The sequence below is a fragment of the Lissotriton vulgaris genome, chromosome 10 (assembly GCF_964263255.1).
Source record: "Lissotriton vulgaris chromosome 10, aLisVul1.2, whole genome shotgun sequence".
Taxonomy (NCBI): Eukaryota; Metazoa; Chordata; class Amphibia; order Caudata; family Salamandridae; genus Lissotriton; species Lissotriton vulgaris.
In genome coordinates this window covers 719,781,775-719,853,863 of record NC_141698.1, presented here as the reverse complement: position 1 = coordinate 719,853,863, position 72,089 = coordinate 719,781,775, and positions in this window count along the sequence as shown.

The window sequence follows — 72,089 nt, the reverse complement described above, 5'->3', positions numbered from 1 at the left end:
ACGGTAGCAAACTATAACTAAAACAGCGACAATGAACTTCAAAATCCTTTGTTATCTTACCGGAAGATTTTTTCAACACTGTTGTTTGCTATGGCAGGGTGAGAGCCGAGGCTCTCGCCCTGCCGTAGCCAACTTGGTTTGTAATGGCGACTTCCGAAGGACGCAGGCAGCTAACTGGGACCGTAGGGACATTGGGCCTCCACCCACAGTCCCCAACGTTGTATCCCATGGGATGGGATCCCAAGGAGGAATAAAAATTAGTAGTAGGTGATTTTTATTTTACAGTAAAATTAGGAGTCTGGAATGGGCATATTTACAAGGACAGCGTTAAAATGTTCTGGTGTAAACCTGGGCTTCTATTGGAATTCTCACAAATTCTCAAAAGCCTATTATTAGGCCCATTATGGCAGCTTTAACGCCACTTTCCTATCACTAAAGCGACGATAATTTTAACGATGTCCTTGTAAATATGCCCCCAATATTGCGAGAAATACAGCGATAATTCATGTTCGCAAGTGAAAAGCTTGTTAATATAAGACTGTGGACTTAACATATCAATCCGCCTCGCATATTAAACATGCTTAAGTTTACTTCCGAACAGATGTTAGGATCCGACATAAACTGCAATTAGCGAGAGTAATGCTATCTGTCCTCAAATCCAGGGCCGCCTTCTAAATACAACACTGATGTCATACCTCCCTCTGCCTTTTTATATTGTGATAGGAACGCCTACCTTGCCACTGAGAACGCCTACATTGCAACTCATTGGAGATACGAGGCGAGCCCTTAGCAAACTGACTGCTAACATGCATTAATGCATCTTTGCGTCGCCTAGTAAATAGGGGGATATCATTTTCACTGCATGTTTGGCTTTTTTTTTTAATTGCGGCGTAATGGCACTTGTTAATATGCCCTCAAGTTTGCTATGACACTGCGGGAACCTCGACTCCCGCCCTGCCATAGCAAACAGCAGTGTCCCGGGGTAGACACCCTGAGACACAGCAGGAGCCACTCCAGGGGGGTGGTGTTCCCTAGGAAAGCCCCGGAGGCTTAGACGGACCTTTGAACTCCCTCACCCATTTATTTTGTGTATCACCGACGAATGGTGGTCCCCGGACTACAGGGCCCCTCTGGACCCCCATCAAATGTAATATTTTAGACCCAGGGATTTGGCCCTCCCCGGTAGCTAATTTTTAAACAAGCACAGGAGCCCGCGCTTCGTTTTTATTTTTATTATGACAGATCCATGCAACCAGCCACATTTTTCTGTTTTTTCTTTTAAAAAATATAATAATTTGGGGCCCTAGGGGTCCTTGTAGGACCACCTAAGCAGGTCTAGAGGATCAAAATATTTCTTACCTGCCTCCTTTATACGTTTTGAACACTTGTCCCACAAATTTCTAAATCCTCGCTTCTACCGAGGCACAAAATGGCTGCCAACGCTTCCTAGTTTCGATTTTTGACAACCACTTGACAGTCAATTAGCGTATGATCGGGACGGTGCGCTTAGAGTGCATGCAAGATGCGCGGATCCACCGAGGCCATAGATATATATGGACTTTTAATTGTAATTTTCTCAGGAACTACTGAACGGATTTACACCAGTTAAGCAAAAGGCACGATGCTGAACCAAGGACTACCACTTTGCCAAATTTGGTGTAATTCCGTTTAGCCGTTTAGGCTGTAGCCGCAATAAACGGTTCCTATGTAAAATTGCATGGGGATAACACGTTTTGGGACCCCCCTTTTTTCTCGGCCCCCACTTCAAATGCAATTTATTTGACCCCCGGATTTCTCCTTCCTACGTAGCTAATTTTGTGACAAGCGCAGGAGCCCGCGCTACATTTATAATTTTTTTAAGGCTGATCCATGCACCCAGCGCACATTTCTCCGTTTAAAAAAAAAATCTTTTTGGGCCCTAGGGTCTAGAGGGATAAAAATATTTCTTACCTGCCCCCTTTATAAGTTTTGAACACTTGTTCCACTAATTTCTAGATCCTCGCTTCTACCGAGGCACAAAATGGCTGCCAAAACTTCCTGGTTTCGAATGTTAACAACCACTTGACAGCCAGTCAGCATTCAGCGTGTGATCGGGACGGTGCGCTTATAATCCATGGAAGATGTGTGGATCCGCCGAGGCCTTAGATGTATATGTCCTTTTAATTGTCATTTTCTCAGGAACTACTGAACGGATTTACACCATGTAAGCAAAAGGCACAAGTCTGAACCAAGGACTACCACTTTGCCAAATTTAGTGTAATTCCGTTCAGCCGTTCGGGCTGTAGCCACGATGAACGGTACCTATGGAAAATTGCATGAAGACATGTTTTGGGACCCCCCTTTTTTCTCAGCCCCCGCTTCACGAATCACCCCAAGACTTTCAGGATAGGAGCGGACCGCAGCGCCCCACCAGTTTTAAAACTTTCATGAAGATTTGTCAACTGGCGCCAAAGTTAATCCAAATAGAATGTTGCGGATTTCCTATGGAAAATAGGTCCTAATTATAACTACCTACTGGCGAACGCCAGTAGGTAATATATATATATATCCAAGTTTCACAATGCCCAAGCTTTAGGACGCACTCTCCATCAAACTCAAGAGGCAGCAGCGCAGTCTGCGGCTTCACCGGTAAATACAGTGCCTTATGCGTTTCAGATTAACTCACATCCTTGATCACAGGCATAAGCAGCAGTTAGTAGAAATGGCGTAAGACTACCGATCACTTTATCAGTTCTTTTAATCACTCACAGGTGGAGCATCACATGACATCACAGTATGCATTCTGGGATCAGTAGTCATTTACATAAGCCATAGTTCAAAATAAAACTTGCTGCCGCTTATAAATTTCAAAGTTCAATACAGCCATTAGTGGGCTCCACGTGAGCCGTGTCGTGCGCTGCTTCAAATTCCTTGCCATAATGATGGACCAAACATGGCTTCTCCAAATAGGGTGCCCGCAGGTACGCTCAGTTCAGCGCATGGTGCAGCCCTCACTGCTGGGTCGCCGTGTTTAACATCCAAGTTTCACACTGCCCAAGCTTTAGGACGCACTCTCCATCTAACTCAAGAGGCAGCAGCGCAGTCTGCGGCTTCACCGGTAAATTACAATGCCTTACGCGTTTCAGATTAACTCACATGCTTGATCACAGGCATAAGCAGCAGTTAGTAGAAATGGCGTAAGACTACCGATCACTTTATCAGTTCTTTTAATCACTCACAGGTGGAGCATCACATGACATCACAGTATGCATTCTGGGATCATTAGTCATTTACATAAGCCATAGTTCATAATAAAACTTGCTGCCATTTATAAATTTCAAAGTTCAATACAGCCATTAGTGGGCTCCACGTGAGCCGTGTCGTGCGCTGCTTCAGATTCCTTGCCATAATGATGGACCAAACATGGCTTCTCCAAATAGGGTGCCCGCAGGTATGCTCAGTTCAGCGCATGGTGCAGCCCTCACGGCTGGGTCGCCGTGTTTAACATCCAAGTTTCACAATTCCTAAGCTTTAGGATGCACTGTCCATCAAACTCAAGAGGCAGCAGCCCAGTCTGCGGCTTCACCGGTAAATTACAGTGCCTTACGCGTTTCAGATTTACTCACATCCTTGATCACAGGCATAAGCAGCAGTTAGTAGAAATGGCGTAAGACTACCAATCACTTTATCAGTTCTTTTAATCACTCACAGGTGGAGCATCACATGACATCACAGTATGCATTCTGGGATCAGTAGTCATTTACATAAGCCATAGTTCATAATAAAACTTGCTGCCGCTTATAAATTTCAAAGTTCAATATAGCCATTAGTGGGCTCCACGTGAGCCGTGTCGTGCGCTGCTTCAAATTCCTTGCCATAATGATGGACCAAACATGGCTTCTCCAAATAGGGTGCCCGCAGGTACGCTCAGTTCAGCGCATGGTGCAGCCCTCACGGCTGGGTCGCCATGTTTAACATCCAAGTTTCACAATGCCCAAGCTTTAGGACGCACTCTCCATCAAACTCAAGAGGCAGCAGCGCAGTCTGCGGCTTCACCGGTAAATTACAGTGCCTTACGCGTTACAGATTAACTCACATCCTTGATCACAGGCATAAGCAGCAGTTAGTAGAAATGGTGTAAGACTACCGATCACTTTATCAGTTCTTTTAATCACTCACAGGTGGAGCAGCACATGACATCACAGTATGCATTCTGGGATCAGTAGTCATTTACATAAGCCATAGTTCATAATAAAACTTGCTGCCGCTTATAAATTTCAAAGTTCAATACAGCCATTAGTGGGCTCCACGTGAGCCGTGAGTGCGTCCTAAAGCTTGGGCATTGTGAAACCTGGGGCCGGTATCCTACCGAGCCGCTATATGGGAAACACCGCCAAGGATTTAGGACAGCATTTACCTGCGGAGGCCTATCTGTGGGCTTTGAATGTTACCAGCGGTTAATTGGTGCACAGATTTTTTCGGGACTTCAGCACCCAGTATGCCCCGCAGTTTCCCGATGGAGCAGCCCATCAGTGGGCGTGGACTTTGGTATTGATTATATTGGGACTGAACCGGAAATAGCACACACTGTGCTTTGAGCCTCTGAGGAAGAAGGGAAAAACCTTTGAAACGCGTCAGGCTATATCTCAATGACACAGCTGCTAAATGGAATCTGCAGTTATATTGCTTTCTATACCTGAATAAAAGCTATGCTTTGTGACGGAGTTAGAGTGCGTGCTCATTGCTTTGGGCAAACTGGGAGCTTGGATATATATATATATATATATATATATATATATATATATATATATATATATATATATATATATATATATATATATATATATATATATATATATATATATATATATATATATATATCCAATACTCCGGCACATGTTACCACGCTCTGGGATCTCACCAGCCAGGATACAAAGTACACGGACACGGACCAGTTCGGTGATTTCTTATTTATTTTTCTAGTGCAGGTAGTCTCATGACGTTTCGGCTCCAAGAGCCTTGTTCACATGACAATGTTCTCGTAGTGGATTGGACCTTTTAAAGTGTCAGTGATAGGTTCATTGTCGTCACATGAGAGGGCTATGCATGGACATAAACAAAATACTAGGTTTACAGGGTAAGTACAATATATGACAATGTTATCCAGATGCTAAATATGAATTACGGTAAAATACCGGATTAAGCAACACTGAACCATTCAGATTGTACAAAACATGTCAACTTGAGAAACATTGTAGGAAAAAACAAAGTGTCACAGTTAAATACCAAATATTTTAAAAGGCTATAAACATACATAAATATAATATTTCAATTCTTCTGGGTATAATGCTATTGATTAAAGTGCCATTTTGATCATTGTCTATTTCTGTGTATTTGATCTTTAAAGATATAAAGTGCAAGTGCAAGAATATTGATGTGCAAATATCGCCTTTTGTGCAAAAACATGTGCAAAAATATGCTAAAGTGCAAATCTATCTCTCCTCATTATATTTAGGATGTAATCAATGTTAAGATCAAAAATAAAATTTAAATCACAGCACAATATGTAAATTTCTTCAATCAATGCAAATCTTCTGCTGGTTTCACTCAATTAAATTCATCAGTGAAATTGGCTGCAAAAAATATTGTATCAAATTTCGATAATCCCAGAAACAGAAGTCTTGGTAAAATATTTAAATATAACATCTGAAAAAGTTTCAACCACAATGTTATCTCAAAACCCTTTAAAACCTATAAAACCTAGTAGCAAGCTCATAATATGTATATGCATTGTGAAATAAGTGATATAAGTATGTTAAAGGGAAAACTGAATCGACTGATCGTGCATTAGGATCCATACAGTCTTCCCAGTTCCTAAAGTGCCCAAAAGTGAATTTGATCAATGTGACTAAAAAGTAGCAGTACACACCGTTCTTCATATCAGGGTTCCCAAACATGTTTCCAACTTCCTAATCCTCTTATAGGTACTCCCAGCCGGATAGTATCTATTAATGAGGCATACAAAAGGGAAGCCTAATATCCTTATGTTCAATTATCAAGGCTCTCATGGTAAACATATATATAAATCCTCCGTTACATTGAGACCCCCAGGGCTCTTGGTGTTGAGTAACAAGATATATTTTGTTTCCAGTTTTCTTAATTTGGCCTCTCTGTCCCCTCCCCTTCTGCTGGCATTTACTGTGTCAATCACCCAATATTTCAGGGTAGCATTGTTGCTTTGATGGTGTTTCCTGAAATGCCGGGTCACTGGATAGGTGTTGTCGCCATTGGTGATTGCACGTAAATGTTGGAGGATACATTTATGGACAGCATTTTTGGTGCTGCCCACATATCTTAATAGACAGGGGCATTGAAGGATATAAACCGAAAATTCGGTCTTGCAGGTTAGAACCTGCTTGATGGGGTGTTGTATGTCAGTAAATCCATCCCTATAGATTTTGGTGTTTACTCCGTGGAGGCAGGCTTTACAGGTTTTGCACCGGTAAAAGCCCTTATTTTCCTGCCACCAAGAGGTTTTAACATAGGGTTCTGGGTTGGTTTCCACCAAATGGTCTTTTAAGGAGGGTGCCCTACTGTATGTTAGGGAGACTTTTTTAGGGAGAGTAGTGCCTATGATGGTATCGTTAGTTATCAAAGGCCAATGTTTATTCATGATCTTATAAATCTGCTGATGTTGTCTGCTGTATCCTGTAATAATACGGTAATTAGTACTCTCCTCTTTCTTATTATCAACTGTCTCCCTTGTGGTGGTTATGGATAGACCGGTGTTATTGGTCAAGAGTTCCTCCCTGGATAGTCTCATGGATTTTTCTATGGCTTTGCGAATTAACTGACTGGAGTAACCTCTTTCAAGAAAACGTGTCTTGCTTTCCTCCTGAGCCCTCTCAAGGTCAATTGAGTTGCTGCACACTCGCCGTAATCGCAGCATCTCCCCATAGGAGATGCTGGATACCAAATGTGCAGGATGTGCACTTGCAGCATGCAATATGCTGTTTCCAGCAGTGGGCTTGCGAAAGATTTTACACTCTAAATGATTGTTGTTGATATACAGTTCAGTGTCCAAGAATGTTACAGACTCCTGACTAAGGGTAGCAGTAAATCTCAAATTGAGATTATTTATATTGATGTTGTCAATGAATTTCAGTGCTTCTTCCTTGCTCCCCCTCCAAATAATCAATAAGTCATCAATAAAACGATACCAGGCGACTAAATTGTTTCGTATGTTGTGTCGGTATTCCTGGCCTAGGACCAGCTCCTCCCAAGCTCCCATGTGCAAACATGCGAAGCTAGGGGAGAAGCTGGCCCCCATTGCCACTCTCTGTAATTGGCGAAAAAGTTGTTGATTGAACAAGAAAACATTGTTCTCAAGGCAGAATTGTAACATGTTAAGGAGCATTACATTATGATCCCTGAATTCCGGACCCCTTTTAGACAGATAATGATCAACTGCTCTTATGCCATCACTGTGTGCAATACTGGTGTACAAGGAGCATACATCCAATGCTATAAGCCAATCACCATCAATCACTTCCACGTCCCTTATTTTTGTCAGAAAATCACTGGTGTCACGAATGTATGATCCCAATTTTTGCACATATCCCTGTAAAAAATAATCAATGTAAACAGAGGTGTGTTCAAGTAGATTGCCCCTGGCAGAGATGATAGGTCTGCCCGGTGGATTCAGGGGATCTTTGTGTACTTTGGGAATAAAATAAAGTATAGGCGTGATGGGAATGTCTATTTTCAGATAGTTGAATTCAGTCTCGTTGATCAATTTGGATGCTTTCCATTTTGCTAATTTCCGATGATATTCCGTTTTGATTGAAATGAGCACATGGGACTGTATACGTTCATAGCATGTTCGATCGTTAAGCTGGATGTATGCCTCCTTGTCATATTCTGCTTTAGTCATCAAGACTACATTTCCGCCCTTGTCACTGTTCCTCACTACAATGTATTTGTTTTTGGATAGCCTGGTAGTGAGGGCTGTATATTGTTGTGACAGGCCATCATATTTCCTTTTTGTTTTTCTTGTGCTTATCAAGAGTTCTTTTAAGTCTCCAACCACATTTTCCTGAAAAATGTCAATGTTGTCTCGGGGTAAGATGGGGTAAAAAGTTGAAGGTGGTTTAAATTGGGTAGTTGATGAGTGTCTATTGCCCCATAGGTCAATTTCATTTATCTCATTTGTGGTCATGTTCGGCTCCTCATACCCCGCCCCATCAGTTTCCCAAAGTTCTGTGATGGTTCGTGTGCCCTGAGACACATTGACAGTATCGCTATTCGGTATCGTTGATTGTGATGGATTATTTTTTGATTTATCCTTCAGTGCATAGAATTTTCGAAGTTTCAATTTTCTAACTGCTTTGTAGACATCACACCGAGTAGCTGCATAATTGAAGACACAAGGTGCGGCAAATGTAAGTCCTAATTTCAAAATTTCTTCCTCCTTGGTAGATAATTTAAGTGATGTTAGGTTAACGATAGTGCGGTTACTGGCTTCTCTCATTCCTGAGGGGGCACAGATCCCTGTCCCCTTCCACCTCTTCTTCTCCTTTGATGCCCTCCTCTTGGCTGCCCTGTGCCTTTGGTGCCGCCGATAGTTTGCCCGCTGTTTCCTTGTCCAGGTTGTTTGCGTGGCTTGAGGGTTTTTAGTCTCTCCTGGCATAAAAAAGTGATCTCTTGGCCAGGGGAGTGTTTGGGGATACCTTATATATATATATTTTTTTTACACACAAAAAAAGGTTACAGTAACATTATAGTTAGGAGAATATGTCAGTGACAACATTAACGTTTTGAACTAAACTACAGATATTCATTCACCAGTTATAGTTAGCAGAGCTAACCACAACTTGCGCCCTTGCCATGCACTGCTTATGACCTCACATATTACATCCCTCATGACATGCTCAATGACATCATTTATGACATCACTGATGACATCTGAAATGACATAATTGACAGCATCACTGATTACATCATCCAATGATTTTGTTAGTTTGTGTCATAGTTTACATAGTGATGGGTAAATACCATATTACTTTTCTACATCATTTTGTACAGCCTGTGTCCAGCTAATGGGTGCAAGGGTTTACAAAACACATGTGGTTCTAATGCATCATAGGTGTGGAGAGGTATTGAACACATTATAAATCTTTGTGTTGAAGAGTAAGTCTTTGTGCAGCTGAAAGTTGATGACTTTTGTCTATTATGTTCCACACAAGTTTTTTGGTACTGCAGAAAAAATATCCAGCAGGGCAAAGTTTCTATGTACTACATACTAAGGGCCCGATGTAGGTAGTCTTTTACCGATCGGAATCGGCCGAAAATACTGATTTTCGGCCGTTTCCGATCGGTAAAGGGCTATCGAGATGTAGGGGCACATTTTCGGTAATTTTACCGAATCGGTATCATTACCGAATCAGTAAATTTACCGATTCGGTAATATGTACCGAATCGGTAAAATAATTACCGATTCGGTAATATTTACCGATTCGGTAAAATTACCGAAAATGCAATGTAGGTAGGCTATTTACCTTTGGCACATGGCTGACAGAATCGGTATTTTACCATGGAATACAAATCCATGGTAAAATACCGATTCCTGTGTACATGCACATCTGTGCATGTACACATGTGCCATGTGACAGACAGACGTGCCCTTAGGGCATGTCTGTGTGCCACATTGCACACATGCCCGTTTTGGGGGTGCTAGAGGGTGTCAAAGTGACACCCCCTGCACCCTTGACAAAATCGGTATTTACCGATTCAGTAAATACCGATTCGGTATTTGAATTGAATCCTATGGGCTTCAAAGGCCCATAGGATTCAATAGCAAATACCGATTCGGTATTTACCGAATCGGTAAATACCGAATTTGTAAGGAATCGGTAACGATTCCAGATGTTGGGACCTACATCCCATTTACCGATTTTGAAATACCGAATCGGTAAAATTCGGTATTTCAAATTCGGTAAATGGGATTTACCTACATCGGGCCCTAAGTATTGTAAGCAGTCTTGAGTTATTAGACAGAAGCGTTTCAGCATTACAATTTCTATTTAACATAGAAGAGTCTGTGCACCCCCGAGGAAAAACTAACAAAAAAGGGTTGGGGGCTGCACTACCCCTTTATAGAGATATTAATATGGATTGTGTTAATTTGCACAAGGGATGCACAAACCCTTGGTTAGATTACCTCTCGAAAAACTTTTACACCCTGGGACTGTCTGCCCTATTCATGACCCCTATGAGAATTAAATAAAGGTGATACATATAGGGTTAAGCACCACTTCTTAGAGTTTAGTCCGGCATGAAGGCTGAAAACCGAACTGTTGAAATGGAGTTAAACCTGCAATACATAACAGATAACGTCAAGGTTCTGGGGCTATCGTAACATTTTATCTTCCTAAGTTGAGGAAAGCTGCATTTGTTGAGAAGTCTTGTACCTTCCACTGTCTATCAACAGATTCATTACAAACTCTGAGTTAAACCTGCAATACATAATGGAAAAGGTCAACTTGGTTGGCCCCCCCTGTTGCTGTGGGCTAGAAAGTGGGTTAACCCAGGGGCGTCACTATGCAGAGATATTATGGATTGCCTCAGTTTGGACAAGGGATGCACAATCCTGTGATTAGATGACATCTCTTAAACTTTTAGCACTCTGGGACTGTCCACCCTATTAACGACCTCTCTGAGAATTTAAAAATATGATACATTTAGGGTTAGCATCACTTCTTACAGTTTAGTGTGGCTTGAAGGCTGAAAAAAGAACTGTCGAAATGCTCTGTGCAATACTTTTACAGGTCTTTTGCTTCAACCTGCCCTTTATCTATCCTCAGATCTCACACACCGTGAGAGGTCTCTCTTCTTCTGCTTGAAAGCAGGCACAGTCTGGCGACTCCTGTGCTTTCAGGGTGATACCAGACCCTTGGGGGAACCAGCTGGACCCTGTCCTTGTGAAGGCTCAGCTTAACAACTGTTCAGACCCTGGGAACCCAATCTCCTCAGGCCCTGGTGTCCCCATCCCCAAGGGCCTGCACTGTTTCACACAGCCAACGTGATCTTAGTAGCACATACTCCTAATGCTTTACGGGCACTGGAGGACCGTTTGGTTTTCTTTATGAGCATTCGTGACTTAGTCACTCATTTTGGAAAGTCTCATATCGTGGCTTGTGGGCCGGGTAAAATTAATATCCCTAGGCCTCTATCAAGGGTCAGATACTCAGTAGTGTAAATGGCTTCAGCTATTTAGGAGTAATTATTCACCTAACTATAACGTTACTTTAACCTTTGTTTTTTTCTGTGAATTTCTAAGGTTTAAAAAAACAAACATCTTTTTATCACACACAAATAGAATATTACTTTAAGGTTTGGTTTTTCAATGAATTTCTAGGGTTTTATTTAACTTAAAATAATATATTTTATTACCATACGTAAAGCCAATCCGCTGCCATGCATTGGCTTCAAAAGCAAAAGAAGCCAATCATGGACGGAATGCTGAATAATGCCAACATTCACCCCCAGTCATAAATATCTGGGTTTAATCCATAATTCTTTTGTTCGCCGCCCCAGTTTGGACCCAACCAAATGCAAATCAGTCTCATGCAAACAGTCCAGCCCAAACTGCCAGGCCAGGTCCTCCCTGGACTGGAAACAGGCATCATGGGACTGGTTTCAGGTCATCACACCTTATCAGCCAGGCAAGCTTGAATCCAGTGGCGCAGTGAGAACAGGACCCACATCTGGGCATACCCTTTCCACCTAGGGCGACAAAAGTAAAAGGATCAAACGATGGACAGAATGCTGAACAATGCAAACATTCACCCCCAGTCACACAGATGTGGGTTTAATCCATTTTTATTTTTTCAAACCACGCCACCCCAGTCATATGCAAATCAGTCCTGAACCTGTTCCTCATCGGAATGAACAGTCCAGCCCGAACTGCCAAATCAGGTCCTCCCTGGGCCGGAAATAAGCATCCTGGGACCGGTTTCGGGGCATCACCCCTCATCAGCCAAGCACGCTTAAATCCAGTGGTGCAGTGAGTACGGGACCCACGTCTGGGCATACCCTTTCCAAGCAAAAGGAACAAATGATGAACGGAAAACTAAACAATGCACACATTCATCCCCAGTCACATAGATCTATGCAGTGGTGGGCTGTTATCCAAAGGAACCTATGTTTTTTAAACAAGAGAGGGCCCACTGCGCCACCCTTCCTGAGCTTTAGTCGGCCCTAGGCTCTCCATCCCCAGGGCCTTCTTTTTTAAAGGGAAGTAGGGCCATGGTGTCCCCACTCCCAAGCCATTATAGGCCCTGGGGACGTCATTCTCGCAGAAAGAACTAACAAAAAGGGGAGGGGGCTGCAGAACCCTCCTCCCCATGTGTCTTCAGGCCATGGGGACTCCATCCCTGAGGGACGTTTTCTTTTTATTAAAGGGAGGGGGGGCAGGAGGCCCTCCTCCAAGAGCCTTAGGAGATCCTGGGCAACGCATCCCCCAGGGCCTGTTTTTTATGAATGAAAACAGGGGCCACGTGGCCCCCTCCAAAAGCCCTGTTAGGCCTTGTAGACCGCATCCCCTGGGCTAGTACTAAAATTAAAGTGGAGAGGGACAGCACTTCCCTCCTCCCTGTGTCTTTTCCTGGCTCAGGGACCCCATCCCCCATGGCCCACATGATTACAGGTGGGTGCCCACCCAGGGCACCCACAATATGTTTGTTGGGGTCCATGGGAGAGCCCCAAGGCTCCCAAGGCTCCCAAGCCTCCCAAGGCCCCAACCGGCTCACCCTTATGCTGTGGGAGCTGGCATTACTCCCAACGAAAGGGAGCAGCTAGTTATGCTGCTCCCTCTGGGCGTGAGCAATATTTTGATCTGTTTCCGTCTCGCATCAGTGAGGGCAGGGAAACAGATCAAAAGTATGCTCCCAGCTGGCTGGAGCATTTTCAAAGCAGACTTTGGGCCTGATTTATATTTCAGTTTATGGGTTACTCTTTCACATTGGTGACGGATATCCCATCTGCCAGAATAAAAATCGCATAGGATACAATAGAATTTATATTTCGGCAGATGGGAAATACATTACCGTTGTGACGGAGTAACCCATCCACCGAAATATAAACCAGGCCCTTTGTCTTTGATCCTACCTGGCTGTAGATTAAAAAATGCTCCAGCCAAGCTGGAGCAAACATAGGCTTCCCTGCCCGTTCTCGTGCAAATGAGGCAACACCCCTCTGGTGATAGCACTGGTGCTATATGTGCGGCAGCACTATCTTAATTACAGAAGAGACAGCAGAAGCATCTACGGCCCCTTCTGTAATACCAAATTGCCTTGGGGACGCCCGTTGCGCCCCTGGGGCATTTCAGTAATATGGCCCCAGATATCTATATTATTTCGAACCTTGATATCTCAAAAACTAGAACATCACAAAGAACTTACTTTGCATACCATCATCTAGCTTCTGCCAAATTTAGCATAATTCCGTTCCACAGTTTTTGCTGTAGCTCTTCTTAAATAAATCAGTGGAAATTGCATCAGGATTTTGTGTTTTGGGTCCCCCCTTTTTTTCTAGGCTCCTGCATGACGGATCACCCTGAAAGTTTCCACACACAAACAAGTCAAAGAGTAGCACCTTTTTGGAAAGTTTGTTGGAGAATCTTGAAATGTGGCCAAAGTTATTAGCAACACAAAAAGTGCTTCTCCTTTGGAACAGCTGATCTAACTATAACTACTCAGTTGCGACGATGCGGAGGGGAGGGCGCGGTGAAATAATATCCGCATTACTGGGCTGCTGGAACGCTCTGAAGGTACTGACGCAACGCACTTTGTTGAGAAGTGGCTCAGAGACAGCGAGGCTCCGGAGGGTCCTTCCGCCTTCTTTTGCGGGGAACGTGCGCATCGTATCCCTACGGGCAGACCGGCTGTGGGCCGGCCGCCCAGGCCACTCATAGCCCGCATTCTCAGTTATAGAGACCGCAATCTCTTACTGCAGAATGCATGAGAAAATGCCCTGATACAGTTTGAAAACACCCAAATCTCCCTGTATCCGGATTACACTGTGAAGGTACAGTATCAGAGGGCCTCTTACCAGCCGTTCAAGAAGAAGCTCCAAGCCCTCAATCTGAAGTACGCCTTGCCGTTCCCCGCACATTTAAAAGTCATCCATAACCAGAAAACCCACTTCTTTGATTGCCCTGAAGCGGCGAACGATTGACTTGAACACACTTTACCCACCCAGTCTATGGATGGCATCGACCAGCGGGTGCGGGGCGTAGGCGCAGTACAACTAGCTCAGACCCCGCCTTAATGTAGCTCCATGATCACTCCCTTCTAACCAACACTGGAGCAGGCCGTGATGGAACAGGAATCTGCGCTGGAGGCGGCTGCTGCCATGCGGGACCCTACGTGGATCTCTTCCTCCCCAGAACAATCAAATGATTTTTTTTTTTTTATTTTTTTTTTAAAGTTTTGTATAGCGCGATCAAGACCCTGAAGGGTATCAGAGCGCTTCACAATAATGGAAGGGAAGAACAAAGTTAAGGGGAACAATGATGATGTGACACCCTCAGACTCTGGCAGCAATGACCCTTTTTTCCCCTTGATTACTCCTCAAGTGGTCAAGGACCTGTTTGGTTTAAGTGGAGGCCTGTCCTCTACAACTCTTTCGTAACTATGATCCAGTTTGCTTCGCTGGAAGACAGCAAGATGTTGATATTATCTGTATATTATGGGGAAATTTCTCCCTTTGATGAACCTTTTCTACCCAGGTTTGGCATACCTAATTGTTCATCATCCTACATAGTTCCGGTGGAATGTAATTCTGGGTGTGTTTGTGAGGCAAATGTTTGGTGCTGGGCCTGCCCCCCTGCAGTTGCATTCACTGCATGGTATAACCGTTTGGACTTAATGTTTGTTAATCTGTGTTTGGACCAGCATAGTTCGATAGTTCGATGGCTGACCCTAGTATTGGGGATTGTTCTTTCAGGGGTTGTTTTTGTTTCCCGGTCCATATCCTACTCTTTATTGTGTTGTGTTTACGATGCCACCCTAGGGCATCCTTCTCTCCACGAATGGTGATACATGGCCATTTTAACTAAGTATGAAATACTGACTTGGAACGTGCGGGTTATGGAATCTGTGCATAAGCTGCATCGCATCTATGCCCAATTGAACAGGCGTAAGGTCCATATAGCTTTACTCCAGGAAACGCACATGACGGACTCAGAGGTTGTTAAACTGCAGAGGAAATGGCAAATCTATAATACTTCCTATTCTGCCTTTGCACGCGGGTCACTTATCTGGGTAAGGAATGGGGTGCCATTTGAGCTGTTGGAGCAGAGGGTAGACACAGTGGGGCGCTATGTTCTCCTGCGGGGCAAGCTAGACGGAACTTCAATTGTTTCGGGCAGTGTGTAAGCCCCAAACTACGAACAGACTGCTTACCTTACTAGCCTTAATGCGGTTTGGATGGACTGGGTATAGTGTCCCTGGGTTCTCGGGGGGGATTTTAATTCTGTTCTGGATGTGGAATTGGACAGCTCTCAGCCCCCAGTGCAGGGTGCAGTGACAACAGACTTCCTACATGCCTGGGCAGTGGGTTGGCGGATTAGTGACATATGGCGCACGCAACACCAGTTTGACAGTGAATTTTCATTTTACTCCCCCCCACATCAGCTGCATAGACGGAATTTTCTGCTCCCTGTCCCTGTCATCCCACGTGATTGAATCCACGTACCTCGGGAAAACGTTGTCTGATCCCAATCCACTTGAAGTGCTGATCGAATGGGGGAGGGCCCTGCCCCCGGTCCCGACTTGGCGTCTTTGTCCACTCACGCTGGAAGATGGGGTATTTTGGGACACTCTAGGTACCGCCATCACTAATTACTTCAAAGAAAATACTGGCTCGGCATCCTCATGTCTAGTTGAATGGGATGCGTTTAAGTCGGTGATTAGGGGGGTGGCCATAGGGGCTACTGTTGGGGTCCGACACGAGCTACATAAGAAGCTTGTCTCGGTGGAGGACTCCCGGAACAAACTTGACAATGAGGCTATCTCTGACCCTACTCGGCAGGAACCATTGCAGGAAGCCAGAATTCAAAATGCGGAGCTCCTTGACCGACTCCGCTTGATAGACTACAGTACATATACCCAATATAGTCATAAAGAGGCTGACAAATCAGGGACTCTTTTGGCTTGCCTCATTCCCGACACTCCACCCCCGCACTCTATACTGAAGGTATTCCTCCCGGACGGCACTGTGGCTACTACCCAAGCTGATATTAACGCAGAGTTTTGCACCTACTACAAGTTCCTCTACACTGGCCCGACCGCTGTGTCCCAAGACCTCCTGACTAGGATGACCTCACCTTCCCGGCACTGTTGGCAGATGAACAATCAGACTTGGAGGCCCCTATTACTAAAGCTGAAGTGATGGGAGCCCTTAAGGGTCTCCCTAAGAACAAGACTCCGGTGCTGGAAGGGCTCGAAGTGGAGTTTTATTTGACCTATGCTGAGCAACTGGCCCCACACCGGCTGACTCTTTACAAGACACCACTAGACAAGCGCGCACTTCCAGTAACGACTATCCAAGCACTGGTTTTTTCCCTCCCCAAGCCAAACAGGGATCCCCGAGACATATCAGGATACCGTCCTCTTTTAGCTACCAAGTATAAAATACTCCGGAAAATATTAGCCCAGCGTCTGCTTCCTTATCTCCCCAGGCTCATCCATATGGATCAGTGCAGATTCGTTCCGGGTCACAGCACCTCTCTTAATATTAGGCGCCTCCATTATCTGATGGAAACCTCTGCGGCCCTTCCCTGCACGGCCGGGTGCATCTCTCTGGATATGCGACAGGGTGTGACACCCTTGATTTGACATATATGCTTTCCTCTCTTGAGAGGTTTGGCATCCCACGGGGCTGCCTGCGGTGGGTCAAATTGTTGTTGTACTTCTCTCCCACGACCTGGGCCCGGACAGGCACATCCATATCGTCAGCTTATCCTGTGGCCAGGGGAACGCGACAGGGCTGCCCCCTGTCACCAATGTTATTGGTCCTGGCACTAGAACCCCTACTCCTCAAGATCCACTGGGATACCCGCGTTTAATACGACGCATATTGTGTCTGCATATGCTGACAACATTATCCTCTACTTTAAGGACCTCATGACCAGCCTGAAACCTGTCCCGACTCTACTTAAAAGCTTTGAATGGATATCGGGTCTGACGATTAACACTCAAAAGTCTCGCGCCTTCTTAATGCGGCATAGGGACACCCCTGACCCGATAGCCTTTGGCGATCTCCTGCTGATGACCGCCCCAGACACCTTCAAACACTTGGGTATTCAAATTCATCGAACTCCCCAGGACTTGATTGATGGTAATCTATAGAAGACAATACGGTCCCTCCGAAAGCAGACCTACTTCTGGACTTCCTTGCCACTGTCTGTGATGGGCAGGATAGCCATCTCAAAAATGGTAATGCTCCCCCATCTTTTATATTTCTTTGCTAACATACCGGTTGTCATCCCGCCTGGTATTTTTAAGACGTTGGATTCCCTGTTGTTAGACCTTATCTGGGGAAAGGGACGCAGGACAGTGGGTTTGTCAAAATTACAGCTTCGGCCTGCTGAGGGTGGCCTGAGGGCGCCAGACTTTCGGGCATACTGTAAGGCCAGCCAACTACAGTGGCTGTCCTATTGCCTGGTGGGTAGGCCCATTCATGATATTGGGTACACCGATCGCCTCCTTGCTCAGGGTACACTGCATGGTTTACTTTTGCCGCAGGCTAAAATCCCACCAATGGCTCCCCCCTTGCTTAGGACTGCACTGGTGTACTGGAAGAAGTCTTTCAACTATACGAGACAAACTCTCCCATACTCTCCCAATATTCCCTTCCTTGGGATCCCTGGCGCACATGGCTTAATAACGAAACGGACTGTGTCCCTCTGGGAGCGGGAGGGGGTATCCACTGTTGGAACGCTGTTGGTAGAAGCCACACTGACGGACCATAACAATTTCACCCGTGCACAGGGGGTCCCCCCAACACTGTTTCTCCTCCACACCACTATTACCCATTGCAACAAACGCCATTGGTCCCCTGATGGGATAGAAACCCTAAAAAATGAACTTGAATATGCTACATACCTGATGGGTGCTGGTCGACATCCCACCCGATGGCTCTATAGGGGGATCCGCACACACTCAGAGATGTCGCTAACTCCACTCCAGGCTAAATGGGAGGCAGGATCGGGGAGAGAGCACACGGGCAGAGATTGGGCAACTATATTGGAATTCCCCAAGAAAGTCTCCCGGAATGCTAAATTCAAATATATACAACACATAATCTTGCACAAGGCCTATCTGACCACACACCGACTGAACTGTATCTACCCAGATGCCCAACTTTCCTGCTCTAGGTGTCAGGAAGTGGATGCTGACCTCTTCCACATGCTATGGTCTTGCCGCCGCTTGCAAACTTATTGGCAAACAATTGGCTACAGAGTCCGAGAGGTCAATGGGATGGCTGCGGATAGCTGCCTACTAGGTCTGCATAAACACCCCAAGAAATTAAAAGTGCAGTACAAATTTGCGGATCTGGCTGTGTTGTTGGCAAAACGGGTCATCACCATGAGGTGGAAATCTGCCCACCCCCCTACCGCAATGGTCTGGCAGATGGAAATGGTCAGGTGGGGCACTGTGGAGAGCACTATTCTTAGATAGGAGGAGTACTGAGGCCGCCGCAAAACTCCCATTTCTATGGAATGAGAGGAAAATGTTAGAGACACTTAAAGCCCTTGTCTCACTCACCCCCGCCCCTCCCCCGGTGTCACCAGCTGTGCCCGCACTATCTGCAGCCCCCCTCTCCCCTGTGGCTGACTCGCTTGGAATTGAGTAACAACATATTACAATTTATTGTTGATGCCCAGGGATGGATGTAATTGCCTACTCCACCCGGTGGAGTCTGATTTCTTTTTTATAGCTGAATCAGTGTACACAACTTTCTCCTAAACCTTACTGTATTGTGTGGACCAATGGACCAGAGGAGGGAGAGGGGACTTTTGGATGTTTTTTTCTTTCTATTTCGTTTTGCCTTTTGTTTTTAGTCTTTTACGATATATGGTTCATTTAAAGAGGAAACCTGAGTTTCACTCACTGCACCAATGACCATGTGAGCTAGATGTACCTCCATGTACTGCTGATTTGAGATGTTGATATGATGTGAGCTTAATACCTTACTCTATATGTGTACACACTTGTAAACTGAAACTCAATAAAAAACTGTTTGAAAAAAACACTGACTCTGTCTTAATGTTAGCCTCCGAAGTGCTGAAAATAGCTGCAGACGCAGACGAAGGTAAGACAGCAGCGCTGATCTTGCTGGACATTAGTGCGGCTTTTGACACAGTATCCCACGGCCTTCTTTTGGAATGACTGTGGGATGCTGGGGTAAGAGGTGGTACATTGAAATGGATCAAGCATTTTTTTCAAGATAGATCTTTCCAAGTCCTCCAACGTCCTTTTAAGTCTGAACCCCGAACCCTGTTACAAGGGGTTCCACAGGGCTCTGCCCTTTGCCCAACGTTATTTAATATGCATCCTCTAGCAGACATAGTCACAAAACATGGGGTGAAGCTGGTGTCCTATGCTGACGACACTCAGCTGATTATCAAAATGAAGTGGTGGCTGCGTCCAAACTCAAAGCTTGCTTAATTGACCTGGCCAACTGAATGAAATTCAGTTATGTTCAACTTAATGCAGGTAAAACTGACATTATGGGAGTTGGCAAACAACCCTCCATCTGGTCTCACATCTGGTGGCCATCAGAACTAGGCCAGACCCCGGTCCCCAAACCTAAGCTCACAAACATAGGGGTATGGTTTGACAACAACCTATCTTTTGGCCGGCATGTGCCTTGGCCTACTGAGAAAGTTACAAAAAAATGTAGATCTTCTACCTCTGACAGCAAAAAAACCCATAATTGAGGCAGTAATTATCTCTTGCTTGGATTACTGCAATGTTCTCTACTTATGGGTCACCAAAAATAATATGAGAATTCTGCAGAGAGTATAGAACGCCGCAGCCTGGCTACTACTTAACACCCAAAGGCGAGCCCCAGTGGGAACGGCCTTGTGAAATTTCCCTGTTTACTGGTGCTGGACAGAGTGACTTTTAAGGCTTTGTGTTTTTGTCACAGAATTTTAAATGAGAAAAGACCTAGCTATCTATTTCTGCTACTTAACAATATAGACCTATTAGGAGTCTCAGTTCTGCAGGCACAGCGAGACTGACTGTGCCCAAAGTGCATAGGGCACGGCTGGGAGGTCAACCTTTGGCTTTCTGGCAACTAGGATTTGAAACCAACTGCCGCAGGATCTTAGGATGCAGCCCTCAGAAGTGCTGTTCTACAGGTAACTAAAAACATGTTGCTTAGTTCATCTCAGGTAGACTGGTGCTAAGTATTTTGTTTTCGGACAGGGGAGATTAGATTTAGAGGAGGAATTCCTAGCACGGGGACACTCAGGTGGAGTAACCAGGTGCTCTACAAATTACTCATCTAATCTGATTCCATGCAGAGGCATGCTGTAAAACATCCAATATTTCAGGACGAGTTTCTGGAGAGATAGCTTGACATCCATGAACTTGTGCCGGGCCTCCTGAACCATCAGTGTATAGTCTGAGTAAAGTGATATTGTAGAGCCATGATATTACAACTGGCCCCTTTCTTGGGCCTGGCGCAGCACGTGTCACAATCCCTAAAATCGATAAGTCTAGCAATAATCTGCAACAGGCGCACCTGGTTGCGGGCGTGCTTTTAATGTGCGGTGCACTCTTTCAAATGAAAAGGTGCCTGTAAAAGATTGTTTTTCAAAAAGCTCAGGTAGGATATGTTCCATGAAGATGTCCACGGAGCCTGTATTTGTGTACTCTGGAATGCTAGCTATGAGTAAGTTATTAGGGCGGGATCTAGCTTCTAAATCCTCATTCTTAGCGGCTGTGGTTTTCAAAATGTGTTCATCGTGCACAAGATGCTTCGTTGTAGTGGCATGCTCATCTTCCACCTCGGAAATCCTTCATTCTGCGCCCTCAATTCTCGTGCCATGATGCTCTAGGTACTCAGTAAGGGCATCTAAGCGATGTGTCAGGGCATCGAATCTGGAATCAATGGCCCTGAAACCAGTGTGGAGCTGGGACATGATTGCAGCTATGCTGTCTCGAGCAGATCAGTTGCAGTCTGCTCGGCGTCGGCTTTTGAGCATGTAGGTGATCGTTGGTGCTGCAGTGTCCTAGTCGGCCCAAAATTTAGCTGTTTCTGCCTGGGGTCCCTACATCCCATGTTCCAACAAGGGGGGTACAACACTGCCATCTAACCCAATCTGTGGCAAGTAGGGAAAAAGCTATCATGGCCAAGACAGTATCACAAGCAGAAGAAAAATGATGTGCGTACCCACTGTGGCTAGTTTATGTCAGCCACCAAGTGTGGTAATAAATGCAGCAAAATCACACCAGAAATGAATTCCACAACCAATCACAAAACACAGCACCAGGGTCAATTCAACGTTCAGCAACTGTGTGGTGCAGAGGGAAGAGGGGATATAATACTGGCCCAGTCGCCTCCGCACCAGAAAATAGGCCAGCCGCTGTAGCAGCAGATTGAGCTGGGAAGGTGCCGCAGCATGAGAGAGAGTCTGCAGCAGAGCTATATTAAATGGAGGCCTCAACGGTCCACATTCGGCCAAGACCGTTCGCATCCAGATCACCCACACCAGTTTAGCAAGGTGAGCATACACATCAGCTGCTGGTTGATGGTGGAACTAAGCCGCAATAATCAGCCATCCGCCGTAGGTCAAGGCAGCTGCTGAGTGGTTGTGTACTCACCTCAGCAGGTGGTCAGAGCAGATGCTTGTGGGCCGCAACTCCAGAATCGCCCAGCACCACGCCCAGGTCTGCTCTGGCCTCTCCGGCACTGTCTCGGTGCGATGGGCACCCCAAGTCAGTCTGCTAGGGTGCCATCCACGTCACGATCCTGCCCTCACACTCACCCACCAGCCCTGTCCTGGCGGGGCGTCTGAGGACCGTGTCTGTCCATGAGGGGCAGCGTGTCCCAACAGGCACACATGGGGGACCGCCGGAGTCTAGAAGGTGGCATATCTCAGACCGGGCTGCCTTACAGCAGGAATGCATCATTGCTGTTACCGGTGTATGATGACAATTATGCGGACATCGCTCTCCGGAGCTTCAAATCCATGTGGCTATCTTGGTCAGCAGCTTGATCACACCCCCTTCTCATGCATTGTAAAATTAAATTTCGTGAATTACTCCTCAACAGTTCTTTGCTTACCAAGTGGCAAGAATTCTAATATGGTATATGTTGAAGTGCCAAAGTCACTAAAAGTGTCGCTCAGCCTACTCTCAAGGAAATGTTCAACATCTAGCTCAAATATGCTGAACCCTTGTCAAAAAAGGGTGTTTTCAGATTCTAGGGTTTTGATTATGTCCACTACAGCAGTCATGTTTTCCCGTAAAAATCTAAGCATACCGTAGAATATACTTTTGTTCACATCACTATCAATATGCGACCGAAGAGCCTCACATTTCTTGCCTTTTGGCATCATCACTAAGCAAATATTCTGTAAACAGTCGCCATATGGATAATATAGCATTCACAGCCTCCAGGACAGAGAACTACCGGCTAAACAACACTGTTGGGATGACTCTTTCTTTAATGCCACACAATGCACAAAATGATAAACATATTAGCGTTTTAGTACCTGCACCTAATGAAACAGTGCACCAGAATTGGCAACAAAGTCAACAGAATTGTTCATTAGCTCTGATGATTGCAAAGATGCTTTCAGCATACCATCTAGCAAGTGGTAGGGATCTCTTATAGGAAAGCACTTCAGCTCAGGTATCGATTTTGACAGGTCATCACGCAACATTTTCATATACGTTGGTGAATCAGTGCAAATACAAACAATATCGCTCCAATCTTTCTTGAACTTGGTAAAAACTTTTTGCATCAGCATTCCAAGTGACACTGCTTTTCATGTTTTCCAAAAGTCTGCTGTCATGTTTTCACCACTATCCCAGATGCTTGGTGATAGCACTCATTTCTAATATACATGTCACTATACCTTGCACTGGAAGTTTAAACCCTGGGGTGTTTGGTAATTCCCCTACTGTCAATACTGACTCACTAGAAAAGGGAGTTGATGTATCAAAGGGTTTCACCTATTCTCTGTCTGTGGGTAAATGTGCTGGCACATATTGGTAAATATTGTTATAAAACCAGCCATTTTACTTATCAGTGACAGAAACAAACGTAACCAAAATATCAAATATGATTTTGATATTTCCTGATTCTCTACAGTTTATAAAATAATTAAATATAACCTAAAATATGCCTCTAAACCCTGCATTTTTTTTTACCAAAGACCACAAAACGGAAATAAGCAAAAAGAAGAAGAAAAAATATTTTAGTGACATCCCTAAACAACAAATGTAAGCAGAAAAATGTTAGCCCATTCTTTCTTGCTCCTACCTTGTATAACAAAGTTACAGTGTAAAGGCAGAGACATCCCCTGAAGAGCAGGGAACATATCATATCGAATTTACTTGCCGCTCTGCTCACGCTGCACTCTGTGCCGTGGAGGTGCTGGGAGCTTTGCTGACCCTCGTTTGCCATCGCACCCGGTCTCCCCCTGCCGCCGCAGCTTTTCCACCCCAGCGCGGCCGTAGTAGGGGGGGGGGGGGCGTGAAAGGACTGCAACTCCAGACTCCCTCAGCGGCCGGAAGCCGCATACAGGGACTTCGTGCCAGTAGGCGCTCAAAAGGCAGAGACATTCCCCGCGTGGTGGGAGCACGCGGGAAGCGCTGGGAGAAGCCCGGGACAAGGGCGGGACTGTTTTTTTGGGCCGTTAGTGGTCTTGAGAGGCCGGGCTGGGCCACCCATCTTGGCTCTTTTCATTTGCAATCTGGGCATTTATTATTTGTTATTTTAAATCAGGGCTTTTGTTTGTCTATCAGCAGCGGTCAAAAGCTCTAAAGCTACTCACCAATTATTGCGCTATGAGTGCTGTTTAATAGCGTTTCGTGCTGCACTCTAAACTGTGTGGTAACTACTGATAACTGTTGCTTGTATAGTCTTTGTATTCATATTTTTTACCCAGATACCATAAGGATAAAGAATGGGGAGGCGCAATCCCGTAATGCCCGTCCCTGTACCAGTTCCAAAGCAAAAAGAGGTTGTGAAACACCAGCTCCCTAGCCTAACAGCTATACATCGCATGCTCCAAAAAACAATTGGGGTGGTGGTTAATGCCATAGAAAACACGAAATAACTATCACGGAAGCTATTTCGGGTACTGACGTAGAGACAACTTGCCTCCGAATCCCTTGTCAGCCCCTGATTATAACAGAAGGCCCAATGGGTGTAGGCCCTTACCTATTTCTCCCGGGATCTGTCCTAAACCCCCGAATCTAGTACCCCAGAGACAAACTACAGGGGGGATAGTGAGGTACTGGGTTTTCTCGGAACCGATACTACTACAATAAACCAGCTGTGTCAGGGCAACACCCAAAGACCCCGGATTCCCCTGTCTTGGCAAACAGAGACACAGGATACTTCTTGATGGCGTCAAAGACCAAAGTTTATTGGTTGCAACCAGGGACAGAGGTCTACGAAGTACACACGGGTAGTTCGACAGAGACTGCACCAACTCAATGAAGGAAACTCGGTCTTTTATGCAGAATATTACGCCTCTGGCAACATTACAATTTACATTTGGTGCATACAAAACTAACCAATGGACAAGTAGCATTTCAAAAAGTAGCGAATGATGACAATCTAAGTTAATCCCATTTTCCGTTGTCCAGCCCACCAAAACGATCGCACATATGTTAAGTTTCCTGTTCGATCAGGCCGGACAAACCCATCATAAAACCATCAACCTAGATCGATGAACATGTCGTAAAGGAAAGGCAGAAACAGATGGAAAGGAGATAGAGGAGTGGGAACGGTGTGCCATAAAGTCAAGGCACGTCCTGCTCTTTGATCTTTATCAGGCCAGCTGCTGAACAAGGAACTGGCTCAGCGGGATTAGCCCCAGGCGAGGAGTCAGTTCGGCCAGGTCAATCAGAAGTCAACTAAGGCGTACGTGTCAAGGACCCGTTCGGCCACAATCATAGGGCCTATGTTAGGGCACCCATACAAGATGGCTGCCACATACAAGATGGAACCCGAAGGTTCAAACTAAATCCTCAAATGGAGAGTATTCTCCTATATCGATTCATACGAAAACACTCAGACACGTTATACTCGCCATTTGCGGTCCGTAGAGACCAAGATCATCCCTTTCCGACAATCTTCATAAATCGGGTTTCGAAACTATCGAACCCAATTCGGACCCCGGAACCACAGACCCTCCTTTTGCCCTATCATAGGCAATAAACCCAGACCCATTTTAATCTGAATCCGGATCTATATTCATCAAGTCATCGATATGCTGTTGTAGCATCATCTTATTACTATGCATTTCTCTCCGGACAGGTTTCCGTACGCACAAAGTAGCACAAAGGCCACAAATAGCCGGAGCACACTGTACACAGAGACAAAACATGAACAGAATCACTAAAACTACACCAATGACCATCAGAATCTTCCAACCCCAAGTGGATATCAATCCCCATAACCATCCCATCAAAGACCAATCCCCTTTGTCCAGATGGACAGAATCGGAGATTTTATGTAATCTGGAAATGGCCTGGAGGACTGACGGAGCATTGTCAGGAATAAAAACGCAGCAGCTCGATTGAATCAATCTACAAACTCCCCCTCAATCTGCCAGAATAACGTCTAGGGCAACTCTATTCTGAAGTGTCATAAGTCTATCCGACTGGAGCTCAGCAGTCAAGTTACCAAGGGCACCGGCAGTCTCAACTATGGTGGACTCAACCACTCTCGTAAGCTGACGAATGTTCCTACTGTTAGCCATGGGTCCCCAAAACAGCAGAAAACCCTTGAAGAAATCACCCAATTCTTGTCCTGCAGTGTCTTCTTGACTAAAGACACCTCTAGCAATTCTCATCTTGTGATAATCTGCCGCAGCTGTAAAAGTGGGGGGTAACAGAAAAGAAACAAAACATGTGCCCGAAAAGTCGGCGGGCAACCATGTATACGCTTTGTCATAGCAAACAAAGTAAGTACCCTTAGCAGCTAAGAACGCTGGGGAAGACTGAGACGGAAACACATAAGTCTCAGCGCAAACACTCTTCCCTAACTGAGCCTTCGGATTCTTACCGTTGCCCTGCAGACAATAGTAGCCCTTATGGGGCACTATCCAAATCGGTAGGGGACTTTTCGCTCGCTGGTTAATACTCAGACTAACTCCATATCCAGTTACATTCCAACCACTATATGGTTGCCTCTCATCTTTTGGAATAGTCTCTACTGCATTAGTCCCTTTAATCATGTCGACTATACCTCTAGCTATAGGACTATTCTTCGGATTATCTCTCGGTGAACGTAAGGGGTCAACACTGTGGGCATATATGAACATGGTTCTATAAGCTCGAATCGAACCATTCAAACTAAAGGGCAGGACCAAATAAGGAATTCCTTTATCGGTGGTATGAGGCATCAAACCACAAATCCAGCAGTTCGTTGTATTGATCACTAACTGATGCGGGTGTAAAAGCTGTATGAAGTAATTATTAGCGAATTCCTTACGTCTGACTACCTCATATTCAGGCAAAGGGTGGAAAGAATGAGAGGAAACAGTAGGTGAAGGTGTAGATTGCACAGTGGGATTAGACGTCATTTTAAAAACAAATGCTACATAACCAGTTATGAAAATTACGAAACTCAGTAGTAAAAGTGTAGTGTAGTTCCTAGTTTCCCACTAGGCCCTGCGCATTGGAATAACATAAACAGTAGTATCGACGTGGAACTGCTTATATTCCAGGCCTCCACTGACTATGCTAAACTTAATTGGGTTGTGTTACCAACTAGCTCAGAGGTCACTGGAAACTTTCTTCTCTGCATAGGAAGTGATCAGCTTCCTTGGCACAGACAAGAAGGGATTCAGCTTTCCAACAACCGTGCAACATGACAACTTTGCTCCTCAGATCAAGAGTCAATCTCTAGGGTCGTGTGAAACAATAGACATAGATTTCACTCAGTCAGTCTAGTGCAGTTTACTTTCACAGTATGTAGAGAATAGAGAGACGGGCGTTTATCAATAAAGGGTTAACATTTATTGAACAGTCTTTCTTCTCGTACAAGAGAAATGTATTGCCACAATTGCAATAACTGTTATTGTAAAAAGTACGTACAGTAAGATAAGTATTGCGAAATAGAACTGTAAAAGCATTGATATGGTTTCTTAGCCATACAATGGTTTAAAAGTAATAAAACATATATACAGTCATATATACATTAGGCTAACATACTCAACTGGTGCTTCTAACTAAGCCTACCCCAGTGTGCCTGACCTAAGCCTAACACGTGAGAAGGGGGAGTAAGTAAGTAGCTTAAGTTAAGTTGGTTTTGCCAAGGTTTGTTTCAAGAATTCTCGTCTAAGGGTTTAGTCAACACCATACCTCTGAATAGAATGATGGAGGATTGGTATCTCCTTCAGGGGTCTCTCTCGATATCCCAGTCACCCGCGAGGGTAAACCGGAAGCGCCGGGACTGGATTTCTCTGCACGAGAAATGCAGCGGCTTCTCTCAGCGCGTCGAGGAAGGAGGGGTGACAGCGTCCGCGGGCAGCTGGGCTGGATGTCTTCGCAGAGGACGGCTGCACGGCTCCTTCAGCGTACTGAACCACAGTTCGCGCTGTAGCGGCGATAATGGTAATCAGTAGCTTCACCACCACAGGATAGCAGGCTGCAGCGACAGAGTGCTAGTTGTTACCAACACGGGGTCATGCAGGCAGCTGGCATCAGCAACAGGTTCGCTCATTGCTTAAGGCAACGTTGGTAATATTTATACCTGACAGGTGCCGGGTTTGACGCAAGTTTGCTGGACATAAGACGTCAATTAAAGATGTCACTAGGAAGTGACAGTTATCAGTTGCTCATTAGAGTTCCATTACTAATCAAAACATAGCAAGCGGGGATTTCCAGGTTTGCTAAGTTTTTATCTTGTTGAAGAACTCGGAGTGTTATCTAGGAATATCAGATAGTGACTGCTGCTCTGTCATTGCACTAATTGGTCGCAAAGGAAGTAGCAGAGAGTCATGCTGGAATGTGGCTCTGTTCGTGTGGGGCCAGAGATGACTTTTCAGAAAATCGCACTTGAACGGTTATGCCAATATAGGGAATAAATGGTTTTATGGCCGAATAGGGGCATAAGGTCACAGTATCGATCAGGAACCTAGATAAGCACGCAACACCCACTCCACGTATACATGTCCATCAAAATTACTAAACTAAGCAATTAGATGTATGTGTAACATTGCCCACCCCAAAATACATAAATGCATTCGAAATAGGCGTACTTGCAATACATGGAATTTAGGTACTGTACGTTTTTTTCAAAGCATAGTAATCATTCAAAAAATGATTGCATATGAAGTCAATGAACGATTATGCAAAAGGAATTACACATGAAGTATCTCTGACAGAAGAAATGCGAGATAAATCATCACATAAAAATGCATTGTAATAACATGTGTGCTAGAGGCTGGTGTTATGATGTTATGTCTCTAGATGTGTTTAGAAATAGAAGTGTGAAGCTTCTGTTCTCTAAGAATAGTTTTTACGTTAAGCAAAGAATTGTTCGTGCCAAAAAAGGTCAATATTAGAAAAAATTGTCCAATTCAATGAAAATAGATTTCCAAAGCTCCTGGCAGTTTTTGTTGATCAAAACTGAAGGCCGAATTCAGAGCTCATGGGAACGCTGTGTGTCGGAAAGCTTCTCAAAAGTTATTGTTTCTCTATGGGTGAGAACATCGTATCAGACAGGCTCGCAAAGAATTGGTCTACAAAATCAGGTGATAGTTCAACCAAATTAGATAGCGCTGTAACTTGGCAGGTGTGAGAATGATTGCTGTCATCGAAGTCAGGACCAGCAATGCTCACAGAACGTTGTACCTGGATGATGTTGCTTTTGTCACTCGCTCCACTGTTACCACTTGGCTGTAGTACAGGAGTCTCCACGAATGCCGTCATCAGGATTGGTAGCCGCTGGGGACAACACAATGCGTGAGCCGTTATTGGACTGAGCAAAGTATCGACGTCCATTGGTACTGCTGATGGAAGTGAAAGACAGATGTCCAACACGCATTCCTCGCCGCAAAGCATACACCGTAGCACAGGTAAAATGCAATTTTGCCATATCGGTCTGAATGAAAGGAACCAGGTCATGTTTAGATCTCTCAGCCTGGCCAATCCGAGGACGTTAGTTATCCTGTCCCTGTAGCGCATTGCTAGGATTGTCTCTTCCATTCCCATGGGAGCTATGTCTGAGCCGAGGCTTGCCATAACGTAGCAGGATGGTCAAAAATAGAATCCCTGCGATGAGTCCCAAAAATAGTGGAATACCACCAAAGATGGAGTGCACAAAATTAGGAAAGATTCCCAAAATTGCCTGGAAGGGTGTTAGCAGTCCCGTAAAGACTGTCTTAAATATGCCTGGGATGCTTGTTGCACTAGACATGTTAAGGAGTTGGCTGAACATTTCTACGAAATGCACGGGGCAATTTGTTGATAAAAGGTCATGGACCTCAGTAGCCGTCCTTGCGACTAGAAGATCATACGTCTCTTTAGATGACGTTATAGGCACTGTTGTCTGTAAAAGCACAGATTTCATTTTGCTTAATGTATCAATTCGTATAGAATAGAGATTCAGACGAGGCCAGAGGGGAGTCACTATGTCTGGAGGCCCGCTCTGAAACAATGCTTGCATACAACATTTGACCATGGACGTTACTTGTACTAGATAACTTTTCCCTGGCGTGAGGCCACAGCACCTGTGATCCGTTCTAAGAATGTAACTCCCGTTTGCGAGTTGCATAAAGAAGGGCTCTATCTGAGTTGCAGGTGTGACTAGCTGGTGGCATGAGAGGTTGTTTGAATTTCCATCACATGCTCCGTGTAAATTAATACCCTGACACAAAAGTATACCGCTTAGTGAGTGTTTACAGTTGTCACCACTAAGAAATACATTTTTGTCACTGTCACTATAGCAAGAATGAGTGTATGGTAATTTCCATTCGGATTTAACATATCCCTTACCCAATTGTTCATACTGGCCAGCAGGTATGTACTCAAGGCATTTATGAAATCGGAAAGTTGTTATCGGAATTGTGATAATTCTGTGTATTATCCATTCAATGACAGGACTCTCTGACATTGTCAATGGTAATCTCTCGAGTTTCTCGATGCTCAAGATTGTATAGTCTGCTCCTTTCTGTGCCAAACTGATCTGTTTATCAGTAAGGTTAAAAATGGAAAATAATGACGTCGTGTTGATTAAACGCCAAGGCACATAGCCTGAACGAAGATTTTGCAGCGTCCAGCCTAGTTCTATAATAGAGCGTAATTGAGACTGGCCATGTTGTAACATTAGCAAATCTCTGTCTATCACATCAAAGGCAGAGGATACAATATTGTCCAAAGAATATATTCTGGAAGACAGAGTCATTAACCCATTGTCTACCACAGAAAGTGATTTCTCCAAATTAATACGATCAATTTCTCGTACTTTTTCAGCAGTTTCAATTTGCTTTACTTTCCAAGCCTCGTTGTAAGCAGCATAGATACTGGTCGCTATGAAACGTTTCTGACGCTGTTTGCGTGGTCCAAGAATGAAATCGCGCAAATCAGCACCATCTTTTAATAAAGACAAGTGTTGCTTAATTTCAGCCAGTGTGGATGTAGTTAGCCATTCTAGGCAGAGTTTCCCTACACTGTATGTTGTTATAATCCCTGGATGTTGTCTCTGGGAATATCTAGAGTCTAATCTGGTCATTTTTAACCCCTGTGTTTTATTCAGGAACCTATCTTGACAGTTATTTGTGTCTGTAGGCCAGATTAACCACTTTTTCCAATCAGGATGTGTTCTGTTGAAATGTAAAATGTTTGACACGTCTAACTCAATATCAGCTGTTGTATTTTCAGGCATTGGCTTTGGTATAGATGGTGTTTTCATTTCTTTGTTCTTGGCTAGGCCAAGACAAGATGTTTGGTGTACAGTGTCATTTAAAAATAACATTTGTTCTGGTATCATGCAGGTTCTAAACAGTGCTTCTATGCCTTGCACCTGCCAATCTTTTGTACCCCAAATTGTTTTCGTTTCAATATTATTTTTCCAATAATCAAAACCAAATGTCATCATTTTGTCATAAAATGCTTCTGAATATATCAATTTAGAATTTGTCAGCATCGTTTTCATTCCTGTTTTATCTAACAGTTTGTAATAAAACGTTTCTGCATCACTGGTGTTAAACCCTGAAAAATATTTGAATTTCTCAAAAAATGCTTTAGAACTGCTTTTAGGTGGTGTAGAACAATGTTCCCATTGATTATACATAAAAACATTTCTAGGCTGTGCAGATTTATGCAAGTAATGATCCCCATAGTGGGTGTAACAGAATAACTGCTCATAACTAGATGAACCTTGTAAATAATCATGATCTGTGAATCTAGCTGACATTACTAAATCAGACATCATGTCATTAATACTGTTAAAGTCCCAATCATCAGAGAATGTACTTGGTGTCACAAAGTCACTTAAGGAAACCTTTAGTTGATGAGGATACTTTAGGATTTCGACCGGACCATAGATCTCATAGTCTGTTTTCTCCCATACTACCCCACCAGGTATTGGAATTGCTGTGACATTTACTGTTGACAGTTCTCTTTTCTTCACGTGGGATGATCTGTGTGGTTTCAGGACTAGGTTGATGTTCTGACTTGCTGTGTCCATTGTAATATATTTTCCTTCAATGAATTTTCCCAAACACAGTACCATGATGAGCCAAAGCAGGAGGAAAAATACACCTAGACCGAACCAGAACTCTAGCCAAGGGGAAATAAGGTAGATTTCCTTCAGTTGATGAAAGAGTTCCGTTGCTTTTTCTTTAAAAGACTTTTTTGTTTCTGGCATCACTTCGGGATCATTTAAATCTTCAGAGAAGTTGTCGAAGTTGATGAAATAACCAGAGGCAGTTCTGTCAATTGATGGGATTGTTCTTTCAATCTGTCTCTCGGTAGCACTTTCTGATGCCACATTAGTGTAGACTGGTGTTGTTTCTTGACGAACTGTTTCAATTTGTGTTTCAAGAGGCACGAGTTCCATGGCATTATTGCATAGTCCTTCATTGTGCACTGCAGGCTGATCGAATGTGATGAGTCTTTCAGTTTGAACCTCTTGGATTGTTGCAAGTTTGGGTATTCTGTTGTTTCTTGGGAGTCCACTGGGCCTACTGTTGATTATAGGCCACATGCTTGTGGTTTTACCAGGTCGATGGACACGACTCTGTTCTCCTTTTTACCAGCAAGGGGCGGTAGCACGACTGATCTTGTTCCAGTGACTGCCAAGACAGGTACTGCTTTTCTGTAAGAAGGCCCAAATTCCTTCTTCACCGCGATCTTTTCTCTGACTAGATCCCCAATCTTTGGAATCCAGACAGGCCTTGCTGGGGCTGTTGCGGGTGGTGCCTCGTCAGTGGTACTTGGCTGTTGCTTTAACTTTATGTTGCTTAATGATTTTCTTGTTTCATTCAGTTCCTGTAAAACAGCCAAACGGTCTTTTACTTCAAACTGCTTTGTTTCTGCTTGTACCACTGACATCTGACTATTGAGGTCCTGAACGTTCATTCTAATTCCGAACAATAGTTCGTATGGGCTGAAACCTTTTAGAGAATTTCTTGGCATGTTATTAAGACTAGTCTGGACACTTATTAAATGTTTGACCCACCCAGCGCCTGAACCTAATACCTTCGCAGTTATAGATTGCTTTATATCCCGTTTTTTTCTTTCTACCACACTTGTGCGACGGACAAGAATACCGCAACCCAATTCCCATGCTGGCCATGGCCTCCTTATAGGCTCGAGAGCTGAAAGCAGGACCCTGGTCAGAATGGAACGTGGTAATTGCGCATGTGCCGATATGGACTCGCAAATCTTTTATAACCGTTCTAGCGTCAGCCGAGCGATGGTGGCCTCATTTTTTAAGTGCTTTTCATCTTAACTGTTAATAGGACGCAGGATGGGGTGTAGGCAGCGTTACGCTCTTTCTGACTGGTAGCCGGTAGCAGGGTTCGCTACTGCGATCCCTATTACAGTTTTCACAGTTGTTTGCATATATTTGGTGTTCTACACTCATTCCCGGCCACCAGAATACTGATTGTAATTCAGTCAGTGATTCCTTGATCTCTCTGTGCCGTAGACCCAAACCCATGTGTGCGTCTGCTATTAAAAATATTCTCCTGTTCATGTTTGGAATTACTCTATCCCCCACTCCAGGGATTCGAGCAAAAGGAACGGAGTTTGCATCGATTATGTATGCATAATTGAGTGGATAGTTTACGGGTAGTGCTGCACAGTCGCCTTTTACGGTCGTTTTTACTGCCAGCATGGTTTCCCCGTCTATGTACTTATCTGTACGCTTTTTTGTGGCTACGGAAGCCGGGTTAGTTGCTTCCGCGGTGGCTGTATTAGCCAATGAATTCCCTGCAACGTGAACGCCATCACGTTGAAGACTCTGTGCGTGAATCACGTGAGTCTTTTGTAGTTCTTTGTGTAAAAGAGCTACCTCGTTCCAGAGCATTTTATGCTTTATTGTGGCACCTGTGTCATCTTTGTAGTCGTTTTCAATCCAACTCTGCAGTTTATTGTTGTAAGAGTTGACGCAAAAATGAGAATCGCACACTATAAGTGTCGGGAATTCACATTCTGCATTTTCGAGCGCCATCTTTAAAGATCTGATTTCAGTTCTTTGAACCGAACAGTTTCTTACAGATTCAGTTTTTGTTACTTTCGGTCTGAATTTACCGCACAGCCAACGACCTTTAATGATCGCACATGCTGCATTGTAGGATTTACTCTCTACGTTGAAATGCTGTACAAAGCTATCTGTATAGATTATACAGGCGTATTGTGGGAGAGGCAGAATTTCGATTGGCAGAGGATATTCTTCTTCATATTCTAAATTATTCAGTTCTTCGTATTGCGGGGCGAAATAGTATTTCACGTCTTCCGCTCCTAGAGAATCTATGCACTGTATCCATTTCGGATCCAGTGACACTGTAGGCAGGTTTACTGGGCTGAATAGCGCCTCGAAGGCGGATTCCGCTGTAAGGATATTAATCCGTTTGCCGTGTGCTAGTTCTCGTTCATTTGCTAATGCGATTTGCACTGCGTTCACAGTTCTTTCTGTGTGACTGAATGTTTTTTCTGCTTGTGTGTACAAGTGAGATTTAATTGAAATTGGTACCTTTTCTCCCTCATTAGAGGTTAGGTACGTGAATCCGCATCTTCCTGGGATGACTCGGATTACTAGATCGATCGTGTTGTCACGTGTATCTAATTTTGTTTTTGCTAACATGTCTGTTTGCAGTGATCTCAAAATTTCTGTGTGTTTTTGAGTCCAATTGATTTGTTTTAAATCAGGTTTTATTAGTTCGTAGAGAGGTTTAACCCTCTCTGCGTAATTTAGAATGTAAGTTCTTCCGAAATTCAGAAAACCTAGTATTGATTGTAAATTCTTCAGCGTTTTTGGAGCTTGGAGTACAGCGCACTTCTCTAAGAAGTTGTCCGCTAGGCTTTTCCCTTCACTTGATAATTCGTACCCTAAGAACAGTACTGTCAGATGGGCAATTCGGGACTTTTTAAAGTTGAATTTGTAACCCTCTGCTGCGAACCCAAGTATAATGGTGTTCACTCTTTTCAAGTGAGTATCCAAGTCGTCGTCTGTGAGATAAATATCATCTACGTAAGATAATGCTTCATCATCATAGATTTGTAGTAACTCTGTTACCCTAGCTGAGAACAGTCCTGGGCTGTTCTTGAACCCCTGTGGGAGTCGACAGAATTTTTTCTGCGACCCAAATGCAGAGAAAGCGGTCAAGTATCTGCTTTCTGGTGCAATGTTTTGACAAAAGAAACCATTAGAAATGTCTAATGTCGTTTTATATTTTTTCCTAACTATATTATTCATTAGGGCTGCACTATGCGAGTTTTGTACTGCAAAAGTTTTGCAACATGTATTAAGATGTCTGTAGTCCAAAACTAGACGATATGAATTGTCTGGCTTGGAGACAGGAAACAAAGGATTGTTCATTTGAGAGGTGCATGTTTCAATCACCCCCTGGTACTCAAGTTGATCTAAGATCTCCCTGACCTGTTTTTTAGCTTCTTGCTTTATGGGATACTGCCGTTGGGCAGTTGGTTCACTTTTTAGTTGGATTTTGTGAGGCGGAGAATCCTCATCCCATCCTACATGATTTTTATACAATGCAGGTGCCTGGGCTACTGCCCATTTCCTTGCATATGTATATTTTTTATGAATCGGTATGTGATTCGAGAAGGCAGGCATAATCACTTCTTCGCCACGAGGGCACTCCCTGACAAACTCCGGGGGCCAATCTTTTTCAGCTAACAGAATATCATAGCCTTTTGAGAGCTTATCCCAAAATAGACCCTTAATTTTCCTAGTCTTATCACCCTCCATACGCAATGTTATTTCGTATATTTTATGGGGCTCGCTAAGTCTGGCGTCGGCAGTTTCAACCTGAATGAATTCATTCGTGTCCACTGTCTCCAGATGACTCATCAAGATCTTGCGCGCTATACTGATTTCTGCTGCACTGTCCAACATTGTCAATGCCCACTCCCCGTTTTTCAACTGTGTCCTCAGTATTCTCGGCATGGTTGATTACTCTAATACTGGCTACCTTCTTTTTCTGAAATTGAGATTTCTTATTTTGAGCAGGTTCCTTGTCTTTGGACTTGGTGTGCTCTCCTGGGTCTGACCGTCCTCTTCTTTCCGAATTCTGTGGAAAAGATCGAGAGGGACGTGTATCAATACTTTGATATCTATCAGTTTTTTTTATATTATCCCTATTTCTAAGGTTATATCTTTTCTCAGAGGGCTCCCGTTGGGGAGACTGGCGTTCTCGAGTCGGAGTTCTTTCCCTCCGTCGAAGAGACCTTCCTCTGGACTGGAAAACTTTTTCCTTGGGAGTGGATTGTTTATTTCCATCCCAGCTCTTTTTAGGAGTGTTTGAATTATTTTTAATAAATAATTTTTCAGGATTTTCGAGCAGTTGGGGCTTAACTGGTTTCCCACCCAAGCTGTCTCTACCTAATTCTTCATAGCACTTTTCTATGATTTTTGCAAGCTCAACAGGATCTTTTATATCTGTTTCCCTCAACTTCTGGCGAATCGCCACAGATGCTGCTTCTCCCTTTACGTTGGCTAATAATATAGCCGTGACCTGCTTGAAATCTTTCAGTAATTTCATACCTAGATTTAAAGCGGGCTCTGGACCGAATTCATTTTGAATCTGTTTTAGCACGTCTGGTATTACCGCCATAGACGGAACACCGTGTGTTTTTGTGTAAATGGAAGCAAAGACTGTACCCCAAGTGTCGCAGTCCTCCACGTGTGGTGCGATTCCCATAGGAAGGCAGATGGTCAAGATTCTGTGTTTCTCAATAGGGGTAGTATCAGGAAATACTGCCTCTATTTGAGTGATTTTCTGGGCTAACCAGAAAGGAATTTGTTCCCGTTTTACGGGTGTTTTACCAAGACATGACTGTATGTTCTGTGGTGTAATTTTATTTGTGTTCCCCTGATGAGGGGTCAGCTGTGGTGTATTAACAGCTGGCTGGACTGTTGCAGTCCGTATTACATATTGGACTAATTGCCTATGTATTTTTATTAATGTGTTTAGCTGTGCTAACAGCTCTTCTCTAGACATTCTTGCAATGTCAGGATGTGGTGTGTAGCTGGCTAGAACCGGCCACGTGGCTCCTGGTCTACCTAGTGGACCGAGCCTAGTTATGTGATCATTGTGTTTTAGGGCGCCATTAAACCAGAGCAGGTGCTCTTGAAATTTAAGTGGAATTTCAACCTCCTCGAAAGGGGCGTACTCATCCGGAGGTTCCTCTATTTTGTAATAGTGAAACTCTTGTGTTATAGCGTTTACCGCTGGAAAGTTTATCCATGAATAGAATACCTCTGTCTGCCGATACTCGTGAGCCTCTATCACGAAAATTACTGTACCACCTCGAGGTGGCAGTCCGTTTTCTATAAGTTTTAAAGTTATAGATCTTCTTAACTGGACCGGGATGATAATAGCATCCGGGTCTGTGTATTCGGGACCTTGCTGAGTCGCATCTACTGCGGCCCCAGGGGCTCCGTTTTCAGGCATTGTAAAAATGCGAGTTTTGCAGAGTAGGTCTCCAAGGAGACAAAGATTAGATGCACAATATTTTGGAACACTGTATCCTTCAACGTTGAATAAACCAGAGCTTTACATAGGAATCTCTTCCTACTAAGGTCGGGCGGATTTTAACCTTTCACCCACTCCAGACGTCTATTGGAGTATTTACGGGCGAAAGGGGTGTGAAATATGCACGACTGAGTTACTCTACAAGTCTTACGTTAGTTTATCGCCTTACCAAACGTTGGGCGCCATGTAGTGTAGTTCCTAGTTTCCCACTAGGCCCTGCGCATTGGAATAACATAAACAGTAGTATCGACGTGGAACTGCTTATATTCCAGGCCTCCACTGACTATGCTAAACTTAATTGGGTTGTGTTACCAACTAGCTCAGAGGTCACTGGAAACTTTCTTCTCTGCATAGGAAGTGATCAGCTTCCTTGGCACAGACAAGAAGGGATTCAGCTTTCCAACAACCGTGCAACATGACAACTTTGCTCCTCAGATCAAGAGTCAATCTCTAGGGTCGTGTGAAACAATAGACATAGATTTCACTCAGTCAGTCTAGTGCAGTTTACTTTCACAGTATGTAGAGAATAGAGAGACGGGCGTTTATCAATAAAGGGTTAACATTTATTGAACAGTCTTTCTTCTCGTACAAGAGAAATGTATTGCCACAATTGCAATAACTGTTATTGTAAAAAGTACGTACAGTAAGATAAGTATTGCGAAATAGAACTGTAAAAGCATTGATATGGTTTCTTAGCCATACAATGGTTTAAAAGTAATAAAACATATATACAGTCATATATACATTAGGCTAACATACTCAACTGGTGCTTCTAACTAAGCCTACCCCAGTGTGCCTGACCTAAGCCTAACACGTGAGAAGGGGGAGTAAGTAAGTAGCTTAAGTTAAGTTGGTTTTGCCAAGGTTTGTTTCAAGAATTCTCGTCTAAGGGTTTAGTCAACACCATACCTCTGAATAGAATGATGGAGGATTGGTATCTCCTTCAGGGGTCTCTCTCGATATCCCAGTCACCCGCGAGGGTAAACCGGAAGCGCCGGGACTGGATTTCTCTGCACGAGAAATGCAGCGGCTTCTCTCAGCGCGTCGAGGAAGGAGGGGTGACAGCGTCCGCGGGCAGCTGGGCTGGATGTCTTCGCAGAGGACGGCTGCACGGCTCCTCAAGCGTACTGAACCACAGTTCGCGCTGTAGCGGCGATAATGGTAATCAGTAGCTTCACCACCACAGGATAGCAGGCTGCAGCGACAGAGTGCTAGTTGTTACCAACACGGGGTCATGCAGGCAGCTGGCATCAGCAACAGGTTCGCTCATTGCTTAAGGCAACGTTGGTAATATTTATACCTGACAGGTGCCGGGTTTGACGCAAGTTTGCTGGACATAAGACGTCAATTAAAGATGTCACTAGGAAGTGACAGTTATCAGTTGCTCATTAGAGTTCCATTACTAATCAAAACATAGCAAGCGGGGATTTCCAGGTTTGCTAAGTTTTTATCTTGTTGAAGAACTCGGAGTGTTATCTAGGAATATCAGATAGTGACTGCTGCTCTGTCATTGCACTAATTGGTCGCAAAGGAAGTAGCAGAGAGTCATGCTGGAATGTGGCTCTGTTCGTGTGGGGCCAGAGATGACTTTTCAGAAAATCGCACTTGAACGGTTATGCCAATATAGGGAATAAATGGTTTTATGGCCGAATAGGGGCATAAGGTCACAGTATCGATCAGGAACCTAGATAAGCACGCAACAAAAGTATGCATGGTATCAAAAAACATTTCTTCAACATTATTTTGCAAATGCGTTTTCTAAAAGTCAGTGTCTGCACGGGTCTCTCCAACTCAAAGAAATCCATCCTAAACTAAAGTTGCTACCCGCGGTGGTTGGTTGATTCTGCTTGAGAGTGCCTCTGCTGCACCCAGGAAGACTGCCTCGGACCAACAGAACCCAAGACCTAGTGTCTCAGACTTACACTCCCAAGACTGGTAGCAACCGCAACCCTAGCAGCAAGAACTGGATGGCAGTTCAGAAAAACAAAAATACGTAGATCCTTGGTGGAGAGTTAACCTGCAAACAGTAAAAAAAATCAACTTTATTAACTTTATTTGTCCTTTGTTCTCGATCTCAAATTGTATCTATTTCTTCCAGGTAATTCTTGATCAACAAACAAAAGATGAGGCTCGGTGGTGTCCAATCGATCTGCAGAAGGTATTGATGCTTGCAAAAGAGAGTCACTTTCCTGTTCTGAGTTAGTCCCAATCAAACGAGCATCACTGAACGTCACGAATTTCGGGACTGTCTCAGTTTCAGAATCTGCAAGACCATCTTGAACCCACTTATCATACGGCAAAAGTAAGGGTGCTTTCTTCGTGTGGGAGCCGTGGATCCAGTGACGTTTCCCACGTACTCGCACCGCAGATCTCGTCGATAACAAGACTTGGTAGGGCCCAGTCCAACGGGGCTGCTCGTTTTTCGTTCTCTGAAAGCTCCTGACGAAGATCCAAGAGCCGGGTTCTATGGCGTGGCCTGGATCTTCGGTAGCTGGTGGGAGCGAGCCGTATACCTGTTGGTGTAAAACACTCATTTTAGTTGTCAATTCAGGCAAGTAATCAAGCAAAACAGGATATTCGAGGTCGCTGAACCTCATCGGTCTTGGTACGCCCCAAATATTCGCCGGGCGACCAAACACGACCTCATACGGACTCAAACCCATTCGCGAATGCACAGTCATTCGGGTGGACAAAAGTGCTAAAGGCAAAGCATCTGGCCATTGTAAACCAGTGCTCTCTTGAATTTTGGCCAATTTAAGCTTCAAAGTGCCATTGTAGCACTCGAATAAACCAGCTGATTGGGGATGGTTTGCAGCGTGGAATTTCTGCCTAATTCTGAGACCATCACACACTCTCTTCATCACGTGACCCACAAACTCACTTCCATTATCACTCCAAATGATTCTCGGCAATCCAAACCTAGGGAAGAATTATTTTATCAAAGCTTTGGCAGTGGACAAAGCAGTGTTGTCCTTAAGGGGGTGTAATGACCAACTTTTTTGACCCTCTTTGGAGGGAGGATGATGGAAGATGACTCCAGCCTATTACCATTATAGTATAGGGATTAGGACTATAAACAGGACTTAGCCATGAGGCACAGTAGTGCATTTTCGTACCCTTTTCTTTAGATCAGGGCTTATAAACTTAAGCTAGGGGATAGATATATTAGTATTAGTGATGATCTGTCCTTTTGCAAGAGTGTTAGTATACCTTCTATGGAGTTATGCTTATTTCGGGCCTTGTAGGCCTTAAACGGGACAGACTCCATCTTGCCCTCTGCCTGGTAGCTTGAGAGGCTTTCTAGGTCAAGTGTAATGTTTTAGTTTCGAGGTGTTGTTCGCTTGGAGAGAACCGGCTCAGGCTGGCCCTTATCGAAAGACTGTATTTTTCTCCACTCCGAAGACACAACTTCAGGCCGGCCGGCAGGGAACGTGTCCTTGGTACGGGGAGGTACAAGAATTTGGTGGGCGGCAGGTTACTGGCCGTAACTTTCCATGAAGGGACAGGCTTCGATATTAGCGAAAGTGTTAGGCAATGAGTCAGTCAGTCCGTAGGCGGAAGCTAGCCGTTAGCATCTATGCCATTAATTATTTCCAGGCAGACAGTCGCCATTTTGAAGTCCGAGAAAGCTGAGACTCTCTGAGAAAGATTGAAGGAGAAGGAGAAGTAGTGCAGAGCAATCAGAGACAGAGAGAGACAGCAGCTAATAACGAGAGAGGTTCCAGTGACTTGGAGGGAAGCAGAGGAGATCGAGCATAGCGGTGCAGACGTGTACTCGTAACTGCTAAGGTGTGATTCTGAGACGAGCCAAGACACAGACGAGAAGGGAACCTAGATGACTGCCGAACCCCGACTTCACATTAATCAGGTGATCTCTGCCCTTTCCCTTATAGAGCGCACCTTCTGACCTTTTACTTTTCTGTGCAGAATATATATATATATATATTATCATATAGTGTTGTGCTTATAATTATTGTAATAAAAATACCCCAGTTCTTAGTGAACCGACAAGTGCCTTGTATTCTTGTTCAATCAGGGTAACCTGGTCTTCTAGTCAGACATTGTTTGCATGAACGGATGCGAATCCCGGTCAGGTAAGAAATGACTGAGCAATGAGGGAGAGAGGGAACGTTTGATGCCAAGAGCAGAAGGTACATATTTCAATTTGGAAAACTGTTCTAACTCCTATTATTGTAGTATCATTCCGAGTAGACAATGAGAGATTTCTTCCACAGGTGTTCATAGGAAAGTGATCGTCGTTGGTATGCGGCGTTAATGAGAGCACCGGAGATAGACGGTGTGTAGATCCGCCGGATTGTGGATCATGTTGTAAGTGAGTGAGCACCGGGGGGATACGGTGTATAGGTCCGCCGGATTGTGGACCATATTGTAAGTGAGTGAGCACCGGGAGGACATGGTGTGTAGGTCCGCCGGATTGTGGACCGGATAAAAGGGAGAGAGCACTGGGGACTGCAGCCCCGTGTGTAGACACGCCGGATTGCGTGTCGAGTGAGCACTGAGGGAGATGATCAGACCTGCCCCAGGGTAGATTAGTCTGGGCCTAAGTGGCTGTGAGACTAGTTGGTATGAATAGGATATTGTAGAAAACCTATGCATGTTTATTGCTATTTTCCCCATCCTTAGGTACGAGATGTACATACATATATCTATACCCATTGTAAATACGTTCTAAGGAGGGAGGTGATTACGTTCCGACTGGGTTAGAGGGGCTCCTAGGAGCTGATTCCATCTGGTCCGAAAATCCGGTGGTTACAGGGGGTAAGCTTCTACCCATCTAGAAAAAAAGCAAACAACCACTAACACATACTTCAAGTTGTTGCATCTTTCCATATGTATAAAATCTAGCTGCAAGGCCTCAAACGGATACGTAGGAGGAGCAAAATGACCAGCTGGTGTTGGAGTTCCCTTGCCAGGATTATGCATCAAACACATCATACAATTCTTGACCAAATTCTCTGCACATCTAGGTATTCCCACATTCTGCCAAACCGGAGCCAACAACTTGCAAATCCCTTTCACACTAATGTGTGCCAATCCATGATGTTTGTAACAACTGGAAGCACATACGCGTTTGGCAGCAACCATCTTTGATGTTCGGACAAATCAGTCCAACAACCATTCGAATCCAACCTACCCTTACTCTCTCTCCATTCATCCAACTCTTTCTCAGTAGCCTCACTCTGGATAATCATCACGCTCTCAATAGTATCTTCGCACATGCTCTTCTCTGGAACCCATCTTGCAGGTCCCACAACATACATTCGACTCGTCACATTCCTAGCAGTTTCTTTCGCAACTTCATCCGCAAATGCATTACCAACATCATCCTTGATCTTCCTATGGGCACTGCATTTTGCGATCGCTATTTGCAAAGGTAACGTAAGAGATTCAAGAAGTTCATTCACCAGCTGCCCATGCTGGATCTTCGTCCCATGCGATGTCAAAAATCCACGTTCACGCCACAATCGTCCAAAGCTATGAGCCACTCCAAAGGCATACTGGCTATCAGTATACACATTCACTCGTTTCCCTTTCGCCAACACACATGCTCTCGTAAGTGCAATTAATTCCGCCGCTTGCGCGGAGTTGTACGGGATACGTGCAGCTTCGACAACTGTATGTAAAGTCGTCACGGCATATGCTGCAGTGGTATCACCATTTGGTAATTTAAAACACGAGCTGTCAACCCACAAAGCATCATTACAATCAAGAAGAGGAGTATCTCTCATATCTATCCTCCCTTTCGTCTCTTCTTCTGTTCTCAAGAAACAATCATGTTGCTCTTCGCTATCATCGTCTATCTCAAGCGAAATCGGCAACAATGTAGCCAGATTTAGGGTATTGCATCTCTTGATGTGCACATGGCTCGCTAACAACGTAAGCTCATACCCTGACAATCGAGCACTAGTCAAGTGCTGTGTCTTCATCCGATTCAACAAGGTATCCACTGCATGTGGAACCATGACCACTAACGTATTGTCCATAACTAAACCAGCAGATTGTCGGATCAAAACAGCCGCTGCTGCAGTTGCTCTCAAGCAACTCGGCAACGCTCTAGCCACAGGATCTAAAGTTGACGAAAAGTACGCACATGGGCGTTGCTTCCTGCCAAATTGTTGAGTCAACACCGATAATGCACATCCCTCTCTCTCATGGACATACAATGTGAAAGGCTTGCTGTAGTCGGGAGTACCCAACACAGGAGCCGAACACAACGCGTTTCGTAGTTCAGAAAAACTCCTTTGGCATTCCTCAGTCCAAGGAATCGGATTTGGAGTATCCTTAACCGTAAGAGCTATCAAAGGTTTCGCTAAAAGAGAAAAATTCGGAATCCACTGTCTGCAGTACGACGTAATACCCAAAACGCACGTACTTCTCTCTGTGTCGTAGGGACACTCATTCTCGCAATAGTTTGGATTCTTTCTGGGGTCAGTTTCCTTCCCTCCTTCGATAAGAGGTGACCTAAATAGGTAACTTCTTGGCGACAGAATTGCAATTTCGAGAGAGAAACTTTATGATGGCATTCAGACAAATGAGACGACAAGGACACAGTGGCATCCTTACATATGTCTTCAGTATCGGCAGCGACCAACAAATCGTCAACATACTGGATAAGGGTAAGTATGGGCGGAAAATTTGTTCCGCTCGCGGATTTTGCGGATTTTTGGTAAATTCGCAATCCGCGAGATTCGCGAATTTCCCGCAAAATCCGCAAATCCGCGAGCAGCAGATTTTATGGCTTGCTCGCACTGTTCGCGTGAGTTCGCGGCTTCCCAGTTCAACTTCGCGCCCCGCGAATAAGCGCTAAATTGCAGAAATACGATCTTAGCAAAACTGAAACTACTTACCAGGTTCAAAAGTTCAAGCTCATCATTAGTAGCCATTTCCTGTAGTGCTTCCTGAGGGGCCCCTCCAGAGTTCAGTTGCCTACTTGCAACTATTATGTGACCCTGCTCTGACCCTCAGAACAGTTACACATATGCCACAAAGGTCCTGAATTACAGCTAAGGGAGACAAGCAGGAGCCAGGCTGGAAGTTCAAATCCAGTGACACATTAATCAGCCCTAATTCATTATTGTCAGTTGGGGCAGGGCAGGTGTTGTAACTAATTTTGCAACATTGAAAGCACTTAGCAAGTGCAAAAGATCACTAATCAGGAAGCACTAAGGAAGCAGGTGCCAGCTAAAAAAATATTCTGTGACACATTAATCAGCCCCAAATTAATTCAGGTCACTTGAGGCAGGGAAGGTGTGCTTTGCTTTGCCACAATAATGTACACTGGACAACCAGAGGGTGCTGTGATGAAACAGAGGGTGGCATGGGTGAGCCAGAGGGTGGCATGGGTGAACCAGAGAGTGGCAGTGGTGACAGAGGGTGGCAGTGATGAAGAAGAGTGTCCCAAACAGGCTGGACACGTAGAAACAACAAGTTCGCAAAACTTGCGACCCGACAGGTAAGTTCGTGTTTGCGAAATTGTACAAAAAACCCTCGCGACCTGGCAGAAACCCGCGCGAACACAAAAAAAATCCGCAAATTCGCGAGAATTCGCGGATTTTGCGGATTGCGAGTTCGCAAATCGGCAAAATTCGCGAACGCGAGATTCGCAAAATTCGCCCATGCTTAGATAAGGGCCGCACCATCAGGAAGAGCTAGCAAATCAGGTAGCGTCTTCAAAGCTTGACTATAGATAGATGGACTCTCGCAATAGCCTTGAGGAGCGCGCTTAAAGCGGAAACTTCGTCCTCCCAAAGAGAATCCAAAGATATCTCTACTCTCTATGGCAATCGGGATGCTGAAGAAAGCATTCTTCAAGTCGATCACCGAAAACCAGGTAGCAGAAGCTGGAATCAATGTCAATAATGCAGTAATGTCAGGGACAACAGGGAATTGCGGAACAACAATTTTGTTCACTTCGCGAAGGTCGATAACAAACCTATATACAGGAGGCTGTGAAGAATCAGTTTGCTTCAAGACAGGCAAAACCGGACTATTACACACGTTACCTCGAGTCTCTTCGATAACACCCTTGTCCATCAGGTCATAAATAATCGCCAAAAGTGCTCGTTCACCATCACTGGAAATACGATATTGCGGAATGCGTGGTAACTGAGCATTCACTTTCAATGTCACAACATATGGAGGAATGTTTAACAGGCCCACATCATTTGGACCCGTAGCCCATAACGAATCTGGCAGCGAAGACAATTCCGGTGGAAGACAATCTTTCGAAACATATATCAGGGAAATCACATTCTCACCCAAAGTAAGATATACTCCTGACAGAGAACAGTACAGAGTCGCATATAATCTCTTCAACAGATCAAGGCCTAACAAGTTCTCATTACAACCTGTAGTCAAAAGAAGGGGTGCTTCAAACTTACGAGGACCAACAGAAAGAGGCAATGGAACGGAAATCAGATTCATAACGGGGGCGCCAGAAAAACCTATAGAAACATTATTAAAGCCAGACAAAGGTGCGCCAGGGAGTTTGGAATGCATAATAGAACTCTTCGTAGCACCAGTGTCTATCAGAAAAGGCTCTGACACCCCTGATGCAATCACTTCCACGTAAGGTCCACTCTGATTGACCTGAACTGAAACAACTCCCTCTCTTTGTCCATGGTTGTCCTAACAATCATTACCTTGCTCTTCGTCGCCTTCAGCATAGTAATCATCTACGTAGTACTGTGTAGACCTACCAGACAAATACTGCTGTTGATCGAAACTGTTCATTGAATTCTGCGGAGGCAAAGGGCGCACGTTTTGTCCGCGACCTCTACCTCTAGGTGCTTGTTGAGCACCTCTACCTCTAACACCAGGAGCACTATTAGTACGTTGCAACAAAACCGGACAACTATTCTTGTAATGGCCTTCTTCTCTACAATATGCACACTGATTAGGCCCATGCTGAATACGCTATTGAGGAGTCTCGTTCCTTTGCGAGTTCCTCGAATACTGTGGTGATTGCTGATAATCACTCTGATTATTAACAAGAGGTGGATAAGCTTGTTGTAGAAGAACCTTAGTCTTCAATTCCTTAGTCTTCTTATCCACTCTCTCTAACTCATCCTTACGCCTATTCTCGTAGTACTGAGCCATAGCAAGAATTTGCGCCGCAGTAGAAACAGGCCAAGCACACTCGGAATCCTTCAACTTAGTACACAACTCAGGAAGAAGATTGTGCACGAATTTATCAACAAATAATCTCTGGCCACCTTCAGTAGCCATATCTTGACCGCTGTGGTCAACAAAAGTTTCCTCGAAACGCGAGAAAAAGTCTGAGACAGACTCGTCTTTCTTCTGCTTACAAGCCGACAACTTGTCCCAATTAACTCGGACTTCAGGCATTAAAGTCTTCATGAAAGTGATAATTCTACCAGGAAGTTCGGCAATAACATCTTCAGGCTTAGCACCTCCAACTTGTCTATCATTTGCTGCAACAAGATTCACCCACAAACCACCTAATTCATTGTCATGATCTGTATATCGAATAACATTCCAGATGGACTGTGGAACAACATTCCCAAACAACATATCTATATCCGCCAAATTCATAACGCACGAACTCACAGTTTGCGTAAGTTCTTTATAATATCCAGCTGTTTTCTTTCGTGGATCTGGCAAAGTCTGCTTAAGTGCCAGAACTTCAGCACGCTTCCATGGAATATGAACCCATACTCGCTGAAAGTGCGCAGGAATAGGAGGATTAACATTGGCATCAGCAGGTCTCCATATCGGAGGAACCTCTCGCATCGGATATTGACGTGCATATCTCCTAACTGTTGAATCTGGCTCAAACAGCCGATCAGTAGGGACGTCGCTTCGCAGCGACAGTAACGTCGACACCGCTTTCTCGATGTCGTGTAGACACACAATCGTCCCTTTAGCAAACTCTGAACGCAATCGAGACAATTCTACAAGAACTCTATCCAACTCGTCCATCCATTGTTCATGGAGGAACGCACACATAAGCTCAAAAACATAACGCTGCTTTGGTGCTTCCCATTGTCGGAAAACATCCATAATACCTGCTAGGTCATACTGGGACATATACGTCACCCACCTACGTGCCATATGGTCCAAAACCACTCGCTCATCTGGCTGCCTGCTCCTGTGCGGTATCGTTATTTAAAGTGCATTGCTTTTCATCTGCCTGCATTATTTCAATCAACAATTGATTTGCCTGCATAGCGCTGCAGCGCTAGTGCTGCCACTCTTAATTGGGACATTTTAAATAGCTTCTGGGGAATGCTGACTCGGCGCTCATAGAGCTACTAATAGAAATAGGAACGTTTGGGGGCATTGTACTGCCGGTGCTTCATCTTTAACATTAATTTATAGAGGACGTTTCAGCTGCAAGCTTAGTCAATTACCTGAGCCTCAGCATAACGCAAGTTGCGTTTTTTTACATAGCTGCCGCCATCTTACGCCTGTTGTTGTTGTTGTTCAGACCGGCCCCCACAGCCCGCCCCGCCTCCCTGCTGACCCTCCCTCCCACGAACTGTATTGCCTGCTTTGAACCCGTTCGCGCTGTGACCGTCCTGACGAGTTCAGAAACGGTTGCTCCCTTTGCCCTGCTGCCTGCTCCTGTGCGGTATCGTTATTTAAAGTGCATTGCTTTTCATCTGCCTGCATTATTTCAATTAACAATTGATTTGCCTGCATAGCGCTGCAGGGCGAGTGCTGCCACTCTTAATTGGGACATTTTAAATAGCTTCTGGGGAATGCTGACTCGGCGCTCATAGAGCTACTAATAGAAATAGGAACGCTTGGGGGCATTGTACTGCCGGCGCTTCATCTTTAACATTAATTTATAGAGGACGTTTCAGCTGCAAGCTTAGTCAATTACCTGAGCCTCAGCATAACGCAAGTTGCGTTTTTTTACATAGCTGCCGCCATCTTACGCCTGTTGTTGTTGTTGTTCAGACCGGCCCCCACAGCCCGCCCCGCCTCCCTGCTGACCCTCCCTCGCCCCTCCCCCCCCCGCCAACCATTTATGACAGATGCTTTTGTGCGCAGCGTTCACGCGCAGCGACCGCGCCCCATTCGAGCCAAAGGTGCGCCAAAGGTAAGCCCGTCTACCCCCATCCGCGCCTGGACCGCGCCCAGCGCCAGACCCCCTGGCCCCCGTCCCTCCCACCCCTCCCGCATTACTTACGATGCCACCACCCTCCTAGCCCTTAACCCCGGCCGACTCCCCAACTGCGCCCAAGCCGCTCCTGGACACACCCATGGACCCTTCTCCTGTAACTCCTGTAAGTTCGACGGCACCAAGAACAAATCCTCATCCACGAACACAAAACAGACATCTGACTCTAACCACCTAAAATGCATCCTGCTCAACACCCGCTCGGTCCACAGACACGCCATCGACCTCTGGAATCTACTTGACACCAACTCTCCCGACGTCGCCTTCCTAACAGAAACATGGATGAACGCCTCATCAGCCCCAGACATCACCATTGCCATCCCGGAAGGATACAAGATCATCCGTAAGGACTGCACCGACCAAACAGGAGGAGGTATCGCTATTGTCCACAAGAACTCCATCCGCATCTCAACCAGCTCAGACGTCAACCTTGCTAGCGCCGAACACCTTCACTTCCAGATCCACACCGACCCCAAGACCACAATCAGAGGTACACTCCTCTATCGACCTCCAGGACCCCGGGCACAATTCAGCGACGTTATCACTGACTTTATCACCCCACACGCCCTCCCCTCCGAGGAATACATTCTACTGGGAGACCTCAACTTTCACCTGGAAAAGAGCAGTGACAGCAACGCCACCTCCCTTCTGGGCAATCTCGCCAACCTCGGACTCAAACAACTTGTCACTACGCCCACCCACATCGCAGGTCACACACTCGACCCTATCTTCACCTCCAGCAAACATGTCTCCTTCAGTCACACCACTACTCTCCATTGGACGGACCACAGCTGCGTACACTTTATCTACAATAAAACCACAACTCACAACCATCCTCAACCTACTCTGCGAAGAAACTGGAACAAAATCACCATCAACCAAATCTCCTCATCGCTTCTTCAAAACCCCCCTGCCCACTCCTCAAACCCCGACCAAGCAGCCATTAACCTCACCCAATGGCTATCCAACAGCGCCGACATCCTAGCACCGCTAAAAAAACGTCAAATCAAACTAGGCAGCAAAAACGCCTCCTGGTTCAACGATGATCTTAAGAAATCGAAGAAATTCTGTCGCTCCCTCGAGAAGGCCTGGAAAAAAGACCCAAACACCAGCACCAGGGACTCCTTCAAAAACGCCACCCGCATACACCACCAACTAATCCGATCTGCCAAGAAAGCCGCATTTAACACCTTGGGTGCTATGGGTTTTCCCGCTGGGTGCTGATCCTTCTTATTTCCCATTGTACATGACAAAGCCAGCTCGTCATAAGCACAGCGCAGGTAATGCCCATGACGAGCTGGCTTTGTCATCAGCGCTGAAGGGGTTAAAGACCGACTAGACAACAACGCCCACAACAGCAAGGAATTATTCAACATCGTCAAAGAATTTACCAACCCCTCAGCCAACTCCAATGATATCACCCCCTCTCAAGCCCTCTGCGACTCCCTAGCTTCGTTCTTCCACAACAAAATCGCAGACATCCACAACAGCTTCGACAACCGACCCGGAGACCAACTCACCCAACCCTCTGCAGGACCTTCACCCCCCTTGAACATCCTTAATGACTGGAGCCCAATCTCTACCGAGGACACCATCCGCCTGATGAACTCCATCCACTCAGGATCCCCCACAGACCCTTGCCCTCACCACATCTTCAACAAAGCAGACTCCATCATAGCACCACACCTCCGAGACGTCATCAACTGCTCCCTCAACTCCGCCACCTTCCCACAAAGCTGGAAACACGCCGAACTTAGCGCCCTTCTGAGAAAACCCACAGCTGACCCCACCGAACTCAAAAACTACCGCCCCATCTCGCTCCTTCCATTCCCAGCCAAAGTCATCGAGAAAGCTGTCAACAACCAGCTCGCCGCCTTCCTCGAAACCAACAAATCCCTCGACTCCTCACAGTCCGGCTTCCGAGCCAAACACAGCACAGAGACCGCCCTCATCGCAGCAACAGACGACATTCGAACTCTACTGGACAATGGAGACACAGTCGCCCTCATCCTTCTCGACCTCTCCGCAGCCTTCGACACAGTTTGCCACAGCACCCTTCTACAGCGCCTCAGAAACATCGGAATCCAAGGAAAAGCACTGGAATGGATCACCTCGTTCCTCACCGGAAGAACTCAGAGAGTCCGCCTCCCACCGTTTAAGTCAGAGGCCACCGAAGTCATCTGCGGTGTGCCACAAGGATCTTCACTCAGCCCCACCCTCTTCAACGTATACATGAGCCCCCTCGCGGCCATCGCACGCCAACACAACCTCAACATCATCTCCTATGCGTACGACACTCAACTGATCCTATCACTCACCAAAGACCCTAACACCGCCAAAACCAACCTACATGAAGGAATGAAAGAAGTAGCCGAGTGGATGAAACACAGCCGTCTGAAACTAAACTCAGACAAAACAGAAGTCCTTATCTTAGGTACCTCCCCCTCCGCTTGGGATGACTCTTGGTGGCCAGAGGCCCTTGGAAAAGCACCCATCCCAACGGACCACGCACGGAACCTGGGCATCATCCTGGACTCCTCATTCTCTATGAACAGACAAGTCAACGCCGTTTCATCATCATGCTTCAACATTCTTCGCATGCTCAAAAAAACATTTGCCTGGATCCCCACCGAAACCAGAAAAACGGTCACCCAGCACTGGTTACAAGCAGCCTGGACTACGGAAACACCCTATACGCCGGTATCACCGCAAAACTCAAGAAAAAACTCCAACACATCCAGAACGCATCAGCCAGACTCATACTAGACATCCCGCGTAAAGACCACATCTCTAGTCACCTGAAAAACCTCCACTGGCTCCCCGTCAATAAGAGGATTACTTTCCGCCTCCTAACCCGCGCACACAAAGCACTTTACGAACTTGGACCCGAATGCCTCAACACACGACTTTCCTTCTACACCCCCTCTCGCCAGCTACGATCTTCCAACCAAGCCCTTGCTACCGTACCTCGCATCAATAAAACCACCATGGGAGGTAGATCCTTCTCCTACCTCGCAGCTAAAACCTGGAACTCACTCCCCACTCACCTTCGTCTCACTCAGAACCACCTAGCATTCAGAAAGCAACTTAAAACTTGGATATTTGACAAGTAATTCCACACCCTTCTTCAAGCGCCTTGAGACCCTCCGGGTATGTAGCGCGCTATACAAATCTTTTGACTTGACTTGACTTGACTTATCAGGCAATTGGCTACGCGACTGTCTACGCTCACTCACAGGAGATATACCCATTTGTCCCAACAAAGGAGATACGAAATTAGAAAAGGCGGCGGTCACCCGCTGCCTAGGAGAAGGAACAGGCGGAAAGACAAGAGGAGACGAAACAGTAGTGGTAGGATCCATAGTCGGAACAGGCATAGAGGCAGTAGTAGCAGGTAAAGACAAAGTTGGCAACCCTTGAGAAGGCTGCGCCAAAGGAACAACGGCCAACAAAGAAGCTGGCTGTGGAGGAATAACAGGAGGCAAAGCAACCGGCAACTGCACAGCCACAGCTGGTGGCGGTGGTGCCGTAGCATTCTGCGCATACGGTGGAGGTGAAGTTAGCAAATGCGACATCAAAGGGTCTTTCACAAGCTCCTTATCGTCTTTCTGTTCTTTAGCCGGCAAGACTGGGTAGCATCTGTCTACCGCTAACTTCCTCACTCTAAGCATCTGCTCGCTATTTTTCTCTTCTTCATCATTTCTGTATGCAACGACAGCTTGCACCATTGACATACCCTTTCTAGTCTTCTTCGCTAACTTAATTTCTTTCTGTTTGGCTTCTTTGCGCTATATGCGGAAAGAGTCAAACATTGCTGGACGGGCTTTCTTCTTGAACAACCTCACTTCAAGGTTATCCAGGACTTCTGACTCAAAACTACCATAACGGGGCCACTGTAGGACACCGGCATCCTTCGTATATTTTACCCAAATCTCATTGTAGCTAATAGGACCTATACCATGTTTCACATACAACTCGTATGTAGGAGTTCCGATCGGAGGAACCGGACACAAATCCTCTAACCGGGAATCCCTCAACGTACCACAACTAAACAAATTCCTAAGACTGCTAAAACTAGGCATCTTGATCACTAGTCTAGCTTCAAACAACAAGCACCACTCTCAGGTCTGGGATCTGATCCACTCTGCTCGCCCAGATTACTGTTTCTGCACGGAGACCTGGCTCAAACCCCACCTGGTTCCTTCTATCACTTTGGGGATCCCTCAGGGATACAAGATACTTAGGTTGGACCGCCCTGTTAAGACCGGCGGAGGGGTTGCCATTATTTATAAGGACACCCTCACCATCACCATCCTTGACCAATGTACTACCACGGATATTGAAATCCTGGTCTTCAAAATTGGTTCCAACCTGGAGACTGGCTGGAAGGGAGCATTGGTGTATCGCCCTCCGGGCCCTTGCTCAGATGCCTCCACTACCCTGATGGAGACGCTGGCCCCCCATATTAGCATGGGGACTAATTTTGTACTCCTCGGAGACTTTAATGTCCATAGCGAGTTGGTCGATAATGTTGAAGCCCATACCTTGCTGACTGATCTAGCAACTCTGGGCTTCAAACAATGCAACCAGGGCCCTACTCACCGTGCTGGTCACACTCTGGACCTCATTCTGTCTAATTCACACACTCTGACCTGTTACCCTCCCACACAGGTGGAATGGACTGATCATTTTTTGATAAACTTCTCCCTCCCTACCCTCACAGAGGAACGTTCTCAACCTGCTTTCCTTCCTTTATGGCGCAGGCAGTGGCACAAGGTGTCCACAGAAACGTTAAAAGAGGCTTTCATCCCCCCGGATTTCTCCCCCTCGGATACTCCCGACACGGCCCTCTCTAAATACAATGCGGCCTTGAATACTGCAGTCAATCTTATTGCCCCTCTAAGACTCTGCAATCAGCGCTGTAATCGCAGGCAGGAACCATGGTACTCCGACTCACTGCGTGCAGAAAAGAAAGCATGTAGGAAGCTGGAGAAGGCCTGGAGGATCTCTCACAGTGTAGTAGATAAATCCCGCTATCACTCTGCTTTGAGATCCTACCATAGAAATATCAGAGCTGCCCGCAAGACCCATATTGTTTTCCAACTATCTGAGGCCGGTAATGACCCTAAAATACTGTATCAGGTTCTTCGTACCTTTACCAACCCTATCGCATGCGACAGCCCAGAGACGGTGTCCCAACAATTGTGCGATGATACTGCTGGGTTCTTTGCAAATAAAATCGACACTATCTACCAAAATATTGCTAAAGCCACCACCTTGGTTGATATTGAGGATTCCTCGCCCAGCCCAAAACTCGGAACTGTTGGCCTTGGCCCTCCGGTACTGTCCGCTATCCCCGAGATCAGTCTGGATGATGTCAACTCACTGATTGGGACGATTAAATCGGGCAGCCCGGCGGATCTTGTTCCCGCCCGAGTGATGCATCTTATAGGGAATGCTCTGAGTCCTACCATTCAGATGGTGATTAATCGCTCCCTCTCTGAAGGATCGGTCCCTCTGGAGTGGAAAAAGGCCCTGGTTAAGCCCATAAGAAAAAACACCTCCATTCCCTGGTCGGATATAACCAACCTGAGGCCTATCTCCCTTTTGCCGTTTGTCGGCAAAATAATGGAGAAACATGTTAATCTTAACCTCTCCAATTATATAGAGCAGATCGGCTGTCTCGACTACTCTCAGTCAGGGTTCAGACCTAGGTATAGTACCGAGACGGCCCTCCTTTCCGTCACGGATACCATACGTATGCCTCTGGACAAGGGTCTATCTGTAGTGTTGGTGCTGTTGGACTTGTCCGCAGCATTCGACACTATATCCCATACCATTCTCCTAACAAGATTGAAGGAGATCGGCATAAAGCAATCTGCCCTGGCGTGGTTCACCAGCTTCCTTGCAGATCGCACCCAGCAGGTCAACATGGGGTCCTTCAGTTCCATTTCCACCAAAATCACCAGAGGAGTCCCGCAGGGCTCCTGTCTCAGCCCCACGTTATTTAACGTTTATGTCTCCTCCTTAGCAGATACTATGAGGTCTTTTGGGTTTTCACCCATCTCATACGCTGATGATACTCAGCTGTTGTTTACCTTTAAGACCTTTACCCCGGAGGTAAGACAAGCTTTCTCGAATGGCATGACTGCGGTCGCCGGCTGGATGGCCAGGAACTTCCTCCAGTGCAATGTGGGGAAGTCGGAAGTCATGCTGTTCGGGGAAGCAAAAATTCTGTGGACCCCTGACTGGTGGCCTACGAGTTTGGGAGTGGCACCTTCCCCCAAACAGGTGGTGAAAAATCTGGGGGTCCGTCTGGACCATGACCTCAATCTTGCACATCATGCCAACACCACGGTGGGGTCTTGTTTTCATACCATCAGCCTCCTTCGGAAAGTGTTCTTCCTTCTCCCTGACAGCACAAGGAAGACCTTGGTCCAGGCCCTCGTATTGAGTCGCCTCGACTATTGCAATGGTCTTCTTTTAGCGGCCAACGAAGGAGTGTTCAACAAACTTCAAGTGGTTCAGAACACCGCGGCTCGGCTGGTGACAAATGCCCCCCCCAGAACACCATCTCTGCCCCTTCTCAAAGAACTCCACTGGCTTCCTATCCGGAGACGGGTGGAATTTAAGACCTGCTGTGTGATTCACAAAAGTCTCCATAATCTAGGACCGCTCTATCTGGCCGAAAAATTTGTTCATCATCATCCCCTTCGTGATTTACGGTCCAGTAATCAGCTGCTACTACAGATTCCACGACATAACAAGACCAGACAGGGAGGACGTGCTCTTTCGGTTATGGGCCCGCGCCTGTGGAACAACCTCCCCCTCACCCTTAGACAGTGCTCTAATCATCTAGCCTTCAGGAAAAGCCTTAAGACAACCCTATTTCAGTTTTAGTGCCGGTCAGACCTGTTCCTCTCAGCACTGCGCGGAGATACACCTTCGGGTGTGATTCCGGCGCGTTATAAACCCATAAATAAATAAATAAATAAGGGTAATCTAAAATCGATAAGCTTGTGAATACACGAATCCCTTGGCTTTGGGGCCTGCAGGTACCAAATCAAAGCTATCCACTAAAGGATACAAAACAAACTAAGGACTAGGAGACGCTCCCTTTATACTTAACTGAGTTGTCGATGGCGTCACCAGAAGACCCGTCAATCGTCTCGCTCTACAAACGTCTAAAGCTCCAAAACAGGGCGACAGTCAGGGCAGCAGTCCTTCGTAGCAGTTGGGACACGGGAAACCTCGCAGCAAAGACCTTCAGAACCACGTCGACATACAGGGGTCGCTGAAGTGGCTGGCCAACCTCCGGAATTTTCTCACGTAGCTCCTCACGAACCTCTGGCTTGGACCGGTACCGCTGAAGTCGCCCCACATTGGGCACCAATTGAGGTACTGGGTTTTCTCGGAATCGATACTACTACAATAACCCAGCGGTGTCAGGGCAACACCCAAAGACCCCGGATTCCCCTGTCTTGGCAAACAGAGACACGGGATACTTCTTGATGGCGTCTAAGACCAAATTTTATTGGTTGCAACCAGGGACAGAGGTCTACGAAGTACACACGGGTAGTTCGACAGAGACTGCACCAACTCAATGAACGAAACTCGGTCTTTTATGCCGAAAATTACGCCTCTGGCAACATTACAATTTACATTTGGTGCATACAAAACTAACCAATGGACAAGTAGCATTTCAAAAAGTAGCGAATCACGACAGTCAAAGTTTATCCCATTTTCCGTTGTCCAGCCCACCAAAATGATCGCACATATGTTAAGTTTCCTGTTCGATCAGGCCGGACAAACCCATCATAAAACCATCAACCTAGATCGATGAACATGTCGTAAAGGAAAGGCAGAAACAGATGGAAAGGAGATAGAGGAGTGGGAATGGTGTGCCATAAAGTCAAGGCACGTCCTGCTCTTTGATCTTTATCAGGCCAGCTGCTGAACAAGGAACTGGCTCAGCGGGATTCGCCCCAGGCGAGGAGTCAGTTCGGCCAGGTCAATCAGAAGTCAACTAAGGCGTACGTGTCAAGGACCCGTTCGGCCACAATCATAGGGCCTATGTTAGGGCAACCATACAAGATGGCTGCCACATACAAGATGGAACCCGAAGGTTCAAACTAAATCCTCAAATGGAGAGTGTTCTCCTATATCGATTCATACGAAAACACTCAGACACGTTATACTCGCCATTTGCGGTCCGTAGAGACCAAGATCGTCCATTTCCGATGATCTTCATAAATCGGGTTTCGAAACTATCGAACCCAATTCGGACCACGGAACCACAATAGACTTGAGTCAGTATCCCGAGTGGAGGCAGTTAGTTATTGTTTATTGTATAACAAATGTGGGGGAACATGCTAAAAACTCCCTCTCCAGATTTGGCTCATCGTATCGTAAAGATATACTTATTACCCCCCCCCCCGCCCCCCCCCCCCCCCCCAGGGACTCCCATCTCCCCAGTAGCTACATATGCCCAGCAGAGGAAGGCTTCTCCATTGCATGCTCTCTTGCCACTACCTATGGCGCAACTGATTCTGGAGATGAAATATCAACACTGCATACTGATCACTCTATTTGCTCACAGGATATAGTGGTGGCTGATAGGCCTAATGTGAGGCTCATGAGCTGGAATATTGCAGGTATTGCCAAGAAAATAGAGTTTCCAGATTGGAATACCCTGGTGGAGTCTTACACTATTTGCATTTTCCAGGAAACATGGAGTCTGGAACCTAACCACAAGGTTGGCTACTCAACATATTTCTTACCTGCAGTTTTACCACCAACGGGGAGGGGTCGGCCCTCGGCGGGGCTTCTCATATGGGTGAGCATTTCCCTGGGCTGCAACATCTCCCAAAAGCATAGTAACTCGCCAGACATTCTTAGGATCCTACTGAGAGGCCCAGGCAGTGGGAGGTCTCTTGACATATTTAATATATATGCCAGGTGTACCAAAGGGAGTTCCTTATCCCCCACAGTAGCACTGCTGGAAAAAGCACTTGGTGATTGCTGTGATGGTACACAAGTATTGATCGCGGGTGACTTCATGTGTACATTTGAGCCCCTTGCGGCAGAAGACATCCTAGATGTTACTGAGGATGATTCCAGGAGGGGTATACCAACATTAGCCTTCCAACCAATAAAAAGATGGACACAGAGGGCGATCCAGTTGAATGCTATGACCCTGGAGTTCGGTTTACGAGCACTAAATGGTAGAACTGCTTCAGACCCCGTGGGTGCCCACACGTACAATATGTGTGTATGTATGTATGTAATGTAAATGTATTGGCATTTATATAGCGCACTACTTACCCGTAGGGTCCCAAGGCGCTTCGACCGCTGCGAAACCCTTCCTGGCTTCCCTGAGAGATGGTCCCTTGATGGGTATCTCCAGGGTGAGACCAGGCATCCCCGGCGGTCTGGTGGGGCCGTTAGTGAAGATGAGGCAAGCTAATGCCCAGAGTTGCCGAGTGTGATCGCTGATCAGAGTGGGCACCGAGGCGAGAGAATTATCGAGTCCGCTGACCCTGGTCCAGAAACCTGCCGCGTCGGGAATCGAACCCTGGTCCCGGGCCGTCCTCTGCTCTTGGGTCTGCCGCCTCTAACCAGTGAGCCACACTACTTCACTAGACAATAGACCGAATCACACGTCCAGGATTGACTACATTCTCCTTAACATAACCCTTTGGCAATTTGTACAGGATATGGTAATAATACCTTCTGTAGACAGCAACCACAATTTGCTGTCTTTAACCCTAAAGCATTTGTGGCTAAGACACAATAGCTCAGCTTCACCATGTAAAGTAAAGCCCACTTCAAAAATCTTTCCATCTAACTGTGGAAGGCGCCCTTTGTTTATTTGATGTTTAAATAATTGACTCAGGTTGTAGGAGCTTGCCTCAAATGTTTGCTTTAGGCTCCTGTATAAACATAGGAATTGAATTAAACTATGTCATTTGACTAATTGCTTTTGTGAATAAGGTTCTAGGACCATTGTCTTTTATATCTTGCAAGTTAGTCTGACAAATCACTTTTTGTCTATGCTGACCTTTTGGTGATTCCAAGTAGATTCAGTGGTTCCGTGCAACCCCACAGAGTGTGCTTCTACTGCAATTACAAGAGTGCTGCCACTTAGTGCCACAAAGCCCAGTAGGTCAGCCGGATCACTGTACTTTTCAGCATTGACCTGCCAATATTGGCATCAGCCCCATGTCTAGGGCTTTATCGCCCAAGGCTCTATCATCCCATCAGAGCTAAAGGCTCCTTTTATGCGCTGCGGTTGGTGTCTCTACTCTTGGACCACCACAGCGTCTCATTGCAGTTCCCGTCTACCCCACAGGCAATCTCAAGAAGGAGCAGAGAGCAGCAAAATCCCTACCACAGGGCTGAGTGTGCAAACACTGCTCAATACAGACCAGTTGTCATCCTGGTCTGTACTGCAGGCACAACACAGCCCTTTTTGTTGGCTCGATGCAGTTAGAGATCACTGAATTTGCTGAACTGGGAAGCTTAGATAGTACCCTGCCTGGACAAAGAAATGTTTTATGCAGCTCGAAAGTTCATAGAAATTTAGGATTCTGGCTACTGGATGACACACTAGTTATCAGCTGTTGTGGAGTGCATCTCACTCCAATTGTCCCCAGGCCACACTCTAAAAATCAATTACTACTGGTTATAATAATAAGTGTTTTTGTGCAGACTCAGAAGGAATCTCCCTTGACATTTTAAAGAGGAGTAACCGCATATGGAAATTAGTGACCAATGGAATGGAATGTTTGTGTATTAAAGATAATTACAATGGTGAGTAGAAGAGATGTTGGCTTCACTTCTTTTACTCTTCATCTCGGCTAGTTAGCTTAGAGAGTGGAAAGTGTATGAATATGCTAGTGAAGTATGCTGTACAGGCTTTAGCAGAAGCATGACTACCACCTAAGAACACATGACTAGCATTCCACCTTCAAGTTAAGAAACCATGAGACTGTGCCACCATCAGAGCGGTATGAATCTATATCATAATACTCCTATTCAAGGCATGTCGAAGTCATCCATTATTTTGAAAGGGACCCCTTCTGGAATTGGACTCCAGGATGGTCCATAGTTGTTGATGACTGAGCATAAAAGGATACATCAGATAATATATATAAGCCTATATATTTACAGCCCTTTAATGTGTACTCAGTGAGAATGTAAGGGCTGCAGCGTTGGTATGATTTTCACATTCTTTACTCAAATGCGTTGATGGGAGAATGCTCTGAAAACTGGAAAAATATATCAGGACCTTTATAAAGAGTGCTGGTATGAAGAAGAACTATACTGGAAAGAGGTGAATTAATTGTACTTTATTCCCCATCGACAATGCCATAGAAGATGGTGTCTCCACAGCTTCCTTAGAATAAGCTAAAGTCTCAATAACATATGTTAGGGCAAAGGAGGTGAGCAACCCACAAGTTAGAGGAGGGGGAGAGGGGATATGGTGGAAAAGATGGTCCCGGGGAACGTACCAAGTCACAGCAGCTCTCCTTCACATAAAAACAAAAATAATTTAAAGGCAAGAGAAGAAAATGGCATACAATTGTCCAAGAATTTCATTTGACGTAGTAATCATGTTACTGTGGCTGTTTGACCACTCTGTATGGTTTAGCATACAAAACCACACTATTAGCTTCCTGACTGTAAAAAATAAAATGAAGTACATCCACTGTTATAAGGTTAGTAAATGTTCCTCTCTGGAAAACCTGCCCATGCCAATCTATAGACCACTTTCAAGTTCCACAGCGTTTTGGAAAACTGACGATGTGGGCCAGGGTTGACTCTAAGGCGGTGCAATTGGTGCCACCGCACCGGGTGCTGACTTCATGGGTAGCTGTGTTGCCACACATATAGTGAATTTAAAAGCACCTGCTGCAGCGTTTCTTGCTTCTCGCAAGTTTTCAAACAAATTGCCAAGAAAACTCTGGTGGTTAATGGATCCGCTGGTTTTGTATAGTTGAAGTTTTGACTCATAAAGTAGCGCAGAGGGTTAATATGCCTGCTGCAAAGCATGTGCACCTTGCAGATCACAGAAGTGCAAATAATGTAAATAGTTCACTGGGTTACTGCTTTTGTCGGAGAGATCCTTTTATGACTTGCAATTTATAAATTAAAATCCTAATGTAGAACAGTGAGCTATTAACTGTCAACAAAGAGCTGCATGAAAATAGCAAGGTATCAGTTAAAGCGATGATTTCTCCCTCAGTCTTTCATTATCCTGATGCAAAAGGGTTCATTTAGGTAGAAATCTATTCTTATTAGGACAACCCCCAACCATGGTGGTACATTTTAGATTCTAAGTTGTGCTTCTCCAGACCAAGCACCCCTAAACCATAACCCAATATGAATGTCATAACTCCTATACCTTGTAGACCTCTTTCTTATGTAACATTTCCTATACACTGATTTAAACATGTGTGATTCATTGTTTCTGTGTTTTGTAAAGTGCTATGACACCCGTACACTGATGAGTAGCTCTATAAAACAAAAGATAAGCATATGAGAGAATGGTCATGAAGAATTGAGGGTCCCTGTTAAAGGGTGGTAAGTGAAGGAATTCATGGAGAAGGTCATTGGGGGGCGCCAACAAACATATTTGCACTGGGCACTACCAGTGCTAATGCCAGCCCTGATGTGGGCCATAATTATAGAGATGGGAGACACTGTGTTATGCCGCACAGTGAAGGAAAGGTAGAGGAAATCAAGCCCCTCTGACTTCTATATACGGTGGGGCTCGAGGTAACTCAGGCTTTTCCGCAGGGGGCCTAGAGTGCTGGCATGATGCAATCCCGAGTGAAGCAGAGGTTGAGGTAATGGGGGCCAAATTTATGCAAACGCGATGCAGTGCAGTATGTCACCTTGCTGCACTGTGTGACATGGATAGGATAGAAATGCGCCACATTCAACACAATACAGCACATTCCTGCCTTCTTCTGGCATTGGCACATAATGTGTTGTCTAGTGCCAACGCAGGCAGATGTGCACCATGGTGAAAGGGTGCTTGAGTTTTTAGAAGAACAGTTTTTGTCCAGGAAGGGAGACCTACCTGCCAAAGAACAATCCTGTGAAGCATTTTTCGATCTATATCTGTGCTGCAGGATGCAGCACACATAGAAAGAGGAAGGAATGAGGAGAAATGAAGATATTTCTCCTTGTTCTGCCTCACCTGGGGATGCATTTGCAGGTTTACTCCTGATTCAAACCTGGGACTGCAAAAAAATCCATGGGTGGATGTATTGTCTTCAGGGCAGTTCATGGGCTAGGCCCCCGACTACTCCAAAATAAATGTAACTGGTATGAGCCCATCCGTTCTCTTCGATCCTCATCCTTAAACCTTATCAGCATTCCTAGGATCAAGAAAGCCACCTGTGGGGGAAGAGCCTTCAGCATAGCTGCAGCTCATTTATGGAACAACCTCCCTACTGACATCAGGAAAACAAACGAACTGATGGTCTTTCAGAAAAAGGTTAACACTTGGCTCTTCCCCAAAAAAAATCTAATTGATTAGCACCTTGACCACTGTCCTCTTCTGTTCTACAGGATTCTCAGCTATATGTACCTAGCGCCAGGATGCCCGTAGGGTTGCAGAGCGCTCTACAAATGCCATAAATAAATAAATAAATAAATGTGTGGCTACACCCTCGCTTCACCCATGGAACGCCTTCCTGGTGCAGAGTAAATCAATGCAGTGATTTGTGCTGCTCTACCTTACTCTGGGTTTATTAACCCACTCAGGGCCACGCAAGATGGCCTTGCGTGGCTTGATAAATTAAACCTAAGTGTTGCGTGGCCCAACAGCAACACAATCCTTTGTTAACCTCATGCGCGCGGGCCGTTTTCCCGCTGTGCGCTGAGTTTTAAAAAAACCCGCGTTACATGACGAGCTCAGCTCGTCATGAGTGTACGACAGGCTTAACTCATGACGAGCTGAGCTCGTCAAGAGCGTGGAAGGGGTTAAATACGTCTTAAGGTGTGCAGTAAGGAATGATGGGAGCCAATGGGGAAGAGTGCTGGACGCCAAGATTAGCAGAGTTCAACCTGGTGTCGGCTGTGTGCAGTGATTAGTGACACCGGGGCAGGCTGAATTAGCTGGGGAATGTGGCATACTTAAACCTGATCCTGGTGGGTGAGTCTTGAGACAGGGTGGCATGGGTTGATCCAGAGTGAGATGGAATCCTTGAGGCCTGGTTCCCTAGCTGTGAATGGGGAGCAGGGGGCTGTGGTTAGCAGTAGTAATGTAGCACCCCCCCCCCCTACAAAACTAAGCAGTGTGACAGCTTGCTAACTCTGGACAGCGGGTTTTTAAACTTTGCTTATATGACTACATTTGCTATGTGGATGCTTGTAAGGATATTGCACTATGCCTCATTCATAGTTAGGAACTGGATTTGGGTATTATGTGAGATTGAGAGCAAAGATGGGAAGTGAGAATTCTAAGAGCTGGAAGTGGGAGCATGAAACTATACGGAGCTGCTTTGTTCCTATTTGCTGTCTGACTGGAGTTTTAATAAAGGGGATATCACTCATATAGTATCACTGCACACTGTTATATGTTATGTTATAAACCGTTTTGTAACGCGCTCTGTTACTGGTGAGTATCCTGGCGCGGGGAAAGGGACAAATCGGCAGAGAACAAGACAACGGGGGATCCTCCTAGCCTACACTCGTAAATAGATGAGTTTTCAGGTGTTTTTTGAAAGCAGTCACTGTCGGCGTGGAGCGTAGATAGAGAGGGAGGGCATTCCAGGCCCGAGCCACCACAACAGACAGTGACTGACCGCCCAGTCTGGCACGTTTAAAACGGGGAAGGGACAGTTTAAACAGAGAGGCAGATCTCAGGGTGCGTGCCGGAGTGTACCTTGTGAATCTCTTTCTCAGGTACAAGGGGCCTTGGTCATGAATTGCCCGAAACGCCAACACCAAAGATTTAAACAGAATACGTTGCGCTACGGGAAGCCAGTGAAGCGAGCGCAGCTCCGTGCGAACGCTCTTCCACCTGGGGATGTTAAATAATAAGCGTACAGCCGCGTTCTGAATAATTTGGAGGCGTTTGACCAGGTATGCCGGAATGCCACTGAACAGTGCATTCGCGTAGTCGAGGCGAGCCAGTATGAGCGCTCTGGCAACCGACTCTCTGGCCTCCCTAGGGAGCAAGGGGAAGAATTTGCGGAGCATTTTCAGAGTGGCAAAGCAGGTGCCTGTGAGTTTTTTGATGTGATGCTCAAATCTGAGATCCTCCGTAAACCAAATGCCCAGATTTTTTTGCTGGTCTCCCCATCTCTATTGGGCAAGGAATGTTAGAGGGCCAAAGTGTGCTCTTAAATGAGGGGGGGAAGGAGCCATAAAAGAGCACTTCGGACTTGTCCTCATTGCACTTCAGCTGGGCCTGTGTTAGCCAGCGAAATACTGAGGACAGACACAGGTGGACTGTAGACGTGTCCAAATTGTCGTCTGGCCAGGTAAACAACAATTGGGTGTCATCAGCATACCCTAAGATTTTAGCCCCAAACTGTTCAGCTAGGTATACCAAAGGTGTAATGTACACATTGAACAGTAAGGGGCTAAGTGTGGACCCCTGCACACTGATTATACATTGAGCTATTTGAACGACCCATGGGAGCACTCCCAGTTATGCTCAAACTTCTGGATGAATTAGGGACCTTGTCAGGACTTAAAAGTATCTGGTCACTGCTGTTTTGATATTGAATAAAAGAATTATAAATAAAGAAGTATACATAAAAAATATTTTGGTAGAATTCACTAGAGTATGACTGACCCATACTTTTTGAATGGACATATATGAAACACATGTGAACAAGAGCATGCACTGTCAGAATAGACATCCTGTATGACATTGCTGATTGAATGCATACCATAGGAATTTTGTGGTGAGGGTGATGACAGTTGGTTATCTTTCCCTACACTCCAATGCAAAGCTAAGCAAAGTACTGAATGTCCTGTTTGAGGCTCTTGCTCACAGAGAGATAAATGATCCTCAGGAAATGGGAATGATATGACAATTGAAAGACCTGAAGTATCTGAGAATCATTGTAGCTCACACATATAAGAACAAAGTAGCATTGAACATGGGAAGATTCTAGAAGAGATGTGTTGGTTAGTGGATTTTTGGACAGCATTGCTTTTTTCATTAATGGAAAGGGTTGCATTAGTGAAGATGATGGTTCTCCTCAGGAGCTTATATATATGCTCCAAGAGATGATATGTTTCTTAGATATTTATTGTATGTTGAGCTCAAAGGTCTATACATGGAGCCCGACCCAGGATAAAATTTACTTAAAATTCTATAAGAACTACAGGGTCTAAGTGGAACATCAGATATTATTTCTTAACATCATAGCTACCATTTTTGATTAAATGCTAAATGATTCCCCGAAGGAAATGCAGAGGTTGCCGGCTGGATTCAACTCTGGTGTTCCTACAATCACTGCTTTTTTCCTGCAAGGTGTTAAGCTGTGATATTCTGAAATTGGAAGGATTGATGTCTCAGATTTGGGACTATGCTGTGAAATTTGTTATAAAAAGCAAAATAAGTGTGGCACAATCTGAGCAGTCGGGTGTACAGCATTTTGCAACACTGTGACAAGCGGTGGATGTTGTGGGAGAGGATTGATGCGGGACTATAGCAGACATTTACAACTGGGACAATATAACAATGTTTGATGAAAAATGGGAGCAGGTTGGCCTCCAACTGGACCAATTTTTGATTTACACCTGACTGTGTTGTTTTCATGATGTGGGAGGGTCCCACTGGGAGAGTGAAAAAATCCAGCACTTTGTTGGAGATTCATGGTTTGGTGAGAGGGTATAGAGCTGTAGCAACATTATGCAGTCTGTTGTGCAGAGACTGACCTAGAGTGTCATTATTGATGGGAAATTATATGGTGGTCCAATGCAATTTGGGACAGAGTTCTTTTGTATCATAAGGAGCCTCTGAGCATTGTCAGGTGCCTTTTTATGTCAATTCAATACTTTAGATATAACATTGCTTACTCCTAGCCCTTCATAAATATACCCATCACAACTGTGGTGTTGCCACAGAGGTCAGCATCTGGAAGATGACTTTATACATATAATCAGGGCAAGCCCAGTGCTAAAGACTTACTGAAACATAGTTGTGGCACTTGTGAGTAATACTGTGGACATTTTCGACACATGTATACCTGAGCATAGACTCCTTGATTTACACCCAAGTCCAAAGAAAGGTAGACTAAGTAACACATTTGTGACACTATTCCTACTCTTCCTCCAGTGCTCTGGACCCATGCTCAATCCAATAATTGGAGGAGAGACATCAGCGTGGGGCTGACTGCATAGAAATCTGACTGCATACTGCCTAAACAGAAGACCTTCTTTACTGGAAGGTGCTGAATGCAAAAGTGAATGGACAATTTGAGGAGCTGGAGTTTCTATGTAGATTGCTCAACCTTTGGACCAGTTGCCCTGTCTGAGTCCACTTGATTGTCCTTATTATTTGATATTGTGGCCCTTCAATGCAACTGCTATGCCTATATTGTGTTTGCCTTCTTTTTTAAATAAAAAAATGTAATTGCAATAATCAAGAAATCTAGGAATTGCAGAATACTTCTGAATGCATGCATAACACTTTGAGCATCCCCTGAAGATAAGTAGGCGCTAGAGTGCTTTCTGGTGAGGTTATGTATTAATGGGAAACTGTTAAGTCAAATTGAATATAAACATGCAAAACTTAAATGCCTCCAATTGTCCACATGGGCCTCAACACTCAAACAAGAAGAATGCAAGGATGTCAATCGTGCTCTGGAGATTGTAGTCCCTCTCCTAAGTAAGGATACAATATTCTATGGATATAATTGAGCCTGACATGAAACTAGCAGATAAGGTCTGGGATGGATGTTAGCTGAATCCAGACACCGAAAACAAGTGAAAGGTATCTAGAGAGCCTCTATACAGTATTGTGAAAGCTGCATTAATGAAGCCAAATTATTTCTTTACTATTCATATAGTGTTTGGTTCCCCAAAATGATGGGCAAGTTCAAAATGTACAGAGTGACAGTGTATCCAAAATTAAATCTGCTGGTGAGAAGGATATTCATATTTGTATACATATGTTAACCACTGTCCAGCTCGTCAACTCCTTTACAGTTCTGTAAGTTGCACATTCTTTAAAATTTCGAATGAAAAAATTGAGGTAAGCATTTTTATGGTCTATGAGATGGTGAAACACATTTTGGCTGTGACCTTTTGCTATGGAAAGAACAAATGTAAAAGAAGTCAACAATCACATCTGTAGTCATGTCACTAACCTTTTCTATTGTATACATTGTTTAATGCTACTGTTATTAACTTTAACTGGGCTTTATTCCCACATATAGTGCAAGCGCCCGCTTCCTTATCCATAAGCTTCGAATACAAACAGTGGGAGGGGGCCGTTCCCTTGGAGAGGTTGCACATGCATGCCCAATTCTACCATTCATAACCATTAATCTAGAACCTTCTGAATCCCAAGGACCCTCATCCACAAGGCATGATTAGGAGTGGGTTGCTAATATTTTTATATGATGGGCAAAAAATGCAAGAAATGGCTAGAAACCAGCTATGCCAATTGATGGCAATCAATCTATATAGCTACTTTGTTGGTATGGTCCTATGATTTTGTACCTCTGGGACAGTTATCAAGAGGGAAAGCCCAAAGACAGCTCTTTGATACAAATGTACTTAGATGACTTTCTTTAGATAGTAATCTGTTGCATAATTGTTAAGAGCATCTGGTGGGCATGGGAGGAAACTTTCTCAGAATATTGATAAAATGGATCATTTGAATCTTGGAAATGTTCCCGTTGGGGTTGTAGTTTTTGGGTTTTTTGTTTTGTCCTCATAAAAACCCTCATGTGTATCAGTCACAAAGTGGGGACACCAGTGAACTAATATTCTGGCTTTCTGTCTGAAAACCAGCATGCAGAATGCTAGAGGGGAAATTCTCCTCATGAAGAATGCAAAAGCAGAAATATAATCAAAGGACTGCATATCATGCATGAACTCCCAGTCAAATTTTAAGAGCATCTCAAATGTCTGCTTCCTTCCTAGTCCTAGTTCTGAGTAAAAAAAATCACATTTATCCTTGACAGTACACAGCCAATCACCTGCCATCCATTGGAACTTACAAATCCATGTTTTGTCTTTCACCTGCAAGTAAAATAAAAGAGAATATCGGATACTTTTCATCCAAGAGCAATGGCACATTAAAATAAGATGTTCAATAGATCACAAGAGAGTTTCTATCTAAATATTTTGGGAAGGAATATAAGAGATTATGCAGTTGGTTAGAAAAATGTATGAACATATGATTGTCAGTGGTTCTCCGCTCATCAATCTTTTAACTAAGTATTTTCCTGTCCATCTAAATTGCACAGCGCTTGTCCTGCATCCAATAAATGCTGTGACGCATACAAAATTACTCTTCCTTAGTTGGCCTACCTGGAAATTTTGAAAAATGTCTTAATCAATACTTGTCATTTTTTATTGAACTCTGATGTTGGCAAGCATCTGGCCCATTGTCCTCCACACTATCGCAAGATCACTGCACACCGCCACCAAGCCCCCAACACCTCCTTCCACAGCTAAAGAAAAAAACCACATACCCAATGGATGAACACCCTCAACACCACTCACCAGAGCTTTGCAACCAACCTGGAACAAGCTTCAAAACCTGGAACACCAATACTGCTGACCGAGTTGCCCCCATCAAACCAGCCAAAACCCGCAGATCCACCAAACAAGCCAGCTGGTACACCCCAGAAATAAGTACAAAAAAGCACAGCTGCAAATAACTGGAGAGAAGGTGGCGCACCAGCGGAGACAACACAGGCCAAGCCACTTTCAAGTCAGCCATCAATAAATGCCACCAGGGACTCAAAGATGCAAAAAAGGATGCCCTTGTAGACCGCATTGAGGCAAGTGCCAACCACACAAAGGAACTCTTCGCCATCCCTCAGAGAGTTCTCCTGCCCAACAGCTATGAGCACATAATTCCTCCTTCACTGGAACTCTGTGACGCTCTATCAAACAACTTACACAACAAGATATACACCATCTACAGGAACTTTGAGTCCCAACCCACTGACCTTTCCATCCTCCTAACTCCAATGTAAGCCGACCCCACCCAGCATCTCACTGCATGGGAAAAGCTCACCACACCAAACACCACAGCCATATTGAACCCCATCCACTCTGGAGCACCCATGGACCCTTACCCCAACCGCCTCTTCAACCCAGGAAGCAATAGGATCAGCCATCTACTCACCACCATCCTCAACGCATCCATTGCCTCAGCTACCTTACCCAACGCATGGAAACATGCAGAAGTAAGACCCCCTCCGCAAGTAACCCCCCACCGACTCCAGAACTACCACCACAAATTGTTGCTCCCTTTCCCTGCTAAAGTCCTGGAGAAGACCACCAACCTGCAGCTCACCGAACACCTGGAGAGAAACAAACTGCTAGATGCCTCCCAATCTGGTTTCTGCACTAATCAGAGCACCAAGACCACCCAATCACCGCGGACGACTTCCGCACCCTACTCAACAGAGGAGAATCACCATCTGTGATACTCCTCGACCTCTCCGTGGCCTTCAACACTGTTACCCACCACACACTTATCAAGAGACTGTATCAGATTGGGATCAAGGGAGGTGCACTCAGATTGACTGCATCATTCTTCACAGGATAAACACAGAGAATCTGCCAACCCCCCTTCACCTCGGAACCCACAAGCACCCTCTGCGGCGTTCCTCAAGGTTCATCCCCCAGCACCACCCTCTTCAACACGAACATGACACCTCTAGCTGACATTGTCTGAACCCACTATCTCAACATTATATCCTTTGCCAATAATTCCCAGCTCATCCTCTCGCTCTCAGCAGACCCCACCACCACTAAGACCAACTTCCACAACGGCATGAATAATGTTGCAGATTGGATGAAGGACAATTGTTTGAAACTCAACACTGACAAGACCGAAGTGCTGATCTTCGGCAACCACACCTCCCTCTGGAACGACACCTGTGGCCTGTCAAACTTGGACCCACTCCCACACCAAAAGACCACACGCACAATCTCTGCATCATCCTGAACAGCAAACTCACAATGAAATGTCAGATCAACGCAGTCTCTCCGCCTCCTTCCACATTCTCCGCATGCTCCAATGAATTTTCAAATGGCTCCCCATCAGCACGAGAAAAACAGTCATGTAAGCCTTAATTATCAGCCGGCTGGACAATGGCAATGCACTATATGCAGGAACAACCATTGAACTCATGAATAGGATACAGAGGATACTGAACACAGTGGCCAGACTGATCCTCTACTTGCTCAAACTGACTCACGTCAGCCAACACCTGAGGAACCTCCACTGGCTCCCCTTCTAGAAATATGCCTATTCAAGTTACTGACACACGCCTACAAAGCCCTCCATGATCAAGGACCAGCATACATGAACCACTGCCTAAAATTCCACAAACCATTGAGGAACCTTTGCTCCTCCTTCCTCACCCTTGCACTGACCTTGCACATCTGCCGTAGCCACAGCAGATACCGCTCCATCTCCCACCTCGCCAGGCCCTAGAACACCCTTTCCCTCCACCTCAGAACATCGACCTCACTGACGGACTTCAGGAAGAGACCCAAAACCTGGCTTTTCGACTAAACCCATCAACCCAGCATCTGGATACCCTCATGGGGGATAAGCTGCACTTTGTAAGTACTGAATGATTGATTGATATTTGATCCAGAGAACATATCTCACCTTCCAATTCCTATTGGAACATTTAATATCATCTTGCCATTGTTTTTTAGCTTGATTGATGATGTGAGTTCAAACTTGAAAATGATAATTGATGTGAATTTGTCAGCTAGTTACAAAGATGAAGTCTAAGAGGTGATCTGCAGATATTTAAACCTAGACAGTTTTCCTTGTGTGAGCACTGAAAGAGTCCTGACCATGACTAATGAAGTCTCTCCAAAAATTAAATTCAGCTACCCAGATAGGAAAGCTAAACAATTCTTTTAAGCATGCTAGAGTCTCAGGAGAGTCCCGCTCTGGTTGTAGAGTCACATGGTATGAAAATCCAATGAGCATTCTGATCGTACACGGAACCGTGTGAGCTGTCTGTAGAACCTTTAATTAAATATTCTTAAGCAACTTTGAAGCCAAAAAATGTGTAGAAGAATCCGCCCTTGCAATACAGCTCAGTTATGGCCCGAAGAAGCAAACCCAGCTTTACGTCATCAAAAACACAAAGTTATGAAATTCTTAACTGAAATAATCATTGATAAACGTGATGATCTGGCAGAGCCAACTTTTCGTTTTTCACTGACTGCTAATGTTTAGTCCAGGGTAGGCAAACCTCTTTGAAGTCCCCCAAAAATTATTACACATTGCCTAAATTGTAGCTACCAGTTTTTATCAGTTTGCAGTTTAATTCATTCAAAATTCTACTTGGGAAGAATTAACATTGTTGCTGGGTTAATCCTACTAAAAATTATCAGGTGGCAGATGCTTTCGACTTTTTTTTAGCACCCTTCCTAGTTTTTTAACATTATTTCTTTATTGGTTTTATACAGCCAATACAACTCCATTACCCAGTACACAATCACATTTCCCATCTTTCTATTGACTAGCTCCCACCTCCCCTAATTGCATCTTGATAATAACAACAGAATCTCATCTCCGCTCCCAAGTCTATAAACAAGAGGGTGCAAGTCCCACCTCCAGGTTCTAAGGTTCTAAGGTTCTTTATTTTCTGCATAGTTACTTAAAACCATTGCAATATTATCACATAAAATACTCAGTACAAAAATAAATATAAAGAAATGTTTGGCAATATGTGTATGATTTCCACCTTTTCCACTTCCTTATTGTTAATTTTAAAAATTATGAGAGGAAATCCTCAAGTTAAAAACCAAATGAAACCCATTGGTTGAAAAGACTTTACAGATATAAAACCCAGATTGATTATAAACATGTTATTAGTCGTTATAAAACGTAATGTTGTAATTGCAGTCTCGTGTTCCTTTGCACCAGCCATGTAGTTCTTATTCTGGTCGCTGCGTTTGATTTGTTCAGGTTTGCTCCACTCGTTGCGAGGATTTTCCCTTACAACCTGGCAGTTTGTCCTTGTATGATCTAGATTGGGGCATGTTCCTGTCAGTGGTGTACTGCAATGCCAGTGCCTGATTCAGTTTTTATTGTTTTTTAAATGTTTTCATCAGCTAGCATAAGGAATTTTACCAAACTGCAGTTTAGTTGTGTATTTTCTGGGTTTAAACAGGCTAGCACCGCTTGTCTCCTGGTGCAGATGCCTTTCTGTTTCAGGGGTTCTTTAAGAAACTGTTGCCGAGCTTGTTGCAGTTCCTTGC